Consider the following 57,701-nt stretch of genomic DNA (forward strand, 5'->3'; position numbering starts at 1 on the left):
TGATGCGCGATGCGCGTGATCGCTCTTCAGTGTTTCTAATGTCGGTGGTCAGTGATCACACGCAATCACAGTGTTCACTACTCGCGCATGCAGTGGCGTAACTGTCATTTGGAGGTCACTTGACTGTTGCGGTGCATTACACTTAAAAACAGCTTATTCATATGACATAAAAATGTCACTTGTTCGTTGGTGGACGCGTATTTGTGCTTTGACACTGGATGCGCAAGCAAGCGCCACGAGCGCGGATGATGCACGCATTTCATACTGTCCGTGTATCTGGAGTCGCGGCTCTCTGTCTTCAGCGAATATAACTTAAATAACGAGTGTGAGCAAAGGGAGATGGTGAGAAAGCGGCGCATCCTGTGTTTTCAAGGAATTTTAGATGTTAATGGCCTACACACCTTCCGCAAGCATTTATTAATTAAGGGGGCAGTCGTGGCCTAACGGTTAGAGAGTCGGACTCGTGACCAGAAGGTTGCCGGAGGTGTTTTGTCGAAGTCTGTTCCCCCTATGTTTCCTCCTATTAGAGTTGTTCCTCATAGCGCCCGCTACGCAAACAGCGTGTAGAGGGCGGGCGCGTGCACGTTCCACTGGTGATTTTCAATTATTTGTTGAAAATACCAGATATTCTCATACCATGAATTATATATATATATTCACATTTCCTGTTTTGTATGACTTCTAGCCATTCTTTGGTCTGTTCAGTTTGTTTTAAAATGTATTTTGTAGAACAACGCAAAATGTTGAAAAGCAATATAAAATACGTTTAAATAAATAAGGATGAATTTAAATACATTGTAAAATGGTTAGTTATGTGTATGGTAATTGAAAATCACCAGTGGAACGTGCACGCGCCCGCCCTCTACACGCTGTTTGCGTAGCGGGCGCTATGAGGAACAACGCTGAGGAAACATAGGGGGAACAGACTTCGACACTCCGGATCGATTCTCAGGGCCGGCGGGTATGAGGTGCCCTTGAGCAAGGCACCTTACCCCTACTTGCTCCCCGGGCGCTGCAGTGATAGCTGCCCACTGCTCCGGGTGTACGTGTGTTCACCACTTGCTGTGCGTGTGTTCACTACTCTCTGGATGGGTTAAATGCAGAGGTCACATTTCGGGTATGGGTCACCATATCTGACTAATAGGTCACTTCACTTTCACTTATCTTTTGCAGTCAAGTGAGTTCACATCCATTCAGTTATTTTACATTAAGAAATCATGATTCGGTAAACAGAGTAAGGGAATAGCATTATTGCTGGTGTGTTTGCAGCTGTCAACTGGTCAGACAGCTTTAAGGTTCTTCCTCTTTTTTATCTTCAACATAAGGCTGAATGCAAGATGTGCATTCATTTTCACTAAGCTAAATGTTTGTTTACAAGCCTGTCATGATTTAATATGCTTTGTGCGAAGATTTACAGCAAATGTACATGTCGTAGTGTATATTTATGGTAAACCGTCATATAAAGATAAACACATTTGTAGTAGAAAAACAATAAGAGCGCTTTAAGGGCTTTCACCAATGAGACCAAGCGATTTTGCTCTCTGCACGCTGATTGGTCGGTCGTTCCTCTTGATAAATCTGTCAGCTGATTCTTCAACTCTGATGTTATTTACTGTGAAAACAGGTTCGCGGATGGTAATATCTCTCAAATTCGCAAGATTGTAAGTATCTTCCATTATTTATTTTATCGATAATTTTTACTCGATAAGCTTATTCAAATATGATAAAATCGTAACTGTTACGTGTTTGCTGAAAATGATCGATCTCGCTCAAAGCCTGACAAATACAACGCTGTGTTTTGTTTTGTGTATGCTTGGACAAACAAAGTAATACAATAGAAACAGAAAAAAACGGATGTCTTTTATTCTGTGTTTGTCATAGGATTAGTGACAAAACCAGAAGAGCAGCTTGATAAGGTTGCTATGGCACCGACTAAGGTAAATGTATATACTGCCCTGAAAAGAATTTGAAGAATTAAGATCAAATAAAATTACAAATAAGAAGGAGACGAATAGTTTGGCGTTGTTTCTACTTTGAGGGTTTGTTACTATTGTACAATGTTGTGATTTTGATTTAAGGTTCAACTTCAAAGACTAGTTTCGGCAACAAAAAAGAGAGAATGAAACAATAAAAAGACAAAGACAAACAAAATGAGAGGAAACAGCATATGAAACCAGCGGATGTCTTTGCTTACAATGTCTTTTTAGAGGACAGCCGCAACACTTTTACTTTCTGTCTCTTCTTCTGTTAAACGTTAGCTGCCATAACAGCGTCGACAAGTCAGACGGCGTTTACTATTCCTCAATCAATTGTAACTAAACATGACACCTGATATTATTTTGTCCTAGTATGATGAGAAGCCAGAACCAGGAGACCTCATTGAAATCTTCAGGGGTGGATACCAGCACTGGGTTATCTATGTTGGGGATGGTTTTGTGATTCACCTGGCCCCACCCTGTGAGTAATTTGATAATAGTAATACATTACATTATAGAACATAATGGCTTAGGCTATTTTTAAAATAATTTCCCTTTACATGTATAGCTGAGCATGCCAACGCTGGGGCATACAGTATGATGTCAGTCGTGTGTGACAGAGCCATAGTGAAGAAGGAAGAAATCTGGGATGTTGTAGGCTCAGACGAGTACCGTATCAACAACCTTCTGGATGACACTTATGAGCCTCGCCCTATTAGAGCTATCATAAGGGAGGCAGAGAGCCTTGTGGGAAATCAACTTCCATATTGTGTGGTCAGAGGGAATTGTGAGCACTTTGTCACAGAGCTGAGATATGGAAAGCCAGAGTCCCGCCAGGTAAAGAAGCTGGTTGTAAATATGTATATTAGTCAGTTATAGTGGTCTTATATTTTTTATAAAATCTGAATTATTGAGCTGTTTTGGTAAAATATTGACATTACTTGATGATTAGGATTAAATCACATTAGTTTGGTATAGCTGCTTTAGGAGCACTTAATTTATCACACATTGATATTCACATATTTTCTCTTTTGACAGGTGAGAAAAGCAGTGGAGATTGGTGTTGGAGTCGGTGTTGCTGCAATGGTTGGCATTGGAGTTTGTGCTATTGCTGCAGCCCTTTTTGGTTCAAAAGACAAAGAGAAGCAGACCAAATAAACACTGGGAAATAAAGTACTCAAAGCACATTGCCTTAAATGTAATGTCTGTAAATTAATCCGTAAATGTATTTGATAGAATACCCAAACATTTCAAACGTTTATGCAATAACTTGGGCCTAGTTTTATAAGCACAAAAGAAAATATTCACAAAATGTAATAGATTTACAAGCAAATAAAATGAGATATACATTAATGTATTTCACTGATAAATCTCTAATGGGTGAAATGTTTTAATACTACACTTTTATCTGTTTTCTAACTTTTTAGATCATGTTAATACCTGTATATTCAAATATGGTTTAACATTTGACCAAATGTGCATCCCAAAACTGCTGTGTCTCAGTTTTTGTGCCATTGAGTGTTATTAAGCATGTACAATGTTTTACATGTATCATTATTTTTATTACATTAACATTACATGTATGTATTTGACAGATGCTTTTATCCAAAGCGACTTACATGCATTCAGTCATGTACACGTATTAGTGTGCGTTCCCTGGATTGAATCCACGACTTTAAGCAGCTAACGCAACGCTCAAGCTACAGGACAGCAGGGAAATTCTTGTAATAAAACCCCTTTGTGGTGTTGATATACTGACATGTCTGAGTGAGGTTTTTTTTGTTTTGTTTGTAATTCTGTACCACCAGGGTGCAATTTAACCACAAGAAATGCCAGGGGGTGTAGTTATTTTGCAACAGCACAACGATGTTGAACTGTATTACACAGTTCCATAAAACCTTTGTTACAATTTCTTGCAATAGCAAAACAGTAGGAGACAGGTCCTTCCTCAGGAGACAGTATTTGAGCAAGCATGACCATATTCAATACATCCCAGACATCACATACACACAATTAGAAAATTAGACAAGTGTGGTGTGTGATGCCATCATGTCTGAATGTACCATTTGAAGCTTACTTTCAAGAATTACGTATACATTCTTTTATGTATTTTTAGAGGTGAAATTGGAGTGTTGCTGGTCTATATTACAAAAGTTCACTGAGACCTTTGTTACCATTTGCTAGATTAAATTCTTTCAACAGTACAAGATTGTGTACAACACATTATCCTACTTAATGTTATAACAATATAATTTACATTTATGATTATTTGAGCTCAATGTCCATCACAAACCAAGAGTTGTAAACTTTGTATTTGCCTAAAAACATACCTTTATATTCATTAAACAACCTTGCTGCTGCACAATTCCCCCAACTTCATGTTGAAATATGAGTGCAATGACATGAAAGTTTCTAGTTACATTTTCATGCATACTGATAATGCAGATGACATGCTTTTGCTAATCATCCATGAGAAAAAAAGCAGCATTGCGTTTGATAAATTTGCTGCCATTAGCAGGACGCAGTGTAAATGCTTATCAACGGAGCATCCAAGATTCTGTACAGTACCTTCCAAAAGAGACTGTTTCTCTTTATTATTGTACATATTAAATAAGATTTACTGTGTATATGGTACATGAAAATTCCATGTTAAAATATTGCACCAGATCTCCTTATCTTAAAAAAAACATCTATTGATTTGTTTATTGTACGCAGTCCTGCCAATCAAGACGAAAAATGAAGGCACAAACCAAAAATAAGAACATTGACATGTGATGAAATCAAAAACCTCGCATAAGCTGTAATATAACCTTTGTCCCGTGATTCCACTGTTTTGAAAACACCTGTCTGTGTTTAAACATGACTAGATTTCTGACAGTCAAAGTGTGGAGAGACATGTTTCTTGTGTCATCCACTAAGTCCTTAAAGTCCACATTCATCGCAAGAAAAAAACTGTATGAAAATGTATAAACAGAATACATACACAGATGTCTAGGATTATAGTTTTTAAATCTTGCTTTGACACTTATTATCTTTCTTAAACGTGAGTTCATGCTCACTCAGTAAACTTATGATATTATTTTACATATTAATAAAAACATGGTACTGGAAATAAGGGAATATTATAGCTTCTGGTGTGTAAGCAGTTGCTTAGCAGACGTGGCAGATGAACACCCTTCTGCCAAAAGGTCAGACAGCTTTGAGGTTCCTCCTCTCATCCCGGAATGTTTCTTTAAAATCTCACACTGACTGGAGTCTCTTCAAATAGTTCATGACTGATCAGAGCTCGGATTATAATGCGCCTTCAGTGTTTACATTTAAAACTCAGTCCAGCTTGCGTGCGCCAAGTTTGAGAGGACCCTTAGCTGCTTTGCGTTCTGCCCGTTTGGCCTCTAACTCCTTCCTTCTTTCTTCTCGCTTTTTCTTTGCTAATTCTGCTTTACTTAAACCTGAGGACCAAATCGAACAGAAGAGTATTTAATACCTCCGTTTTCTCTAACTGAAAATGTTCAAATATCCTCATTGTAAAAAATCAGCAGTTTGTAAAAACTTGGTTTGAACAGCAAAGTGAATACTGACCCTGATCTCCATCCAATGACTCCCAGTTTTCCTCAGTTCCCCAGTCCCCTGTAGTGTCTGCTTCCCAGCCATCAGACTTCTATGACAAAAACACATACCTTATATATTAACACATTCATTCCCTTGTTATTCCATGACAGACAGGGGGTTAACTGAGCACAAATGATCTGGAACAGAGCATCTGGTTTTGATTTAGTCTTCCCAGTGTATCAATCTCTCTTACCATAGTAGCAGCCGTGTTATTTGTCCTTTGTGACACACCGGACAACAGATCAGATGTTGTTGATTTTCCTACATCCCAATTATAATCGCTGGCCAGTCGTAGCCCTTCCTGTCCACTCTTTGGAACGACGTTTGAGGATGCGGCTTTATTTCGTGGAGTTGGGGTGAAACTATCAGCCAGACCCCCATCTTCCTCCCAATCGTTACCCCAGCCCTCATCACCAGGTGAACTTTGACCCTGACCATCAGCATCTTTCTCATTGGACCAGCTGTCATCGGCATCCCAGCCAGAGCTCCAATCAGAACTCTGCTTCTTCACCGCCTGAGAGGACTTCCGACCAACCTATAGAGTTAAAGAGTACGGTAAACTATTTTAGCAGATTGACAAAGACAGCAAATCAGAAGTTACACTCATGCAAATGACCTACATTGCTTTTCTTCTGTGTTGAGGACATGGCCGACCAATCAGAATGCCAATCGTCTGGGTCCGTCTGAACTTTCTCAGGGTCCTGTGGGAAAACAGAACATTTCAGTATTTAAATTTCAGCTTCCTTCCCACAATATAAAAAGATTGAGCTCTTAAAAACACTACAGATTCCCAACAATTTGAATAACCCTTGTTCACCTCAAGACTTCCCCAATCCTCATCCTCCCATCGATCTCCTTCAGGCTCTGCAGTCTCCTCATTTGACGTCTCTGATGGGATGGCATGTGTACCACACGCACTGTCAGGCTGTGTTTTCAACTCTGGACCTTAAAGGATAGGAGGAAGCTGATGAGATAACAACTTGTCCCTTTTGATCTCATTCTTTTTCTAGTCTTATATAATACTGCTTTGCATTATGTTTGGTAGGTTAAGGTATCACTATGGAAACTGAGGTAAGGTATGATTTGCATTAATGGATATATCTTGGTTCTGTGCCAAATGGTTGTCATATTGTTCTGTCTCCCTTTGAATAGTTTCTGGTTATCTTTATTCCATTTCCTTTATAGTTAACATACTCTTGCTTCACACCTATGCTTGCAGTATTTGTTGTTACTGGTCCGACTGTAGGTTGTGGGGCTTGGCTGTTTTCAGCAGGTGGTGCCTCCGAACCAGCCGGAGCATTACGTATAAGTTTGGAGGTGAGGGACGAGACGCCTGTTACGGCCCACCCTGCCCACGTGGCAGCAGACCCTCCTGTCTGTGCTGAAGCAGTCACATCCTTCTCTGAGGGGAAACAATGGAATAAAATATTGATGCATTCACAGGTTTCCAGACCAATACATTTCCACGAATTTTCCACAACCTTCTCAGTCATCTATGATTATAAAACCTGTGCTAATAATCATCATACCTAATTCAACTAGTTTAGTAGGGTCTTCTGAAACGGTCTCCAGCTTACTAAGGAAACTTTTTATGGCTTTGAATGCCTACAGAAACAAAAGCACATCAGGAATGTAAACAACAACAGATAACACACCCAACCGCGTAACTCTAAAATACTTTGTATAATAGACAATAGTGTATCAACTCTATTTTTATATACCTGATCTCTGACGTTTTTATCTGGATCTACAGTCAGTGTGCAAAGTGTGGGAAGAATGCGAGCAGCGTTCTCAGTCACACTATAGTACTGATGGGTGGCAGCGAACCCGAGCACACCAGCTGCGCGTGAGGCAGGAAACGGGTCTTTAGTTGCACGTGAGAATGCGGAGATTAAAACACGCTGCCGCATCTAAAAAAGTAGATGTAAGAGACACAGGGCTGTTATTAAGAGAAGCCAAACGTCATGGATGTAAAAAACAAAGGATTATGGGACTAGTTACCCCAGCATTGAGGTAGGGGGCGATTTTGCCCAGGCAAACAGTGGTGTTGCAGCGGATGGGTCCCTGGTCATCCCGAGCCTGGAGTCGTGCAAAGTGACGCATCAACTCCTGGTTTAAATTGGTCTCATTCAGTTTAGGGGCCAACAGGAGCATGGACTGCAGGAACGATGAAAAGACAAATAGTATCCACATCCATGAAAAACAAAACAATTGTTGATACACTTCCATTACAAATGGAACTTACACATACCTTCACAGTCTGCTCTCGAATGGCAGGGTTTGTGTCTGTGAAACCATGTACCACATGCGGAAAGATCTGGGAGTTTACTGCTGCTTCATTCAAGTACTGGATAAACTGTTCCATCTGATAGTCATAAGAAGACAAGCAATAAAAGCAGAGATAATGCTAAGATTGTGCATAATGTAAGGAGGAATTTAAGTTAAACAAAGGCTGCTTGTTTATACCTGTTGTAGAAGTCGTATCCTCATCGCTCGATCAGTAGATGAGAACATCTTTACTATGACTGGGATGATTTTCTGCTGGTACTCTTCAGCTGACAAATACTTACCCACCTAACACACAAAACATACAACTATACTGCAGTAACAGCAGAAAAAAATAACAGCCCAACTCACATTTTACATTTACGTTTAGTCATTTGGCAGACGCTTTTATACAAAGCGATTTACAAATGAGGTAAACAATAGAAGTAGAAGTTGTTGTTTTTTAAGGATAGAAAGAGTAGAAAAGAAATAGAAGTCAGTAGTAATCGGTCAAGTGTTTTAAGTGTTGCTATGAACAAAATACAAAATCTGAAAAGTTTGGTACCTTAAAAAGTGGCGTGAGGACTACAGCACCAGCATTGCCAAACTCGAAGGCTGTGAGGAGCTGAGGCAACACTTTGTGCTTGCAAAAATCCTCAGGGAAAGAGTCGAGATTCTCGCTCAGGTCCTGGAAGAACTGCTGCTTCTCTGCAGGCTCTTTTATCTACACACACAAGCATGTTAGTGTCTCATTTGACTGACCAGGTTCAACAAGACAAACGTAAAACAAACAAATCTTAAATACCTGTATCTCTTCCAGAAACAGACAGCTCTCCACAAAGCTGTTGTTCATGAAGCCTCCTGGAGATCTGCAGTTCAGCAGGAATTTCGCAGGGTTGGGACGAATCTTAGGGTTTGCTCCCACCAACTCACAGTAATGCGGGACTAACTGCTTTGGAATCTGTAAGATGTTTCTCAAAATGAACCTTATAGTATGTACAGTGAGGGAAATAAGTATTTGATCCCCTGCTGATTTTGTAAGTTTGCCTGCTTACAAAGAAATGAAGGGTCTATCATTTTTATGGTAGGTTTATTTTAACTGATAGAGACAGAATATTAAAAAATCATGGGTAAAAATGTTATATAAAGGTTATAAATTGATTTGCATTTCAGTCAGTGAAATAAGTATTTGATCCCCTACCAACTAGCAAGAATTCTGGCTCCACAGATTGGTTATGTGCCTATATGGACCACAGATTAGTCCTGTCACTTTAAGAAAGTACTCCTAAGTCAGCTTGTTATGTATATAAAAGATGCCTGCCAACAGAATCTTCCATTTCAACCTCTCCACCACCATGGTCCAAATAGGTTTTAAACGATGTCAGGGACAAGATTGTAGACCTGCACAAACCTTGACTAGGCTACAGACAGAAGCTTGTGAGGAGACAACTGTTGGTGTGATTATTTGGAAATAGAAGAAATACAAAATAACTATCAAATGCCCTTGATCTGGAGCTCCCTGCAAAATTTCCCCAATGGGGTAAAGATGATCATGAGAAAAGTAAAAGATCAGCCCAGAACTACACAGAAGAAGCTTGTTAATGATTTCAAGACAGTTGGGAACACAGTTAGCAAGCAAAACATTGGTAACACGCTATGCTGCAATAGATTGAAATCCTGAAGCACCCGCAAGGTCCTCCTGCCCAAGAAGGCCCGCCTGGCTCGTCTGAAGTTTGACAATGAACATCAAGATGATTCAGAAAAGGCTTTGGCGAAAGTGCTGGCACTGCTGTGAGACCAAAATTGACTGTTTTTGGAGTGAGAGAAATGCTGACTATGAGCCCAAGAACATCATGTCTACAGAGAAGCACAGTGTTGGAAACATTCTGCTTTAGGGCTTTTTCTCTGCTACAGGTATACAGGATGACTTCACCGCATTGAGGGGCTGAGGGACGGGCCATGTACCATAAAATCTTGGACGAGAACCTCCTCCCCTTAACTAGATCACTGAAGATCTAGTTAAGATCTAGTCAAGACAACCAAAGAGTGGCTTAAGTAGAAGCACATTAAATGTCCTAGTCTCTAGACCCTAGCCCTATAGAACATCTGTGAAGGAGGCTAAAACTCCAATTTGCTGAGCGACAGCCAAGAAACCTTAAAGATTGACAGAGGAGTGGACTAAATGTATCCGGACACATGTGCAAACCTGGTGACCAACTATCAGAAATGTCTGACCTCTGTGCTTGCCAACAAGGGTTTCTCCACAAAGTACAAAGTTATTTTTTCTCGGGGATCAAATACTTATTTCACTGACTGAAATTCAATCAATTTATAACCTTCATATAACATTTTTTTAATATTCTGTCTCTATCAGTTAAAATAAACCCACCATAAAAATTATAGACCCTTTATTTCTTTGTAAGCAGGCAAACTTACCAAATCAGCAGGGGATCAAATACTTATTTCCCTCACTGTATCTGTTGTAAAAAAACATACAGAATTCAAATACTTTACAAAGTTTTAAAATGATTTGGTACCTTGCCGAGTGATCGTAATGAGGATGCACGTGGTAAAGGTCCATTAAATACTTCCCAAATGAGACAACCAAGACGCCACAGATCCCCTGTCCTGCAAAAAAATCAACATATTTATAGATTCATCAAATAAACAGATATTTTAGGTCTTCAGCAGAAACTAAAATAATTTACATACACTACATAGGACAGATTTCACTTATCAAACTAATACTAGATTAAATAAGTAGAGTGAAAATAAATACCAAAGACTAGATTTCAACAACATGTTTTTCTGCCAAAATATCTGTTACCACTTTTCTCCTCCACTGCCGGGGGTCTCAGGAGGGTCGTATTTCTCCAAATCTGGGTTGATCACTTTAGGCGGTGGTAAGGTGGAGTCTCCCTGGTCAGAGGTGACATGATCCAACCCTCCAAGTTTCCATTCACCGGCACGGTCCACAAAAATGGCCCACATGCCCAAGTTATTGTGAAGGAGGTGACAGTCATTCACCAAGAAGCTCAGGGCTTTCTGATGGAGGAGAAGTGAAAACAAAATATATTATTTTAGACTAAAACAATGTATGATTAAATGAACACATTGTGTAAAAGTGATTATGTATTTCTGTCCATATCTTACCACAATTTGGTGAAGGCCCCATGAAACCTCTAAGTCTCTAGTGCCACCTTTCTCTGCCTGTACCTTTAGGTGTGCAGTCAGAGGGGTCACCGGTTCTGTGACGATGTATAAGCTCTTCTCTGTCTGATGTCAGAAAAGAAAAGCCATTTTTGCCATTATTAGTTATTATTAGTAAGATAAGAACGAAATGTGACACTGTAACTTATGTTCTTGTATGTGTCTTCGAACAGGAGCCTACTAAAACTGTGGGTTATGCTTTAAGCTCACCTCAACCTGAATGATCAAGAGGAAATGAGAGCAAATGAAAGAAGGCCTTGTTTCACCATCACACTATACTTAACACTTTCACTTCATCAATATGACAATACAGGGGTCCTCACCTCCAACCCATCTACGTAGGATAGGATATTGGGATGTCTGAGTGTTTTTGTGCGTTTGAAAGCTGCCTTAGCCAATTGTGTCTGCTCCCCTGTTCCCTGGGACACATCATACATGAAGACTGATACTGGTTCACCGGTAGTCTGAACAAAAAAACCATAGAAGTTAGGTTAAGTTATAATTCCCCCATATGAAACATGTAGTGCAAATATATTTGGAATTTTCTTATTGACTAACTAGTCTTAAAAATAAACGAATAATTTGGTTTTGTTATCTTTTGCTTGACCTGTCAATATGAAACCTGTCTGTAATCTTTATAAATGATAATCAGATACAATTATTGATACCTGTCAGTAATCTTTGTAAATGATAATAATAGACTCCTGTCAACATGGCCTATATGGATACAGTAAACAATAACATCCGCAGCTTTTCTCAGCCATTAAGTTACATATAAATACATGAGTGATGACAACTGATAGAACATACAATGACAGACACAAAGAAGCAAATAAAGGCCAACGACTGATTTAATTCAACACATTCTTACATGACTGCAGTTATATGTTGACGTGGCCACATCAACAACATTACGTGGCTATCCTTGAGGAAAGATGACAAAAATACATAGTCCTCGGCAATACAGGCGTTTATAGTCTAAACAGTAACGTTACGTCCCCAGAGGTACTACCCCGAAAGTAAAAAAACGTATAACATTTAAAAGAAACACGAGTTTTAAGCCCGCGTCAGCTTCGCTGTACTGGCCGCTATTGCGCAATGCTAAGCGAAACGCAGCTAAACTTTAGCCCGTGGCTTTAGAGGCCTGCTTCGATGATATGTCTATTTTATGTTAATATGTTTGATTTTTACCTTGCGCCTGCCCCGACTAAGGGTCCAGATGCCTGACTTTTCTTGGTTTTCTGGTAAAATTTCATAGTTAAAGTCTTTGATAGGATCCCGAGAGAAAAAGGACCACATCCTTCCCCGTCAATCTTGCCCACAGTGTTGCTGTTGGTCGGACAGCGATCCGCTAGAGGGCGCAACTGCTTTTCGATGGACCATCCACCTGCCAGTGAGGACTCGTGGCAGATTACTCTTCACAGAATACTAATGTGGGAAAACCGTTGCGATTACTACCCTAAAGCCCGGTTTCACAGACATGGTTTAGTTTAAACCAGGACTATGCTTTAGTTGAATTAAGATATTTATGTCGCTTTTATAAAAACGCATTAGAATACATTGCTGGTGTGCATTTCGAGACAAAACAACGGCACTGATATATTTCAATATATTTCTGGGCAACATATATTCAGGTCACGCATTCATTTTAGACTGGGACTAGCCTTAATCCTTGTCTGTGAAATCGGGCATAAAAATGTCTTAAGACAAAGAGGTATGTAGTTTTGTGGTGTTACTGGATAAGAGTGCATAAGCAGTTAAACATTATCAAGGCTTTTATAATTTACTTATATATAATCATACATTTATTCAACAGTGTTATTCTGAATTATATTTTCTTTTAACTTAAGCTCTCATTCCTTTTAAAGCAATGAATAAAATCATATCCTGAGACCCTAACAATCATGTTCAATTAATATGTTATTCTTGAAAGATTTGAGGGTTATTTAATGAATTTACATTTTAGTTTGAACTACCCCTTTAAGCGTCGTGTTTTGTAAGATATTTGCCAATTTTCTTCATGTGTATCTTCAATCCTCCCTTTGTTTGTAATTTGAATTGTGAAAACAGTTTTGTTTTTCGGAGTTAAATGTTTCAAAGCAGAATACAGGTCTATTACAACTTTAGGTAATAACACCATGTCCGACCCTACAAAGCTCACAGTTAGAAACTTGTGATAATCATTAAAACCATAAGAAAATCCAATGCATTTCAGACATGACATTGTGGACTACTTTATATTTGGTAAGAATATAATTGCCATGACTGGTATAACAAGAATTTATCAAGTGATCCATAGAGAAAGAAATAATGTATCAATCATACTAGCTACTTAATTTTTAAAAAACAACCTAGAAAAGTCCATATTTGACACAAACGTCGATTTCTTCTATTAGAAATGGTCACCAAATACACAAAACAAAATAACTGGAAAGTGTATTAAAGATTTTTAATTCACGTTACACACACTAGTGAACCCAAATTTTAAGTCTCTATTTTTTTGCCTTCTATATATAAACAAAACCATGTATTCAATTATAGTTGTCACTTGTGATGCCAACTACAAATTTATAATCTATAAAAACGAAAATGTTTAAAACAGTTTTCATGTAGTGCATAGTTCAACACGTCAAACAATGGTTGATTAAATACTAGTTTCCCCAGGGTACTGCACACCTACACAATATTAAAATGAACTGCTGCTTGGTATTTAGATCAAACTGGAATACCCTGCAATCACAGGATTTTCTTTATTTCAAGCATAAAACACAACAGTATACAGTACACATCATCCATCCATTTTTAACAGTCTGAAAAGTTAACCAGTACATATTTGTTTTCAGTCATTTATGATTGAGTATTATTTGAGCAGAGGTTCTCCAAATGCAAAGACACCGCAGGGAATCGAACCCCGTCCCAAGAAATCAGGAGTGCCATCACCAGAGTCTTTTGCTTTTTTTGTTATGAGGTTAAAAGCAAAACCTGAAGAAACAGTCTAAGATTGTTCCCTCAGGAAAAGAAAAACCCCAAACCTGCTGCTCTACAATACTCTTGAATGGCTCATCTTCACCAGCCTGAAACTAGACAGAAGACTGCAGGTTTCCCCCCAAACCCAGACAATCTCTTTAAACAGCCATAAATAGCATTGATAAAGTAATTAAGATCTCAAAACAAGTTTCAAATGTTTACACATTTCTGACCAGCAAGGTCTTGATAAAGGCTGTGCTTGTGTTCAGATGAGACACGCCCCATTTAAAAGCTGAAACACAAAGAGAAGAGTTAGACCCCCCCCAATAAAATGATGACCAAAATGTGAAAATCTCTTTTACCACAACACAATCATCCACGTCTCGAAATCCCACGAACACAGCAGTACGAAAATGGTCATCGTTGCAAATCACTTGTCCTGTAACTACACAGAAGCTCGCAAGGTTTTCTGGCCCCACCCCAAATACTATTCCCATGAGCTTTTTAAAGAATGTCGACTTATCTCAAGCAAGTTAGGCTTTGCACCAAATCTTCTAAATTCAGAATACAAAGGTTTAGTAAGTCTACAGCTGCAATGAGAAAGAGAGAAGTTTACAAGCCCCCAATCCCCCTCCCCATCCCAATGCAATTAAAGACCTCTCGCAAATGCAAAAAGGAGTTACTTCGAATTGCTTTGACGCAAGCACATCCGTCCACTCCCACGTTATGGCTCAATTTTAGAAGAAATCACAACGGCATACCTGAAAAAAAGAGAAAGTGTTGCCCCACCCCTTCCCAAAGCTTCCAAATTCCAAACACTGATATTGTAATGCTAACAATGGATTTTCAAATTTTAGTGCAAGGGTTATGTACATGCATATTTAGAGCAGTACGGCTTCTATCCATACAGAAGATCGAGATCAACTATATGTACTTAACTCATAGCAGATAGCAGCAGAGGGATGCTCAATTAGCAGCAAAATAAGCCTGAGGGTTGATCAGAGCGACTGGATTTTCCCAGTGTTCCATTAGGTGGTTAGGCATCTCCCAGATGACAAGACAAATTTGCTCTAAGTGAAAACGACCTAAAAATTGAAGAATTGGGGGAAACAAAACAGAAAAGACGCGCAGACAAACAGGAAGTTGCTTCCGGGGTTTGGACAAAGCTCTCAAGCGCGCGGAAGGGGGATTCGGACAGCCATTCATTCAAGTGAAGACATTCACCAGGTAACTGCTCTCACAGACAGCTTTGCATTCAGATGCAGTTGAGGCGGCAGGGGACAGACGAGTGATCTGAAACAAAGAGCTTCTACACACAAACACTTCCACCACACCGACAGCAATACCAACTGTATGACTCAACTAAAGGGTTAGGAAATGCAGAGAAACTTTAAGTGCATGAAGGCATAAAATAAGAGTAGCTTCTGAAGCGTTGGTGATTGATGTTATTGACGTTTCATGGATGAAACTATAATTAGGCTTAAAGGTTAAGACACCTGGTTACTACAGACTCCACAGGACGAACATCACATACTTTCACCACAGCTGACGGATGTGATTTCTGCAGAAGAGAGAAAATGAAAGCCCCTCCCACCCAGACATCTTTTTCCAGATATTTATAGTTGTACATTCCAAATAAAGCAGTGCAGTTGCACAGCTTTTCCCAGCCACTCTAAATTTAGACTCTGGAGCACAGTTGTGCAACAGCTGAAGAGACGCTTGCTATACATTTGTAAAGCAACTTTACGCACCCTGCACAGTTGTGCAGGGTATAGTGACTGGGCTCTCAAACTTTAAATACATGTAGTTTTACTACAACCAACTCTCCTGCCTGACGAAGCGTTCGGTCGACCCAGGGATTTCAGTGCTTAACTTCTTCTGATAGGTGGTACTCTTCACACGGCTTTGTAAGATTCTGCAAGATCAAAAGTGGCAAAAAGCAAGACCCCTACACCCAACCCCAGTACAACAAACTATGGTCAAAGCAAAAATCTAAGATGTGTTCTTTAAATTGGTTTTATGCATTAACGCATCATCACTTTAAAATTTGTATAGTTTGCCTTTCCTCCTTTGAACCGTGCACAGCAGTAGGACTGGACTTAAATGCCTCACGACCTTGAAAAGAGTTGACCTCAAGCCCTGGGATCCAAGCTTTACAAAAAGCACCAAGCTTAACATTCACACCTGAAAAAGCATAAAGAAATACCCACGAAAGCCCCACACATACCAAAAGAAACAAATGCATACCAAAATATTTCAATCACAATAGGCTATGCATTTATTAACTTAAAATGTCAACACATACAGAACGTACACTCAATACAAATTACATCTAATTTGTAATGGCAGTGCTCATCCAGCAGCTTACAACAGACTTTTAATGAAAAACGTTAGCAACAAATGGGCTTGTTTAGTGACCTTACGTGACCAAAAGAGGCTGAAGTTGATTGATGCGAAAACAAATCTTTACATACAAATGTTAGGATGACATCTTCAGTTGAAAGCATTCAGGGACACGGCACACTGAAAAATGCAAAAGGGAGGAAAAAAGCCTACACACATCCCTTTCCCAATACAATTAACCAAACAATGAGCAGCTAATACAATTACTGCTAATAAACTTAGCTATAAAATTGTATTTAAGTACAACACAATGACAGACAAAAGCAAATGAGAGCCATTTACATGAATACCCATTACTTGCCATTAGAAAATGTTAAAAGCGCCTGGGCCTTAATTGAAGTAGCTTTGCTCCGTAAGTGGGGGAGAGGGGGAGCAGATATTGGTTGGACCACCAGCCCTGTTCTTTGAGGGTTTGGTTAATCTGTAAGAGTCACAATTAAAAATCCCCCCAGATCCACAAACCCCAAGGACAATATCCATACAACCAATATCAACATACTATTCAATATGGAGACAACATTATGCCACGATGATGCGTTACAGTAACTTGAAGCTTTTGATTCCATGCCATGTTACCAAAGATGTAATTGCTGGTCTAGCTGCCATGGAAAGCTTGCAACAGGGCCACTCTTCCACTGGCTGACATATTGGTGGTTTCTTCCCCCATACAGCAATATTCAAGCCATTGTCAACTTTAAAGCTGCTTTCACAAGCTGCAAAGTCTAGGAAAAGATTTGGGTTAACTGCCCCCAGCCCACCCCTACTGCCCATGACAACCCCGACATTCAATATTGAAGAAAAATAAAACGGAGTATGTGTTAAACAATTCCAAAAAGAACGTTAATACAAATCCAACGAGGTACCTTCCTAAATCCCATCAAAGCAAAGGCTTTCCTTGTAGCTTTACATGACTCTGTTCAGAGCGGTCAACAATTTCACTCTAAAGGGTCCACACAACAGCTTGGAATCCCTTTGGTTCTATCACCTTTAACGTGACCTGGGCCTGTGGGAAAGAGAACTCGAGAAACGTGTTTGCCCCTCCCCAACCCAAATAACCAGACACTATGCAATTATATTACAGATTTTGCAAATCGCTATAGTATGCGTTGCATCAACAATATTACATTAGATAATATTGAAATTACTGTTAACATTTTGCTACATAGAACAATGCATTTACTTAAAATAGGAACAGTTGCTCTTTTTTAAAAGGTCATGCATAATCTCGCCAAAATTTTACCGGCAGACAGCAAGTAGCTGCCCTGGCACCAAACGTTGGACTGACGCAGCGGATGTGGAAGTAGATGTGGCGGTTTCATGTAGGGACGCAGGGGAACATCAACGCAGAAATACCCGTCATACGTGGATCGCTCCTCAGGACAGACCTAATGGATTTAAAGCGGATACGAAGACGACTTTTCCAAGAGCCAACAGCCGAAATGCGGTGGGGGCGTGGTTGCATAAGGACGATCATCTCCACGGCACACTAACAGCATTCATCACAGTGGCAATCAGACTTGGCCAACAACAGGACAGATGACACATCGGAATTTCAAACATAGTCACTCACCACGCCTGAAAAGGAAAGAACAGAGCTTCGCGAGCAAATGTGTTCTTAAGTTACACTGCTGAAATCGTTTACTTTCAAAATTGCACAGAATACCTCTACCCATACAAACCAAATGCTTCCTCCTGACTTAAGATGCTATGATGAAGACCCCTGATACCCTGCTTGTGAGCCCTCTTTCTCTGCTCCTGGACACCCATCTTCGGCTTGCTCTGATCTAGACCAGCTGAGCTCCCCCTGGTGGCGAAAGATGCTCTGACGCTACTCTGCCTTGTGGATCTCGCTCCCCTTTGGAAAATGCTTTTCTTCTCAGCTTGCCTCTGCACCCTGTTCTGTGCCCTCTGATCCTCCCTGGTCCTGCACAGCTCTGAATCACCCCGGTTCCCCTCTGGTCCTGCACAGCTCTGAATCGCCCTGGTTTCCCTCTGGTCCTGCACGGCTCTGAATCACCCTGGTTTCCCTCTGGTCCTGCACGGCTCTGAATCACCCCGGTTTCCCTCTGGTCCTGCACGGCTCTGAATCACCCTGGTTTCCCTCTGGTCCTGCACGGCTCTGAATCACCCCGGTTTCCCTCTGGTCCTGCACGGCTCTGAATCACCCTGGTTTCCCTCTGGTCCTGCACGGCTATGAATCACCCTGGTTCCCCTCTGGTCCTGCACGGCTACGAATCACCCTGGTTCCCCTCTGGTCCTCGCCCTCTTCTGTAGATTTCTTCCATCCGTAGATACATCTAAGCAATAGATCTTCACTGGATAAATTAAACTCAGTCCATTTTCCCTTTCCTCCAGACTTGATCTTCGGAAATACTTTTAGAACATAAAAACACAAATAGGCTATGCTGCCATGTCGAATGGTTACGTAATATGACTCAGTCCATAAGTGATTGCTTAGTTGCGTCATCGTAGAACTGTTAACATTCTTTGGATTTATGAAATGCTTCAGATTTATGAAATGACTTCAATGACTCGTTGAAATACTTCATTAAAACGTGATCTAACAGCAGGTCGCGTGCATCAGTAGTGCAGTATCAAATGAAGTTAAGTTTCTTCCCAACAATGATAAAAAAAGTCCAATACTTTTAAAGAATAAGCAGACTTCTCAATGTTTCCGGCAGTTGTGTTGACTTAAGAACTTTAAATGCCTGATGAATAATATCGGCAGTCGCTTGTGTCGATTTTCTTGCTTACGGCTTTCAAAAAATGAATAAATCCCTTTGCTTTTTAATCCTATGTCTGTATACAGCGTTTAGCCTTTTAAATGCAATGTTATCTAATGCTTCGGCTCTGCTGAAAGCTTTCGAACAAAAACAACAGCCGTTGAAGCCATTTTATCTTTGGCTTGTGTTGGCCCTCGCTATAAAACTGCTCGCCGCCATTTTGTCAAGGCGTCGTTCAAGACTAAGATTCGAACTAAAGCGCTCAAAAATAAGCTTTTTGTCAAGTTTCATGAAAAACAACAACTTTAAATAACAGTATTTTCAGCAGTAGCTTAGTTAAACCTGTTAGAGTCGTCATTATATTAGCGTAAGTTAACTGTTAGTGTTTACAAGGCTCTTTGTCCGCTTTTTAGACGTAACTTAGCAAGTTAACGTGTAATTAGTACAATATACATTAACAATTCTATTTTGTACAAAATTGAAGTTTAGCGGCACGAATAAACAAAATTCTAGTTAGATTTGGCCGTCTGTCGTAAGCTATTAAAGCATATTCCCTTGTAAACAAAAGAATAACGCCAAAGAAAAAGTACTGTATAATACTCAAAAATATGAAGCCCAAAAGTAAGATTTTAAAAGACTGTTACTAAATCGTCGTCGACAAACAACAGGAACTGCTAACAAAAATAAACGAAAGTACATCACCATACCACCGCAAAACCAATCCCTTCCTAAGCGCCTCACCCCGCTGTGACGAATGTTGATGGGCCCCACAGTTTTATAGACTGAAGTGATGCGGTCACTGTCAGCTTCTTCCGCCCTAAAAAAGTAGTTCCGCTCAAAACAACACGGTTTCGGTTGGTATTAAAATAAGATATCACTTCTAATTTACGTGTGTAAAGGAAAACAAATAGAATGGTTGCGTGATGTGATTATTTAAACAATGACAGCCATATATTTGGCCAAATGTTGTTTAAACACCCGATAGGGACACGTAACGTAATTCAAAGCATTCAAAACATGTAACAAGTGTGTGACATATAGGAAAATCATGTAAAACGAAGTTACCACTTCATATTTTTTCTATTTCAGACACATTAATATGATTTGTCACGTAGCCCAAAAGGCAGGATGACTAATAGCACACAGTGTGTGTTCTTTTCAAACAAACACACCGATGACGTCAGAAGCGCAGTGCGGAGGAATACAAAGCAGGCGCAAAACCCCCTCTTTCGATCCGGCCCAAACCGGTTTTAGGGTTCGGATCTACTTTGCTTTTTACTGCATTGTCCAAATGCGCATGCGTCTTAGAGTTCATATATTAAAAAAATCTATTGGACTGACTAGAAGTACCAGAATGTTCTAGTTTATTCCAGACAGAACAAGCTTCTTGTTAAAAGGCACGGAGGTCAAGAAACATACATATATCTTTATTAAATAGACTCATGAGTCATGACTAATCAAATAACGTTATACAGCTTTGGTTTGACACATCCCTTGTGCTATACTTTCCCAGATATGAATGTTGCTTTTACAACTTCATGGGAGAATTATATTTAAACAGAAAACCAATTTATACTAAATTTGGTTTAAATAGTGGTGAACTGGAACTGAACATGTTTGGCCACGTTGAAAGGGGTGGGTGAGGGGTGAGTGAAACGAGACCTCCAGCACGTCTCCTCTTTGGTATTTGTGCTGACGTCCCGTTCGGAACAAGACTGTTATTTGTGTGAGGGGGATGGGCAAAACAGAAATAAACTGTATTTTAATACAGTTACGTTGTTTGATTATTGTGCGTTGTGTGTTCATAATATTACTCGCGTGTTAAAACATGTATGGTAACGAATGCATTAAAATGGTATTAACATTGTTAAACTGTCCCACAGTAAATTCATTTAGGATTGTGAACACACTGGTTTTTATAATAGCTTCCACTAATTGTCTAATGACAATTAAAACCCATTTTAAACTTTAAGACTTAGACAATGCAGTTATTCATGATTACTTAGCAGCTGTCCTAAACAAACTCTCACGTGTTTGCTTATTCAACTTACGAAACGAGTTTGCAGATTCGTCATCACCCATATTATTTCGTTAAAATAATGTTATTGGACATCAACGTGCCACACTGTCCCAACATATGCTCAATTAATGTTGAGGACTGGTTTTTGGTAACAAATAGAAAAAGTTGGGAAAGATCGGGAATGTTCTGAAAGTTAGATGTTTGTAGAACCTGCATTTCATTAAGGACCCCGCAAGATGGCACCAATCTTACATTTCCGTTCCATTGACTGTTCCAAAAAGCTCCATGCAGAGGCCTACCTATGAATAAATAAACAGATCTAGATGAATCAAGATGACATGAATCAAAAGATCTACAGATATATTAACTGTCAGACTTGTTAATACGTTTGTTTACACAGAAGTTTCCACTTAATCAGCAAGCATTCAGCAGTGTCACTGCAGTTTTGTTAATGTGATTGAAATTGTGAAGTGGATGTGTGATAGACAGAGATGGGATTTACGAAAATATATTGTATAAAACATTATAAATGTAATATTCACAAACTAATGATAAGATTTATACACAAAAAGCTGTTTTTTGTCTTAAAGTTTGCTGTTCTTTATGCCATGTAGAGTTTAATAAAAGTTGAATATAAAAGAATTTGAAAAGTTGAATGATCGACAAATTTTATACCGTACATTATCGACAGAACATTATAGAAACTGTGATATACATAAATTTACCCCAGTGGTGATGTAACTTAGCAGTGTCATTAATCCATTCACTTCCATTTTGTGTGTGTGTTACATGTAGACCACGTCATGCAATGTCCCTTCACCAAAGCCTGATCAATTCTTTTCGAACTGTTTTCTCTCCATGAGGGCGTGCTTTCATTCAGTTCAATGCAGAGTCATTACATCAGAATCAGATAGATGTTGGGTGATGGAATGCCCTAGCAACATTTCACTTCTGCTCATCTAGTCTGGCAAAGAAACATCTGGATGCATTTTTAAACACATCCACATTTTTTTCACAAGAAGACTCAAGAACTCCTAAAATTCTAGAAGGTTACATGCTCAAGAGTTGATGATAGTATTATAGGAAATTAGCAGAGCAAAGTATTAACCGTATAGCCAGCAACACATTACTGAAAGGCTTTGGATTTCTCAGCTATAAGACATGGAAAGATTCTTTACACCAGTGCACGGATCCTCTGAGGATGAGGCCAAAATTCACAAACATTACCAACCCATACCTAATCGACACCCTCACAATAACCATTACCACCACAACCAATATCATCACCATGGATCACACAGGTATGTGCCTGAACTCTTTCTGAAGAAAGTTTATATTCATTGTTTACCCAATATGTTTACCATATTCTGTATTGATCTTGGTTAAATTTCTTTTTTCATTATTTTCTTACTGCAATTAAAATAGTGTTAAAAATTGTGTATTGTCTGTAACAGAACATTGTTCATTACACTTCTGTCCTCTTTTACATGTTTCCTATTGTAATATCTACATATTGTTAGGGAATCGACAACTAATAATAGCTTTCGTAACGTAAAAAGATTACTAGTCTACATCTGTGTAAATAAGTGATTATATACAACAAATTTCATTTCAGTAATCCTTATAGTACTCTTCTTACACCAGCCACAACTCTTCAAGCAGTCATGGGAAACACAGCAATATCCACGACCACCATCACAATGACAACCGACATCAACCTTATCATCACAAATACCCCCAAATTGCTGGAGCCCACCATGGCTTTACCAAAACATCATCTTCCAGCCTGTCTTCCTCCTCTTGCCCAACTTCATCTGCCTCCTGGACGTCAGAGCCCAGCCTTGATGATGAGACGTATCTCACGTACAACAAACCCCAACATTCCCTGTCCTGCTCCAACATCTCAGAAGTTCAACGGAAAATCAGAGAGGACTTTGATCACAGAGATCCGTTGCATGGACAAAATCGGAGGCAGCGCAGCTTTGAACACTCTGGCCAACTGCTCCCAAGTTCTCAACATGGACACAGGGCACCAAAACTCTGCCGGGGTCACAGCAAAAGCGAGGAGGGCCTTCAGCAAAATTGGCACAGAGATTCTGAGGAATCCCACCCGATGGAGCATGGTGCACTGTATAAGACCGCAAGCCTAGTACACAGCCTTGCTCTTGGTGAAAACCTATCTAAGACATCTAAGAAGGCTGCATCATCTATTCAGTTACCCAGCAAAGGTATTTTAAAAAACAAAGTTGAAGGACAAAATAGAGGTAACTTCAGAAAGTCCAAATCTATGGAAGTGCTTTCCACCAGGGTGCAGGTTACAAAAACATCCAAGCAGAGCTCCACTGAAGTGGCAAGACATAACGTTGTTAAAGGGAGGCTTCAGTTCTCTGCGCTTTTGGATGAGATCACCAGACAGGTTATCAGTCCCTCCACCCTTAGCTCTCTCGGTTTAACCCCCCCAAAATCTCCCAATGAAGAACTCAAGCAGTATGCTGACAAGCTTATGCACGAGAGCACTGCGCCACCACCAAAACAGCTGACAGAGAGACCTGATTCAGGAAAAACTGCTACAGATTCCAGCACATGCTCTCGATCGCAAGAGAAGGGAAGGCAGCACCAGGACTATTACCACGACGGAAACCTTACCGGTCTTCCGACCCCACTGCCCCGCCACCCTTCCAAAGCTGAAAGACGAGGGGCCACCTCACATAAACACCCTCACATGCAATATTCTCAACTGCTTACTGATGGGACCAGCATCAGCCCAGAGCCGACCCCAAAACAAAAAGATAGTGCTCCCAACCCAGCTCGTCAGCTCCATACCAAGCAGGAGCAGAACAGCTCTTGTCTTCCCCCTCTCCGAACCCCAGGGTCATCCACTAGTGCCAGCTCAGAGAAAAGTGACAAGGCCAAACACATGGGACACAGGAGACACTCCAGAACACACAGGGTGAGTTCATCAAAAGACGAATTAGAGAATTTTCTTTTTATTATTTCATGTAGGTTATTTTTCATGTAGGTTCATTTGATTTAGATAGAGGTAGTTAGTTTAACCCCTGTAATCCCCTGTAACATCTAAAGTTTGCATTTAAAGGGATAGTTCACCCAAAAATAAAAATTCTGTCATAATTTACTCGCTTTCGAGTTGTTACAAATATTTATTTGTTCTGATAAACATAGAAAAAGATATTTGGAAGAATGCTTATAACCAAACAGTTCTTGGACCCAACTGACTACCATAGTAGGAAAAATAACTTTATATTTTTTTGTCCTGTTGAACACAATAGAATGTATTTTTAAGAATGTAGCACAGAAAACACTTCTGGGGCACTTTTGACTCATTTTTCCCACTATGGTCAATGGTGGCCAAGAACTGTTTACAAGCATTCATCCAAATACTTTTCTCTGTGTTCATCCAAACAAAGAAATTTATACAGGTTTGGAACAACTAGATAGTTAGTACAGAATTTTCTTTTTTAAAGTGTCTTATAACAAAAATATACCATCATGCTTCTATAAAATTCAGCAAAAGTAAAGTTTTACAATCTTTTAAATATTTTTAATAATAAGATAATAATAATGGATAACCTCAGGCAGTGACCTTTATGAGGAAGACCCGGCATCGTGTCATACTGTATCTGTTGATCTACCCTATCGAACCGGATGAGTGATCAATAAATAGCCCTTCCTGCAGCGTATAACTTTAAAAATCAATTTTCTATTCTGTTTTTGTCACCCCCTCCCCTGTTTACCGTTTCAACTATCTGTCTTTCCTGACCCTATAGGATTCTGCCAGTGCTGTGGACACAGTTCAGTAAGTACTTCCCCCCTTTTCTCTGGATGGTAATTTCACAGTATTGATTTTGCTCTCGTTCCAAAGCTTTCCCTTATTCACTGTGCTCTATTTCCCCCAAATCTGCCATCCAGCCTCAGCCCTATTAATTGTACACAACCAGAACAGCATTGACAGTGCCTTATTTATATCAGTGCTTTATAATATTGAGTTTGATTAATAATATGTTTTTCTTCTACTGGAGAGATAAACACACATATTTATAATGCAATGCAGGTTGCTGGAGCGGTACAATAAAGAGTTGCACGAGAACCTGCTGCAGATGGTGTCATGCATCGAGAATATGGAGGCAGAACTGCAGTGTACCAAAACAGAACTAGTCAGCTTTAAAGAGAAATGCAAAAGGTTGGCATCAATGCAGAGACTTGAAATAAACCAAAGTTATAATCAAATAAATGACTTTGTATTATAGTTTGATGGTCTCAATTTAATTGGATCAACATTTGCATACAAAAATACAAAAAATTTGAAATATATATATTGTGGTAAATTAAAGAATGTATTATATGTAAAAACAATATTTTATAGACATGTTCCCATGCTGTCATGAAAAACACTTTACCAACTTATCTCTTTCATTGTCTAACATGTCATTCACAGGCTTCAGGAGAGCTATTCTGCTTCACAGCAGGCAAACAGTGTCATGGAGCAAAAACTGAAATCTATGGTAATGTTAACACTAATAAGATGTAGAAAAAAATATATATTTATGAAACAGTGCTTACACATGTAAGATTCTACATGATTCTACTATTTTTATTTTAATTCACAAAATAAAATGTATGTAACATCTACAGACAAACCATCACTTGTGTTACACCAAGAATGTATTTTTAGGTTTTGTTCTGTTTTAGGTGGACAGCTTGGACTCAGAAAGGAAGTTTCTCCGGCAGAGGGTTGTGGATCTGACCAATCAGCTGGAGACAGCTCAGAAGACCATCAGCTCTCTGGAAAACATCAATGTAAGTGCAACAAGTAAGATACAACATACACAGTTAAAAAGTAAACTTCAAGATAGTTTTCTTTAAAATGCAACAATGTTAGAGTAGCATCTAAAAATATTTTTAAACAAATTTTAAAACCAATCGTGCTTTTCTGAACTGGTCTCAATGGACTAAACCTGTGGCTCACATGCACAAATTAGTTAACTACTGGCTGAATGTTATGTGACATAAAAGTGATTCATGTTTTTCTTTTTAGGTACCCTCATTGATTAGAGAGTTGTTGAAAAACCCTTTTGACTCCAAGGATGTACTGGAACACCTCTCAAATCCTCAAACCTTACCGACCCAATCTGTCACTAACCAATCAAACAGAGCTCAAGAGTTCAAGGACAGCCACTCATTTGATGAAACGGGGGAAGAGAGTGTGTTTGAATGGCTTGGAACTGGACAGAGTTCCAGTGGACAGAGTTTCAGTAAACAGCCTGCCACAGCCTTTTTGCCATGGAAAAATGATCCGTGGGCGGGGCCTGATCCTCTTGAGGTTAAAGGAAGTGACACACTTCCTTTTTCAGTTACTGATGATGTGTCTATTTACAAAGCAATGGCAGATGCAAAGTCTTCAACTCATCAAGCACATCCATTTGGCAAGAACACAGAGTTTCACAGTGTTGCCATGGCAACCCACAGCTGTGTTGATGTTCCCCCAAATCCATTTAACTTAAAAGAGATGAGACTCCGCAGAGAGACAGGTGGAGATATAAGAGACGAGGGTCCTGTCACAGTAAGAAAAGACCCCTATGATTTCAACTATCTTACAGCACAGAGGATGCTAGAAGATTTTTTTAGCCAAATTCCTCCCCCAGCACTTGATGGAAAGGAGAAAGATAGGCTGGGGGCAAGAGAAAAAAAAGAAGGAAATTATTGACATGTAATATGAGATTCTTTTTCATTAAACATAAACAGGGAGTAAATGTCAGAATTGTTTGAAAGTAATTTTATTTTGAAGGGGTCATATGGCGCGAATACGTGTTTTTCTGTGTCTTTGGTGTGTTACAGTATAAGTTGCCCATGCATGTATTAGACACTGTAAAATTGCAAAAATGAAAGTGTCGGAAAAAAAGATGCAATTCTATCTAAAAGCGAATGCTCACCCAGACCCGCCTGAAATGCCTCGTGTAACCACACCCCCACAAATCTACGTCAGTTCGTGGTATGATTTGACTAAGACCACCCAAATGTATACGCAAGTGAGGTGGGCGTTCCTGTCAGTACAATTGCTTGGGAACCTGATGTTCCAATATGGTAAGAGGCGTTACATTTCTGTAACACGCTTGCAGAATATTCAACCAATCACTACGCACTGGTTAACTGGCCAATCATAGCACACCTCGCTTTTCAGAGAAATGAGCTTTGTAAAAAATCAGTGCGTTTCAGAGAGGCGGGGCAAAGAGGAGATACAAACATGCATATGGTATGTGGAAAATACAATTTCCCTTAAATCGTGTATACACATTGCATTACATCTAAAACAAACAAAAATATTCATTTTAGCTGTGTCATATGACCCCTTTAATAATTCCCACAGATTTAACTTCTTGAGGACCCAAATAATAATTGTGATATCTCCTATGGCATCTGTTAAGACAGTTGTGTTTTTTTTGGTTGCTTATATGTGTACACCATGTGACTTTGTAACATATACATTCATTTACTTTCATTTGTAGTTCAACATATTTGTGCATTTGTGGAAAAAGTATCCCTATATAATGTAACCCACATAATATTGTGAAACTCTCAAGGATTCGTGTAATCTTAAATTAAAGAGTTATGACTGTCAAAACGAAACTGAAGAGTGATTAAAACATTTCTAAAATATGTAAATTAGTGCTCCAACTCAGGCAATTATCTTAAAGTGATAGTTCAACCAAAAATGAAAATTCTGTCTTCATTTATGTAATTTCATATCTGTATAAATTACTTTGTTCTAATGAACACAGAGAAAGATGTTTGGAAGAATGTTAGTAATTTTCAGTCCCGGGATATCATTGACTACCAATAGGAAAAATTAAATGGTAGTCAAAGAACTGTTTGTTTTCCCAAATTCTTCAAAATATCTAATGTTGTGTTCAACAGAACAAAAAAAAAACTTTTTTCCTGCTATGGTAGTGGATGATGTCCCAGAATTTTAAATTGCTAACATTCTTCCAAATACATTTCTCTGTGTACAAAGAAATGTATACAGGTTTGAAACCAACAGAGGGTGAGTAAATGATGAGAATGATCATTTTTGGGTGAACTGTTCCTTTAATGTGTCACTTAATGGTATAAATGAACATTTACTTTTTATCTATATGTGTTACTTTACATTACAGATATGTGTTACTAAATGTCAGTTCTTCAATGTCGGTTACAATGCAAGTAGGAAGATAGTCTCTTTATAATGGAGAAAAGTGCTGTACCATTAATTGTGATTAAAGAACATCTTTTATTAATTTCATGACTAATATACAGTATATGGCAATATATTAATAAAGTATTGTATGCAAATGTTCCACATTTGATTGTATATATGCATCTTATTTTCTTATTTTTTGTCAGAAAAATGTCAAAAAAATCAGTAAAAAGACATCACTATTAGCCTTTTTACCCGCTTTAAGGGATAGTTCACCCAAAAATGAAAATTCTGTCACCATTTACTCATGCTCACTTTGTTCTAAAATTGTATAAAATTATTTGTTTTGTTAAACACAACAAGAATATGGGGAACTAAACAGGTCTGCATGGGGCACCATTGACTATAGTACTTTTTTCCCTAGTATGGAAGTCAATAGTGCCCCATCATTTTTTGGATACAAACATTCTTCTGAATCTTCTCTCTTTTTGTGTTCAGCGGTTGTTTTGGAACAACTAGGGGGTGCAAATAATAACATAAAAATTTTTTGGAACTGTCCTTTTAATATTGGAAGAATTTTTATAACTTTTGATGACAAAGCCCTGGGTCATTTCTGAGTCTGCTGGACACCTAGGCTTAATGGTTGAAATGGGTGTCACATTCTAATTGTGTTTTTACCTGTTACAGTCCATTGCATAGTGAAACCCCTCCCCCTGGCACTTCCTCTGGACTTGTTAACCAAGGGCAGGTTTGTTTAGAGGACACTGGCCTAGATTCTCATTGGAGTTGGTCTAATAGGATCAGACATGAGGACAGAAGATTATGACACTCAAGACATAATACTCTATCTATATCATATTTTTAAGCCCTAGCCAACATGGCTGCCAAACTGTAGGAAGCATATTGAAGGCTCAGGGTTTGAAAGTGCACTCAAAATTCTCGAAGGTAATTCAATTTTAAACTCAAACTAATCTTGTAGTGCAATAAGTTTTCATGTGACGTTATTATTTGCATTCGTATTATTTGTTTGATTCATTTATAAAAATCTAGTCTTACAAGATTGATCCTGATGTTTAGAACAGATAATGATGAACAATTGATGGAAAGAAATCCTAGAAATGTTTCTTTATTTACTTGATGTATGTAGAAGTATACGACCTTTATTACATCTCTCATGTTGATCTATAATTCCTCTCCTTATCTACCTTTCTATCTTCTGATAAAAATACATTTTTTAAGCAGCATGGGGTTGTTGAAACTAAAGTTCCCCTTCCAAAAGAGGGTCTGTCTGGCCCAGGGTCTCTGGTTGCTTTCATGGGTAGCTGTGTTCTCTGGAGCCATAACCTTTGCCATGGGAGTCTTCCTGAAAACTGAGCTTCATCGCAGATCAGAGGTATTTTATTGAAAAACATGAATTCATAATGAATTGTGTGTCAGGCTTTATTATTTTTTTGAAATATTAAAATGTTTTGATTTTGTTTGTCATAAGGCTAATGTTCCAAATTCTTAACACCACGCTGTTGTGATACCCATGGTGTCTCTGTCTAATGTTCCATTAATGATCATTACTGTAACTGTAGGGGAAAATAAGAAAGACATTTTTTATTCTGTGTGTGAGTGAGTCAATATGATGGGGTTCATTTAGCTTTTTATCATTATAGTTTGCTGTATTTAAAGATATTTCTCACTTTTTTGAATAAGGACTGCTCTGAAGAGTGTGTAAGACTACTTATGATACATTAAGTCACATTTTCCTAAATGTACTAAACATTGTTTAAATGTTGAATAATAATGACTGCAGATACTATTATTTACCCATTACACTGTCAACACATGTAACATGGCCTAAGATTTGTCTTGTCAAGAGGAATAATCTGACATAATCCTATGGATTGACACTCAGATAAAGTCTCCAGTGAGTACAAATAACTGAGCTAGTATAGTATCCATAATGAAGCCAATAAACATTTCAACGAGACCAGTGAAATGAGCACTTTGGGAAAAAAGGATATGATAAAAAATATATAGTGCAAATGAGGCTGCTTGGTGTCATGGTACTCACTAACCTGTGACATCTATATGTGCAGATGAGAAAGAATTATTCATAAAGTTTTGGTTTAAACATCTAATGTGTATTTTTTTGGAGGATCTATTGATAGAAAGCCGTTGGTTGCAATTTGCAACCTCATCACTAGATGTCACTAAAATCTCCACAATTCTCCTTTAAGGTTCTTGACAACTGACTTGGCAAAAATCACATGTGTTAAAATAAAGTAAATGTTTGTCTACGGCCTAAAATACATCTATAATGGACTGTAATAACACTTAACCTCTATACAGGTGATGCACAATATGGACATCCACATTGTGCCAAATTTGCTGATGGCAGTGGGGTTAGCATCAGTGGGCATCAACATCTGTGCTGGTAAAGTCTGCCAGGACTCAATGGACCCCTCGCGGTTCCCGCGCTGGAAGACGTTTCTTCCTCCATTCTTCTGCATGTCTGTCTTTTTAGCCTCTTTGCTGTTGGTGGCCATGATTCTGAGCTACGTCCTGCAACCCAGCCTTGAGGAGTCTCTGAAAATTGGCCTGAAGAACGGCATCCGTTTCTACAAGGTTTGTGTGAGGAAAACACAAAAAATCATGGGAACAAACAGCTATTTAATGATATGAATCTTTTTTTCAGGATACAGACACACCAGGGCGTTGCTTCCAGAAGGAGACTATTGATCGCTTGCAGACTGAGTTTCAGTGCTGTGGCAATACTAACTTCAGGGACTGGTTTGAGGTGCAGTGGATCAGCAACCGCTATCTGGACTTTACATCCAAAGAAGTGAAAGAGTGAGTAAAAAACAAAGATGAACACGTTGAACACGAAGTCAATACAAGACAAAAAAATCAAGTGTTGCACTCAAGCTCTGAAACTAAACTAAAATAAGCGTATACGTTTTAATAAGTTTGAAGCACAATACCGATTGCCCTCTGTCCAATGCAGCCGTGTGAGGAGCAATGTGGATGGCCGGTATCTGCTGGACGGGGTTCCATTCAGCTGCTGTAACCCCGCCTCCCCTCGGCCCTGCATCCAGTACAGCCTCCTGGACAACTCTGCCCATTACAATTACGAGTACCAGAGTGAGGAGCTGAACTTGCACAACCGAGGCTGCCGCCAGGCTCTGGTCAACTACTACATGGGTTTAATGAACACAATCGGCCCTGGTGTTCTTTCTGTTTTCCTTCTTCCGGTATGAGATGAAAGACATGACATACAACACCGTGACTGAAATATTTCTCCTTCAATATTTAAAAAAGCATCTCAAAGTGAGACCTCAGTTCTATTATTTTGATAAATTAACTATAGTATTCTAAAAGATGGAAAAATATGAATTAAAAAAATGAGCAAGTCATCCTGAACTTTTGAACATTAGTGTATGCCTTGTGATACTAAATATCTGTCACATCAGATTCTCTGCATAAAGAGATACGAAATGCAAACAAAGAGCCATAGGACTATTTTTTTTTGTGGACCTCTGTTAACTACATCATCACGCTTCAGCCTCAAAAAACACATTGTGTAATCTAATGCACTCAACACATCGAACCATTCACACACTCGTCACTCAGTAAATATTGACATGCTTCCGGATTGGCTGACAGTGCAGCAGTGAACTCAGAGGTGTCAATATTCATTATTTAAGCATTAAAATGACTTGCACCCAACCCACATCATACTCTCGGCTTTTATAACAGTTTGGCCTTCAGCTTCTGTAACACTGACTAGTGACACATCTTATCTCATACTTTGTCAACAAACAAGATCAGATAGCTCTTGGTTTGCATTTGATAGATGAAATTAACATAGTATTCATCATGTCACTAAATATTAGCTGTTAATAAACAAAGGTTTTCTCTATTCCATACAAAGTACAGAGAGTTGGAAATGACCTTGTAACACTTTTTGTCAACTACAATGAAAATAAAAACCATTTACAACACTAAAATAGGATTTAGATAAAACCAGGTTACATTTTAAAAACACTACATTTTATCTGACCTATAATCTCAATTTGATCTTTAGATGACTGTGCTGGTGAGTCTGCGCTATCTGCAGACCTCAATGGAGGGTGTGATGGGACAGGAGAATTTGGAGATCGAGACAGAGGGATACATCCTGGAGAAGGGAGTAAAGGAGACATTGTTGGAGACCAAGGAGAAGGTGATGAAAATCTTTGAGTTCGCTCAGGTGGGCGATGCAGCCGCTACGACCCCGGGGGCAGATCCTGCATGAGGCAGCTGCAGCTCCTGCAACTAAATAATGTGTAAAACTGGCCATCAGCCTTTATAACTGTCCGTCATCCTTCATCATCCAGCAACGGCATAAAACACATTCTCACTGTATTACATTTAACCAAATATTTGATGTTAAAGTCATGTCCTCTGCTTTAATCTCTGGTAAACCCCTCATTTCCCCTCTGACAATTAAAAAGTAAAAAATCCCACAGAGCGTAAAATTTATTTATTGTACAATTGAATTGTACATTGCACCACATGCTGTTCTGTTTGTAGATGCTTTATGCTTGCTTACATAAACAATTGTAGAAGGCTGAACTTGCAGATGTATGCCAAAAATAAAGATGTTAATAAAGAAGATTTTAACTGATCTGTGGAGTATCATGATCATTTTGTCTCTTGGGTCATTATCTACATTTCTCATTAACTGTCTGAGGGGAAATTTACATTTTTCCAGTCATCTGGAAATTCTTTTCATTATGGACACCTCGCAGCTGTCTGACCGTGTTTAACCGTGTGTGAGATGAACAGGATTACGTGACAGGCCATATTGTTGGCCTGAAATCTCTTTATCCCTTTGATGATAGTTAATACTACTGCTGGCAAAGCATATAAACACAAAACAAAACATTACAGAAACACGATAAATACCTTCACCTCACAACGTATAGTTATTTACAAAAGAAGGTGATCATGTGATCTTCGAGTGGACGATCAATAGACACATATTTGCCGGTGTAATACACTGTTGAACCACCAGATGGCATTAAACACCCATTATTGTGTTATTTTTCATTTACTAGATGAATAAATCTACAGTAATGTACATGCATTATAGTTCTCAGATATCTTCAATAATACTTAAACATAATCCAAAAAATAAAATAAAATATATAAAAAACGTAAACCAAACTAATTTTTCTAATTCTGTCAGATATTTTTCTTTTCTAGCAGTAGTGTTACCGGTTAATTATCATTGACAATTTATGTATTTTCCTATCTCGCCCACCCTTGCCTGTGTCTCAAATCCTAACAAGCTGTCCACCTAGACAGGGTGTTAAAGGCCCGTTCAGCATTTGTGGGCATCATCATATGGGGTTTGTTTAGCACAATTGCGATGCACACAAATTCAGCGCACGCCAAAACTGTCCAAAAACCAGTTGTTTGTGTAGGCAGCTCAATTTGTTTTGAGACACAGCCCCACTGTTGCGGTCTTGCTGTGTGGAAACACGCACGTCACGCTGACACGAGGACGCGCAGAGGGGAACAGACTTCATGCAACGCAACTTTAAATTCCGGTGTGGTTTCGAAGTGTGACTAATATGACAGAAGGAAGGGAAATGCACAGAACAAACTGTGTTAACAGTTAAACAGTTTAGCCGTATTGTCTAGAGAATATGATAATCATGGATGATCTCTTTAAAAAAGTGTATTATTTAAGGTGTAATTAGTGTAGTAACAAATAAAAGTGACCAGGTACACGGAAGATGGACGCAAACTTTACGGAAATATTAGAAGAGTTTATGGGAAGCGCACTTGTTACTTGGGTAGGTGTTTTTGGTCAATTTAAATAAATATTTTGAATAACAAAAACCTTACGTTTTGTAAAGTTGAAAAATCCGTTCAGCATATTGTGCAGTTATAAATCATGTTCAGAAGCGTTGTAACCAATTTATGTTCCGTATTGTTACTCTGATCATAATAATTGAACATGGTATAGGCCTATTTAGTTAAGATCAACAATTCACATCTGTCATATTGATATTCTACTCACCTATACATTTAATGTCTACATTTAATCTTCTGTAAGGTGCATCTCTTTGAGGGTATTGTCGGTGAGGAGGAGAATGGACCCTTCTCTCAACAGTACATGGAAGTAAACTCCAACTCCCAGAATACATTGAGGCAGTACCTGAAGCTTACAAATGGAGTCTACCTCAATGAAGTCCTGAGAATCATGTATGATAAGCTTTCTCAAAGTTTAAAGAATTCAAGTATTTGCATTGTTGCTTAATTAAACATGTTTTTTTTTTACAATTCAATGTAGCTGTTTCAACAATGACTCAGCTAATGGCAGCTTTTGATGTTTGTTTGTTGCTTTTATTCAGTGATCCCAATCCAAAGGTAGAGCAAATTTATCACAATGTGGGTGACGACAATATTCGGAGAGTCCAAAACTTTTCCATCCTCAATCGACACCTGAGATCATACTATCAGGTATTGAATTACATCATGTCATTGTTCCTATAGCTCAGCTGATAGAGCACGATGCTAAAAACACTAAGTTCATGGGTAAGTTCATAGGGAACACAAACTGTTAAGTTAATGCACTTTTATTTGCGTAAAATACAAACGTCTGCCAAATGCGAAAGTGTGAATTGTGTCATATCTGTACACTATGATTTTTAAGTAAATTCCACAAATGTGTTATATTGTTGGATTTCCTATGAATCCAGATGTCCACTCATTATGAATGGACATCGGAGTAATTTACTAAAGTACCTAACTTTTTTCTGTTACTGTGGTTTCACTTCTTGTTTCAAATGTCCTGACAATGGACATGTTTTTCTCACTGTTGTTTTGATGCAAGTTAAAATATCTGCTTTGTTCTAAATTTGGCATATGCAGCTAACAAGCTTATTAAAATTAGAGCTAAGAAAACGAATGTATTCTAATTTGATATGACATGTATACAATAGATTCTGCACACTGGCATGTATTGTTTGGGAGTGTGTCAACTTAAAGACATTATTTAAAGGCATTAGATTCAAAATTGTATCCATCATGCCAACGGCTGTCTTACACAAAAAACGTAGTCATTTGCAAATTGTGGCAAAACGCTGAATTGTGACTTTAGTAATTATGGTATTGACCTGTATTATTTGGTTTTTGAGAATAGCTGCTTTAATAGCTCCCTCATTTTGACCCATATAAAGTTCAAGTTGTAAGCACTAAAGTGAAAAGGAAAATCTATTTTTAATGGTATAATTAATGTTTTTCTCTTCCAAACTGTTGATGTGTTATAATAGTTTAAATGTTGGCTTTTTACTTTAATGCAGTAGACTGAAAATGATGGAGCGGGTCACAAAAAAAGTGTTTCAATTTCACAGCGATTGGTTTATTTTTCTAAAGAAAGTAATACAGTGTATGTGTATTTTAACTGTGAATTGCAGACATTTATGAGGAAGTAACATAAGTGAGTGTGACCATGTTTTATTTGTTTTAAATATACCATGTTAATATCATGATGTTTTTCGACATACCATTACACATAAAAGTGCCATTTTTACATGATATTATGATTGCAACAATAGGATGTATTAGCACATTTGGTCATAATAGCTATATATGACAGCATTACGTAATTCTCTGATGTTTGGCAGGGATGACAGCAGAGCTTCAGGTTATATTGCTTGTCACTGCTTTCATGTCATTTTCCCTTTCAGGAGAATCTACAACAGCTGTTGCTGATGCCTCTGCCAAATGTTGCTGTTTTGGGGCGAGATCCTCTGACAGGTGTGTTTCTGTCATCATTTTAAAACAGGGATGTTTTTCTTATCCAATAATTATCTAGAAAAAAACTGAAACAGAGAAAATTGTTAAACATTGTATAGTGTCATGGTGATTTCTTTGTCAATAGAGGGCGCTGTTGCAGAGCTCAGAAGACTGTTACTGTTATTGCTGGGGTGTGCTGTACAGGTATACATCTTTAACAAAGTTTCAGCTATTTGCTCCTTAGAAAATACAGTGATGTACATTTTCTTTTCATTTCTTTCCAACTCATTCATTGCTACCAGTGTGAAAGGAAGGAGACTTTCATTCAGCAGATTCAATGCTTGGACATTGACACACAGGCAGAGATTGCCCTTTGCATACAAGAGGTCAGTGCAAGAATTATGTACAGGTCTTATGTTAAGGCTGAAGGGTTTATCTGTATTATATATTATATAACATGTTTCACACTTTACTCTTTTATAATTCAATTTCTTCATTTGCTTGTTTAATGGCAGTCACAAACATCACCCTAAACCACTAACCTGGTAATCCGCAATGTTTTAGGTAACTCAGGACCCGAGTGCAGTGCTGCCTCTGGAGTTTGGAGACATCTGTGGTCTCAGCGGAGCAGAGCTGCAGAGTCTCTTTTGCTCCATGGCCAAACAAATTCAGAGCCTGCATGCACAACGAGACATACACTTGGAGGTGATAAAAAGACTGTGCGAGATATCTATATTTCTATGAATTCATGATTCGGTGCAAGTAGGTCAGGCTGAATAAAATTAAAATAAAGGTATTCATTAGCTTTGGGATTTTTCTGTTTGATGTGTAGAGGATAGCAGAGCTTTATCAAGAAGAGCAATCATCTACAACCCATATAACCACATCCAGCGGGTTTGGTGATGGAGCTCCGGAAGGACTGGCTGTGCAGCTGGCAGACAGCAAGGCCAAACTACGAAGACTCAAACAGGAACTGTAAGAATACATATTTTTCCCCATTATTATTCAAATTGATGTGTGAATTAGTTCAGATGTTTTTAATACTTTTGAATAAAAATCTTTCACAGAGAGGATAGATGTGATCAACTGTTGGACTGCAAGCAAGAAATGCAAACCATGGAGGAAGAGATTAAGAAACTACAGAAGGAGGTAAATAGGCTGTATTGATAGTAAACATTGTATATCATTATTAAATGACTGATATGCTTTGTATAGTTAAACACTGAACAGACCCTCATACTGTATATGTATATCAATGACATGTTGTGTGTGTTGGGGTTTGTCAGAACCGAGCGCTACAGGTGGATGCGCGTGTGAATCGTGGCCTGAAGGATGAATTGGACTGTCTGCGGGAGCGCGCAGCCAGAGTAGAGCAGCTGCAGGTGGACCTGAAAAACTCCACACATCGACTGCGCAGCATGGAGCTGTACCGCACACAACTGAAGGTAGTATAGCAATATACATCAGGCTGAAATATAGTGTCAGGGTTTGCGTGGCGGAGAACCCAATTGCAGGCGACAAGGACGTAAGGGGTTAACCAAGAATATATTTATTGAACAAAAACAAAAGTATAAAACAAAACACCCACGATGGGGAAAAAAAACAAGGAAACAAGATAACACGAAGCAGATAGGACATAGATTAACTAAGACTGGGTAAACGGAACAACACTAGACAAACGCTAAATAACAGACTTACAAAAACTCGACTTGACTTCGGAATCTTCACACTGAACACTAGAACGGACAGGAACAAGCACAAGGTACAGGGTACACAGGTACAACGCAAGAGCACAGAACAATGAAACATGAGGACTATTTAACGGGGAATACAAACAAAGGAAAATTGACGAGGGCAGGTGGAGAACATTAGACACGGCAGGGAAGCAATACAGGAAACGAGAGGGGCGGGGTCAATGACAAGACACGAGAAAGCACATGAGATGTAAAAACGTAAACAGCTCATGGCTTTCTCACATAAAACCTAAGGACTCCTGCCACACGACTAGAAATTCAGAAACAAGAAGGCAGGACCGTGACATATAGTATATCACAGGATTGAATGAAATGAGGGTGAGTCAATGTCGAATTTATTGGGTGATGGATATTTTTAAGTGAACTATTCCCTAAACGTATTTTATTCTTTCTCTGGATCACTCCAGGAGCAGCAGCAGTACTGTGTCTCCCTCCAAGAAAACAAAGCTCTGCTGGAGGAGCAGCTCGGCAATGCTCGCGCACGCTGCACGGCTCTGCGGGAACTCGAGAAGGAAAATCTTCTACTTAGGCAGAAACTTGTGCATATGGAGAGTGTATGTATGACTTAATAAACTATATTTATCTTGTGTTGGGTTAAAAATGAGCTCCTAAAACCTTTCACCGTATTAAAAGTATAATTACATATATTAAGGACAGCATTTGTAATGCTGTATAATTGTATGTGTGTAGGAGCGAGATGTGGAGAGACAGAGGGTGGACGAGCTGTTGGAGATGAATATGAGTCTGCAGGTGGATCTGAAGTGTCAGGCTCATTCTGGTGTCACCCAGAGTATGACTCATCAGCATTTCCTCCAATCAGAGCTGGAGTCTGATGATGAAGTTCAGGAGATGAACATTCCTGAGATCGGTATGAATAATTCACACATGATTTGATGTTATGAATAGCTATTGCTAGATCATTGGATTCATTAGTTAAGCCATGTATCTGTAATTCCAGCTGTCATTTTACCTCAGTAGATATTTAAGAATACATATAGCTTGACCCATCTTTGAAGGCTCGTTCACACCAAGGACAATAACTATTAAGTTTGAAAATCTACTTTTAAGAGAATAGCAAAGTCCACACCACAACCATAGTTATCTTTTTAGTTATCGCTTTCAGAGTGATCAGGCCTTAAAGGGATAGTTCACCCAAAAAATGAAAATTCTGCTGTTCCAAACCTGTAAAAATGTCTTTGTATGGTTGAACACAAAGAAAGATATTTGGAAGAATGTTAGCAACTATGATTTCTGAGACACCATTGTCTACCATAGTAGAAAAAATGATTGTATGATTTTATTGTTCTATTGAATACAAAATTTGATATTTTGAAGAATTTAGGAAAACAAACAATTCTGGGGGACCTTTGACTATTTAAAATTTTCCTACTATGGTAGTCAATGATGTCCCAGAAATGTCAGTTGCTAACATTTTTCCAAATATCTTTCTTTGTGTTTAACAGAATATTTATATAAGTTTGGAACAACTTGAGGTTGAGTAACTCATGACAGAGGGAACAGTTCACCCTAAAATAAAATTCTGTCATTATTTACACACCCTCGAGTTGTTCCAAATCTGTATGAATTTTTTTGTTCCGTTGAACACAGAGAAAGATATTGGGAAGAATGCTTGTAACCAAACAGTTCTTGTCCACCATTGACCATGGAAAAATTAAAATGGTAGTCAAAAGTGCCCCAGAACTATTTTCTTTCCTAAATTCTTTCAAATATCTTCTTTTGTGTTTAACAGAACAAAGACACTTATAAAGCAAATTTTCCTACTGTGGTTTGGTTCCTACTATGGTTTGCTTACAAGCATTCTTCCAAATAGCTTTCTCTTGAGGGTGGGTAAATAAAGACATAATTTTCATTTTTTAGTTTCATTCAGTTTCTTTAACATTCACTCTTAAAAGAACAATTCAACTAAAAATGAATTTTGACAATTTAAATGAATGGGAGTGCATGCTAAGCATAAAAACAAAATACAGAAAACTTAAGTACTGAATAAATATCTTCTCAATGATTTTAGAACACAAAACCTTATGTTGTGTACTACTTTAAACCTAGAAGACTACTGTCATTATGCTTTGTCATTTATGTGTCCTCATTCAGTTTTTTATTTTTGCCTAATGTCTTTTGTTTTGTTTTACTGAAGGAAGAAAATCGTATGGGTTTACCACATGAAAGAATATTGTGGTGCACTTTAGTATTTACTATAGTAAACTGTGGTAAAATAATTGGATACTATAGTGTTTTTGAAACATACCACAGTAAAGTATAATACAGTATACTGTTTAGCAATTCACTACAGCTAATACAACAAATACTTTAGTGTAGATAAAATACTACTACAGTATACTATACTATAGTAAATAAATATATAGTATATTTATTTATATATATACTGTAAGTATATCGAGTTATTTTTCAATGTGGGTAAAACCCCATAGTGAGTACTGATGGCATAATTGAATGATACATCCTTTGGTTTGTACTTTATGTGGTCACATGTGTCTACCTTGTGTGATTTAGATCTTAAACCTCTGAGTGAAGAGGTTACCGAGGCTTCCTCGCTGAGGCTTCTGGGAGCTGAAAATGAGAACGCTGAACTGAGAAGACGTCTAGAGCGCCTGCAGGCCGAACAAGAGGTCAGCAGTCAAGGGTGTTTCACCAGTTTCATCATCTCATACATACAGACCGATGAGTAAACTCTCATGTTCCTCCTGTAGGCTCAACACAGGAACTCCCCCGAGGTGATGGAGGATCTCCAGAAACGGACGGATCAACTCTCCCAAGAGCTTCAAACCACAATCAAAGAGGTGAGCCACTTGAGACAGAGAAGAGGATTTTAAACATGGTTATCGTAAGTGTTCAGTCGGCTTTTTTCTTCGTCCTCATCTCAACTTTTGAATCAGGCTTTTTCAATTCTCTTTCAACCGTTAGCTGAAGCATCTGAAGAATGAAAATACCGGCTTGAAGTTAAGTCTGGAAGAGCTGAGGACAAAACAGAAACAGGAGGACATAGAGGAAGACGGAAAACTCTCGGAGGGAAACGAAGAGAGAAAGCTAATAATCCCAAGAGGAGAATGTGAAGGAAAAGACACAAGAAAAGAGAGACAGGACAGAAAAGAAGAAAGAGAACGAGAAATAATAAAAACCCTCAGAGAGGATGGAGAGGGGGGAGAGGGGGGTGACGTAATCCTCAGTGAGAGAAAAAAGAAGGTTAGAGATGAAATGAAAAGCAGAGAGAGAGGAGAGGCTGAGGGTGAGAAGGAAATTCAGAAGAAAGACATTACAGAGGAGATATCCCAGCACAGCGCTGACACCCAGACAATCACACAGATGGAGACAGGGGAAGAGAAATTCTCCCAGGACACCCTTGACCTGCATAACCAGCTTCAGCAGGCTCTGGAAGAGGTTGACAGACAGGCCTCGCTAGCCCAAGATCTCCGCTCTAGACTGGCAGAGCAAAGTAAGAAGGTCTTGGAGGCCGAGCACAAGATGGTTTTCCTCGAGGCTGAAAACCAGAGGTTGAAGAAGGCGGCGGAAACCCTAACGGGGGCCAGGAAACAAATAGAGGTAATGTGCCACAAGTTATGTCACGAAACAACTGTAATTATTTCATGATTACTTCATTACAACACAGTGAAAACTCTTTCACTATCCACTCAAAAACAGATAATGGTCCAGTCGATAATGGCAACTCACCAAATAAAACAGAGGCTCCCTGCCATTAGCAATTAACAAGAACATCCAGTATTCTTACTTCAACCCCCTACTGCCTAGATAGGTTAAAAAAGCATCCAAACCATCACACATGAACAATCTGGAATACTGTACCAAGGCTGGAACTTAAAAGTTGCTTCACATCAATAAAAGCAAAAATGCATAGCACTCTTGTTTCAAAATGTAATATGCCCAGTTGGTCACAGTAAAAAAAAATATATATATACAGTTATAGTGAATAACAACACGTTTCCACCAATGCCACTAACAACAATTATTGTAAATAGAATGACATTATACTGGGTTATGATGCCATACCAAGCGATGACATCATAATGGGTATTGCCGAAATAAGTGTACTGTGATGATATCGTAATGAGTGATGATGTCATAATAAACGATGCCATTATGAATGTCACTGGTAATGTCATAATAAGTAATGCCATAACAGGTTTGTTCGACTTCATGCAGCGCCACTCAGACCGATCTATGTGTGACATCACAGTACCGCAAAAAAGAGCCGACTGCTCTGTGTGCTTTTTACACTCTCACGATGCTGTGATGTCACAAGCAGAATGATTTAAGTCAAACACGAAGTCTAAAGTCAAACACGCCTAATGATTGGTCATAACGAGTGATGATGTCATACTGGGTGATGATGATAAATATATATGCCACAACACCTGTGTCTATACATCTACAGCTGAAGTCAGTTGAACCGTTGTAAACACACACAGAGGAGTACTTAAAACAAATCACCTTGTTAACCCTTGTGTGGTGTTCATATTTTTGTTACTCAGCCAGAGTTGGTGGGTCTAGTGGACCAGCTGCAATTTGAGGTTTTTAATTCAACACAATCAAACACTTTATGTTAAAATAATTAAAAGATGTTTACTTCATCTCTCAGCAATCTAAACAAGCATATATGGTTAATATTCGCCTTGTACCTTTGTTAGATCACATTTGTTAATTGAAGTGCTCCACGTTTTTTTGCGGGAACGGCAGTGGCAAACAGAAAACTCACACTTACACACACTCTCTCTCACACACGCACACAGAAACACACACAAACATACTAAAAGGAGGCCCAGACATGAAGAGGACACAATAAAGATACACAGAACCTACAGTTTCCACAATTTTATAATCCCTGGGTCCAGTGGACCCGAACATCCTGTATGTAATATAAACGTGTAGGGGGGTATACAGTGTGCGGTCGTTGAAAATTGGTCCTGATGTATGTTCTTTACAGAAAATAAGGCAAGGCCAATGAGTTTGAATTTGAAAAAATTATGAACTGTATAATTTTGCTTTTGATAGAAAATGAAAACGGGTCCCACAGACCCGAACACCATACAAGGGTTAAAGTAATAGATTGAGTACCCTTTTTGGAACCCCGCCCCTTGTCCCAGCAGAGATCTGTGCACGCTACTGACTGTAAGATTGCTGGGTCGATTCCCACAAGAAACAAACTGTCAGATGTACCCTTGAGCGTGGCTCTTAATCTGAGATTGTTGCAGTGTGAACTGCTTTGGATAAGGCATCTGCTACATGACTGCTTGCTGTGTTTATTTGTCAGGTGCTGCAGGGCGAGTCTATGCAGCAGGAGGAGGAACTAATGCGTCTGCGCAGTCAGGTGGAGTTTCAGAAGATGGAGGCTGCAGTGATTGCTCAATTAGAGGGAGACAGAGCCGCGCTGGAAAGAGAGCGAGAGACACTCAAAGCCACTATAGACTCGCTCAGAGCTGCAGTACGCAAAGTGAGCCAGGTCCCTTGTTGGGCTTTCTGTAAAACACAAGATCTGAATTGAATGTCTGGCGAGAGGTTGTGATTAATGGTGGCTGCCTTAAAAATATGCTGTAACAATGAGTGAATATTAAAAACCAATGGGAAAAAGTGCTATAAATAGCTAAAATAAAAATACATTCATTTGAAATGTTTTAGAACAGTTAGACTCAATATGTGTTGTTTTTCATTGATGACCAAACTGTTTTCTCATAGGGTGATCAGTTAGAGCTCACTAACCAAAACCTTAAGGCAGACATTGAAAGGCTGGGGAGAACTTTGGAGTCGGCCAGGCGTCGTGAGGAAGAGTTAGAAGCCGAACTCAGAGATTCTGGCCTGGAGGCGGAGTCTCTGACTAGAGGGCGGGAAGAAGCTCTGTTGGAAGTCACACGATTGGAGCAGGAGAAAGAGGCGTGTCAGGTGGAGCTGGACGGCCAACGGCGTGAACAAAGACAAAAAGAAAGAGAGTTGGCCAGACTCCGACAGCAGCTGGAAAGCACAACGTCTGCACTAGAGCACAGTAACCAAAGAGCCTGCAATTTGGAAGCACAAAACAGGTAAAGACAAACAGATGGACTGCAGAATTACCCTTAATTGTGTCTTGTACTCATGTACTCACCCAGATTTCCAAACTTTTATTACAGAACATTACACACATTGTTTTTTTATCTTGTGAAACAACTAGCTTGAGAATAACATTTAAATCACTCACATCTATCATCTGCCCACAGACGGATGTGTCAGGAGATTTCTCAGTTTAAAGATACATGTGCACAGTTAGAGGAGATACAGAAGGATAATCAGGAGCTCAGTATAGTCAACGCTGAATGCAAGGCCCAGATTGAGTCTCTTACAAAGGTCGGTGTTCACTGTGTGGTCTGAATGATAAATGTGCAAGGTTATTATAGTTTACTAAAACTATTAAAACAACTCTGTTAATTGAAATCAAATCAAATCAAATATTAGCCTAAATATTATTTAAAAAAGTAGGCTAGATAAAAATGAGAAATGTTGCCTCAGCAATAAACTGAAATAAATGTAATCCGAGGCACTAAAATTATTAACAGAAAAGAAATGAAAACAATACATTAAAACGAAAATGAATTAAACTTACATAGCAATAATCAAATGACAAATTATATGAAAACTAAAAATATAAAAATGAAAGCAAATTCAAAATGTTAATAAAACTACAGTTAAACTAAAAACAAAACTATAATAACTCTGTGAAGGTGTTGTGTCTTAAAATTAATCCTTTGGAGCACCACAATTCACCACAGGCTTTATTTTGCAATTACATTGTATAAATTAAAGCCCCACTTAAGGTCCCATTGAGTGGAGATCTGGTGAAGTGGGCCACTTTGACTCGTTTTTTCCACCAGTAATTGCTTTCGAGTTGCTTTCTTATCCAAAAATCCTCAACACAATTGCTTAAGCTATTTGTACAATCGTGAATTTTTAAGGGGTCATATAATAAAAAATAGATTTTCTGTGATCTTGTTTCCTGTGGCTCAGTGGTTAGAGCATGGCACTAGCAATGCCAAGGTCATGGGTTTGATCCCAGGGGATTGCACATAGTCAGAAACAAAAATGTATAATACAATGCAATGTAAGTCACTAAAAGCGCCTGCTAAATGCATAAATGTAAATGTTGTTTCAAGTAATGGAGTTCATTGTACTATAAAACACACTATCACTGTTTAAAATCTCAAAAAGACCATTTATTAAAGTGATAGTTCACCCAAAAATGAAAATTCTGTCATCATTTACTCACCATTTTGTCATGTCAAACCATGTATAACTTTTTTTCTTCCACAAAACACAAAAGAAGATATTCTGAAGAATGTTGTACTGGACACCATTCACTTACAATGATTTTGTGTCCATACAATAGAAGAGAATGGGTGCTGGCGCAGTTCGGTTACCAACTTTCCACAAAATATCTTCTTTTGTGTTTTGCGGAAGAAAGTAAGTCATACAGGTTTGAAATGACAAGAGGGTGATTAAATGATGACCGAATGTTTGGGTGAACTATCCCTTTAAAACTAATTTGCAAAAACAACTTGTTCCAAAATCCTTGGATTAATGATTATAGGAACTGGCTAATTTATGATTTGATATGACAGTTATGATCGCTAAATCCAAAAGAGACATCTTGTTGGTTCAAAAAGTGATTTGAATATTTTGATAACGTCTAACTTTAATAACCTTTCTTACAACCAGGAACTGTCTAATGAGAAGACCCAGTCTCAAGAGTTTTCCAGTCAGGTAACACGACTCAACCACACACTTGAGGAGATGCAGAGCAAACTTGAAATGGCAGCTACACAACATCAAGAATCTACTTCGGAGGCCGCTTTATCACCCTCCGACTCACACGCACAGCGGATAGAAACTTCTGTATCAAACACGGAGGCTCTGCAGCTGACAGCAGACCCCCAGGAGACCACTGTCAGAACTGTAGATAAGGTTAACCACAACCAGGGCTCTGGGCCCGCAGACTCCCCCTGTGCAACAGAAGACTCGGAAAACGCAGAGAACAAGCAAGCTCGTACAACGCTGGGAAGCCAGGAGGCTTTGAGTCAGAGACTGATAAATACAGAGAGGGAGGTGAGATAAAACGCAAAACAATAATGCTCTGTTAAATGTCATTACATTTTCGGACCCACGGGGCCACCTGACACCCTTCTTTAATTAAACGCTGTTAATGCTGTTCAGGCATCGTGATAACATTGCCTCTACATATGCTGAATTCTATTCATCTGCTTGTATCCCAGAATGCCGTGCTGCAGCATGAACGAGACATATTGTTGGCTCAGCTGACTCAGTCTCAGTCAGGCTGCACTCAGCTCAGGGAGCAGTTGGATACCCTGCAGCGCCATTCCATCTCGCTGCAAGAAAACTGCAGTAAATTACAGGCCCTCAACACCAAACTACAGGTAAGCGCATGATTGAGTGTGGGTTGCTTGTCTGGAAATGGACCCTTGATGCTGAACTAAAGGCCAATGTACAGGTGCTGGTCATATAATTAGAATATCATCAAAAAGTGGATTTATTTCACTAATTCCATTCAAAAAGTGAAACTTGTATATTATATTCATTCATTACACACAGACTGATATATTTCAAATGTTTATTTCTTTTAATTTGATGATTATAACTGACAACTAATGAAAATCCCAAATTCAGTATCTCAGAAAATTAGAATATTACTTAAGACCAATACAAAGAAAGGATTTTTAGAAATCTTGGCCAGCTGAAAAGTATGAACATGAAAAGTATGAGCATGTACAGCACTCAATACTTAGTTGGGTCTCCTTTTGCCTGAATTACTGCAGCAATGCGGCGTGGCATGGAGTCGATCAGTCTGTGGCACTGCTCAGCTTTTCAAACTCGTTATTAACATTTCACTGGCCACGCTCTTTCATTATATCATTTCTTTTTCCTCAGGTGGAACAGGCCACTCGGAGCTCCGACCATGCATCGGTGCTGGCACGTTGCAACGAGAGCGAACTTCGCTGTGCGGCTCTGGATGCTGAATCGAGGGTGTGGCTAAAGGAGAAGGAGGAGTCAGTGATGCGTCTGGAGGCTTTAAGGCGGGACCATGAGAGACTGACATCTCTACAGCAGAGGCAGGAGGCGGAGCTAGAAGAATTGTTGGCTAAACATCGCCAGCTGAAAAGCAGCAATCGCAGTCTGGAAGCTCAATATAAAGAAATCGAGGTCAGGTACGGGTACATAAATTATGCACGTAAGAGGATGAAGAGCAAAAGGGATGAGAAACCAGCTATTTTTTGTAGATAGATATATAGATGTAATATATACAGTACATTTTATATAACTCATTACTACATGACTTATTTTGAAAACCAAAGCACACGCTATGAGAGCTCCAAGCGTTCTTATATTTTTCGCCATGCTCGCTTCCACTTACTTTTGGCCGTATGTATATGACATGATTAAAAAAAAAAAAAAAAAAAAAAGAAAAAACAAAAAAAAAAAAAAAGAAAAAAAAAAATTGCGATAGTTACATGTATCGATATTTCTCTGCACAGCCCTAATAGAAACAATATTTTTATTTGAAATTTGGGAGACATATTATTAGTAGTTTACAGAATAAAACAAAAATGATTATTTTAAATAAAGACAAACTTGAACACAGTAGGCCTAAATACTACAAATACAAAACAAAACACTAACAATTTATATTTGTAATATTTAAGCATATAATTTCAAAACTGTCTTTAGGACTGATTAAAAATGTATATATTCAATGCAAGTCATTTTGGATAAAAGAGTCTACCTAATACATAAATGTAAATGTATAAGGACAGAGCATACATAAAATTATACACTATTAATAACATTGTCTGTTACACACTTTGTACATACAGTAAATGATCTCTTACTTTATTATATAGCAAATGACCTTTTATTCCAGTCTGGTAAAATACTCTAAATACTGTGCCCGTCTAGATATAAGGAGCTATTAGATCGAAAAGCTCAACTGGAGGAGGCAGAAGAATCGATGCGTATGAAGCGAGAGAAAATGGAGAGAGTGACACAGGGCCAGTTGGAGAGTGAGAAAGAGCTGGAGAGACTGAGAATGGACAATGAAAGGTGAGAAGTCATTACTGAAGTGACCGCAACACCAAGCTGAAGTTACAGTCAAGCAGATTCATAGAAAAGAGGAAGTGATGTCAAGTGCCCACCAGAGTTTCGCCACAGCATGAGTCACAGCCCAGTTTCTAACAGTCGTTGCCATGGTGTGATAGTTTATGTTTGTAAAGCTTGTTATTTTGTGAGCAGGATGAAAGGAAGGATTTTACATAACAGCCTCGGTAGGAGGCATAATACATTTATTTGGCATGTGAAGTTTGGTGGATAGCTGTGTGTGTTAGTTTAGATTGGTGCTTTGATCAGATGTTGTTTAGACGATAAGCTGTATGGATGAATTGTTGCATAGAGAGATTGTAAGGGTGAAGCTCACAAAAACATGTCTGTATTTTACTCCCCCCAAAATGTTTGCATAATGAAAATAAGATCGGGCCCATTTGAATCACTTAGACTTACAAATGAGCCCAAGCAATGCAGTATTATGGTTTCTTATTATTTTTAATAGCGAGTGCCTCTTTGGATCATTAAGACTTTTCATATTATTATGACTATTCATATTATAATCCCCCATATTTTCTTTTTGGTTTGGTGTGAAATATGACCCGGATATGTTTTTGACTGTCTTTATGAGATTCACCCATTGATTGACTCTATTGATTACCTGTAGATACCAGAGCCTGCAGAAGGAGTGGATTCAGGTTCAGTCCGAGCTGTTGGCTCAGAGTTCAGTTCTGCGGGCAGAGATGAGCGCGGCACAGCTTGAACGGACCAAACTGGAAGGAGATCTCAATACCCTTAAAGAACAGAACCAACAGATGGATCTTAACTACGTTCGTCTCAGCAGCCAGTACCAGGTCTGAGAACATTTAAACACATTTTCGCAGCATCGCAAATTAAAAAGAGTAGGGTCTGAAATTCAGAGAGTTTTTCTTGAAAACACTGAAAAGTTACATGTGATTTTGATGTTAAATGCGCATTTAATTCATAATGATATTATTATTTAATAAAATATAATTATTAACTATTAAGTTTGAGTTAATAATAACTTAATGTTATATTAAGTTATTATATTTAATAATATTTCATTATTAAGATTCTTCACTATTTCAAAGTCACTAATTAAATGTGTGACATTGACTACATAACCGTCTTTTACAAAAGGTCAGATTTCTTTGCTTCCTCTGAAACACACGAGATGTTATTTTGAGCATTCTCAAATTCTGCTGGGTTTCACTCAAACCATATTGAGTGCATACTGTTATAAAAGCAAAAGTTAAAACAAAATTCTCAACCTCAAGCAGTCAAAATTTCCCTCCATATATATTTTGACAACAAATTGCTGCTGTCCTTCCGAAACCTTCTCCATATCTCCATATTTCGTGATTTTTATAGTTTGCCATAAATCGTTATTAGTCACCCTTTATGTTTGTCACTGGTTTTTGCAAATATATAACCAATTAAAAGTATGTTTTTCATTTCCTGAAAAACTGAAAATTCAGACATTTTTATTTTAATAATCAGTAAAAAGTCAAATATTTTGAACACTGAAAAATATGTAATATGAATCACATTAACTTTATTGTGAATAGTTTGATAATCCCGGCCCTATTATGTATGTATGTGTGTTACAGCTCCTTACCCAATTGAAAGCGAACATGGAAGAGGAAAACCGACATTTAGTTGAACAGAACCAGAATCTAGCCAAAGAAAACAAAGCTCTGCTGGAGAGCAGTATGGAGAGCAAAGACCAGCACCACAACCAGCAGAGAGAATACCAGTAAACACACACACACACACTTCCACATGTACCAAGACATACATAAAAAAATAAACGTTTACACATAGCACACCAAAGCCTAATGTATATTAATAACCTTATGCCGTACTATTTTACAATAATGATTATTTATAGTGGAACATTGGCTTTCAACAGTGGACCACCTGCATCTGTGAATAGCCTTCATCTTTTCTCTCTCATCTGTCCATCTCTCTCTCTCTCCACCCCAGTGACAAGCTCAACGAGCTGCGCAGGGAGAAGCAGAAGCTGGTGGAGAAGATAATGGATCAATATCGAGTTCTGGAGCCGGGTCTGCCCGGCATGTGTCCACCCAAACAGCCAAAGTTAGTCATCCTTTAACATCTGTCTCTAGCAGACCTTCTCGCTATGCACTCATGCCTTTACTCAGTGTTTAAATTACAGGGAGGGCAAGACCCCCTAGGTCCTGTTATAGCCCACCTAGTCACTTTGAATATTTTATACACATACATAACTGCAGAACAGGAACTGTAAATATGACTTTACAGTAAATAAACATACTTCTTTTTTATGCAACTTTGACTTTTTTCTATAATCTACATTCAAACATAGCAACTGCCCTCCCTGTTGTCTCACCTATGTAAAATGTACAACCCTCAAATCACCTAAACTGTCTTGTGGCCGCAGGAAGTCAAACTGGATAGCGGACCGCATGAAGAAGCTGATCAAGCCGAAAGGTGGAAGCAAAGAAGGACGTGCTCTTTTTATTGCCTCCGGAAGTATAGAGAACCTCGCAGATGCCGTGGACGGCACGCCTGGTTCTTCGGCCACGGTGCCCGGTGAGAACGGCAGAGCTGTTGCTTGTGTAATAACATTAGACGTATTACACCACAGAGTGGAAGAGAGTGCCAATAAGTTAAGACTGCAGGGTTCCCTGGAGTCTGTAAAACACAAAAAGGTCCCCCAAAGCCTATAACAATGAATGATGCTGTTACCCCACCACATTACGCCTTTCCTTTCTTGGATCACAACCAGACATAGTAATTCTGTGTTTATGTGAGGGAGCAATAGAATGGAATTTGGAGATCAGATGAATATTGTGCTGATTGTGTACAACAGAGTGTAGATGCTATTGATTTTTACAGGGGTATAAATACTAAAGAGAGTGTTTATGATATATGTTCTGTGAAAATATATCATGGACATTACATTTTTTTCCAACAATGAGATTTTAGGCAAGTTAAAGAAATTGTATATTTTGTGTAATTCATCATCGTATTTCACCCCAAGATATTTCCATAATAACACCATCAAGATTTTTTGCACTATAGCATTTATTACAGAATTGAATGTGCTCAACAGTAAATCTTTTAATCTGTTATTTATTTTATATTAAAATGTATATTTTAATATGTACTTTGTAACGAATAATGATCTTACACAGAGTCATTTTTGCATTATAGTCATGAGAGTTTTGGGGACTTCATTGTCCTATACAGCAGTGTCACAATGATGAAATTTTATATGAATGAAATGAATGAATGAAAAATAGAATTTACATTTTTACAATTTGGGAGTGAAATACGAGCTAGACAAGTTTGGAGAGATTCACCCAAACATATCTATCCTTAAAATCTTTTAAACAAAATCTTGTTCTAAAGATTTATTGTTAACAAAAATACATCTGTCACTATTTCACCCTTTAGTTCATGAGCAGGATCCCATCAGTGCTCCAGTCTCTCCAAGTGTACTTAGGAGAGCCTCATCCCAGGCTGAATCTGAAGACCAGCCGAAAGTGAATCTGCGGACTGGTCGGCGTAAATTGGGCTCCAGGCACGGCTGGGCTCTCGGCAGGGGCAGAGGAGGAGTCTCCCAGTCCTTCAGTCCCGGTGACCAGCATGCACAACCTCGCATCCGCCTGCGCTCGTCCCACACAGCTTCCACAGCCATCTGGGAACACGACGGCAGCCCCACACCCAGCCAGGATAGTGAGGAGGGGAGAGGTGAGGGGGATTATTAAGATATAAAATAGATGAACAGAGAAGATGGGGTGATGATGGTACAGGTGCATGCGAAAAAAATTTACCGTATATGTTTAGTAGAGTTCCCTGTTAACTTTTTCTTTTGAAATTCCTAAAGAGAAAAATTAATTAGACACAGTTGGGAAAATTTGTGAGAGTGTAAAGATATGTCTGATTTTTCTAAAGATATTTCTGACTGTTTGTTCTGAGAATAATATCTGTATGTGTTTTAGTTGAGAGAGAAGAAAATATCTCACCTGAACATTCAGATGTTAGTCGTGTGTCATCAGGAACAGAAGGTTGGTCACCAGAACTGTCAGTTTTTTATATATAAAATATATTTAATAAACATGGTTTGACATCTTTTAAAATGTAAAAAAAACTAAATATTTCTGTCTCTCCCCTTTAGACTTTCACTCAAGTTTTGACAAGCCACAAGATGCAGAGCACAAGGAGTAAAACAATCCAAATGTTAACATTATTCTAAAAAAAAATATTTTTACAATTTTTTTTACTTTCATAAATCAGATTATGTACTATTGCAATATGTAAAAACAATAAACACAAAGATATATATTGTGAAAACAATAAAAAATGATTATTTTATCAAATATGCATGGTGTCTCAAGTATGAAAATATATATATGCATAAATATACAGCCACAATACATCTAGAAATGCTGATTAAATGAAAATTTGGAATGGTTTTTCGTGGCTGTAAATTTATAAAAATGTAACGGCCATCCTTGCTAAATAACATCCTTAACCAGCCAAAAGTTGTTTTAACGCTTATGCGGTCTCTATTAATGTTTTAACTTGTTAAAGTTGTTGGAGGATTTATGATTTTTTTATAAATAAATATATATTTTAATAGATTTACAGATGAGGGAAACAATGGAAGCAATTGGAACAACATAAGGACAACAAAAAGCATAAGTGCAATAAAAGAAAACTGGTCTCATATAGCCTACCACAGTATACAGAGCTAAGGTTTTTTTTTTTTGAAAGAGAAAAGAGATATAAGTCGGAACTGATCAGTCAGGTGTTGACGGAAGAGATGTGTTTTCAGATGGTTCTTAAAGAAGACCCACATTTCTAAATTTCATTCATGGGGATTAGACCAACTGAAAGATATCTTTTCACAAGTTTTTTCAGTTGGATTCATATTATGGATTGGATTCATATTATTCATACATATTATGAAATCACAATTATAACAATAAAAATTACTTTTTGTCAAAGTTTAGCATTTTTTGTACTGAACCTCCCCAGTTTTTCCAATAATGTTATGATTAGAATCAAACCTGAACAAGATGTTACAAAGAGAAAAGTTGCAGTCTTTAGAGTTTAACTAACTAGAGAGACTAACGGAAGCAGTGTTTGTTACAAGTAAGGTTTGACAGAAATTTGGGCTTACCTTGTCGTTGTTCAGGTCGTTAAACATGAGTATGAGTTTGTCATAGTGAATTCCTATGGAGAAATCACTTGCTGCCGTCCACGTGATTGAAAACAACCTTTCAGTGAGCTATTTTTAGTGTGCATGCGACACCCGCATCGACACAGGCAGACTGCTCGGTCCTATTTCTCCGTGGCGATGATGGCGTGAGGTTAAAAATCATAACAAACAAATTTGAAAGTGGGGGGGACAAGAGCGGGATTTTGAAAAGTGGAGGGGACATGTCCCCAGTGGAAATTACGCACCTGTCAGTTACTAATGTAAGAGAACTGCGTGTCTGTGCTAAATTGTTTAGTCTCATCCTTTCATCTCTCTCTCTCTCCCTCTTTCTCTCTGTGTGATATATGCATCATATGCATTGTTGTAAGTGTGCCACTTTAATTCTGTCTATGTGCGATTTGCGTTGTTTCTGGTTTTGAGGATGAATTTTGTTCATTTTCTAAGTGGGGTCTCTCGAGACCCCGAAGACCATGAGTGTGACTTTTTTTCACACCAACATAAAATCAAGATATCATTCCAATTTTTTTTTATTTGTAGATCTACAAAGTGTTGACCACTTTACAAAGTATCATGCCATTTGGACAAAGAGAACATTTCCTTCTATTTTAGCAAACGTCATTTGCGGGTCAAAAAGACCCTAAAGACCGCATAAGGGTTAAACTGGTTTTCCAGGCTGACCAGCTAAAAACACCCAAAACTACAAAAACCTGCTTGACCAAACTCGAAGACCATGATAAAACCAGCAAACATGCTTTAGCAACGATAGTATTCTATCTATGTATCTCCTATTATTTACCACTATGTGGCAAATCCCAGTGGTGTTTTCATCAGTATGGTTAGGAGAGTGTCCTAGACAAAGCGATGCTAACAGGATATTTATGAGAGCAGATGAATTCATGCTGTCTCATTGGAAAGAACCTGACACTTTACATACTCTGACATTTAGAGAGGAGGGAGATGATGATGATGGGGGTCTTAAAACAACGAGGGTGCAGGCAAATAAGGTTTTTTACATTCCTTGGCTGGGGTGAATCATAACTCAAAAACGACAAATGGAACGCTAATACAATTCATGAATTATGCAGTTGTCATGGCAACATTAATCAAAATGCGTCAGTCTGCAGACCATTTTGTCGATGAATTGATGATATACTGAGCAAGATGATTCACAGAGATCAGAGATTGTCACTCAGTACACCACATTTTAAACAATGACAAAGACGCTGCATTCAAAAGGTTTGGACTAAACTCTGTAAATTGATTTTTCGTCCGGAGATGCACAAAAACACATTTTTCAGGCTGAAGTGTTGAACTAACAAAAAGAGTGGTGAAGTTGGCATGATTTAGGCTAAAATTAGAGGACCCCTGAGGGTAGCATTCATTAGGTTGAGAGGAGAATGATTATTTTTTGAGATCTCAGGCCTGATTGCCTCTCAGATAGGGCTCTCGGAACAAAGAGACCACAATTTTTATCTGTACCAACGCAGCAGTTGTGAAGTGAGATCTTACTGACCCTATGGCATTGATGTCTATGAAATATGAATTATGATTGCTAGTAATTTACAAATAAGTACTAAAAAGTACCATGCACTACCACAGCATTTTTGGAGGTACAATAGAGTACCATGTAAATACCATGGTACATGGTAAAAAGTCTATGTATTACTATCAGGTACCATAGTACTACCACAGTATGTTTTCATAGGGGTATCTATTAGAATCATTCTCATCTAACCCCATTCGTTCTCTTTTTCCTTTCATTAACAGTTTGGTGCGCCACCGTAAAACCCCATCATCCTCCCTCCCATACTTGTTTCTCCTCCAGTGTATTAAAGGCTTTGACGCTCTCAGTAAAAAGCTGATTTATTTTGTGGCGGTATCGATCGCTCTCTGCATTAAAGATTATAATTCATTACCCCAGCCACTTTTAATACATTAAACATTCAAAATAAAAATAAAATAAAATCGAGGCGGGTGAGAGGAGAGCACTCAGACACTATCCACACACACACACACACACACACACACTGTTTCAATCACATTTGGATAAACACACGTGCATGGAAAACTTTAACACCTAAAAACAGCCGTTTTTTTAAGGTATAATTATACACTTTCACCTTATTTAAATATGTAAATGAATTAAATCACACTAGCTCTGTTAAAATTGAGCACATATTTGCACACTCTGAATTGTGGAAATTTACATGAATTAGCTTCCGTCAGTATCATTACTAATTACTCCAGCATTTTTAATATTTATTCTAGAGAGTAGACACAAGACGCAAGATGCAGATGATAAGAGTTGAAAATGATATACCTGTGTGTCCCCTTACCAATCAAAGTTTAAAAACATTTTTTAAATGTAAGGTGGACTCTTGACAGCCAAGCATCACTTAAATTTTCAAATTGTTTTTGAAATTTCACTCAAATTGTCAAAGTGACATACACATCACAAGCTAAAGAAAACAAAGTGATGCAAGAAACCCACAATTCTTGTAAATACAATACATTCTAAGATCATCGAAAAGATCCATCAAAGTCATTGCACTCTGTCATGTGGGCTGAGCATTTCGCAAATACCTGAAGATGGATGACAAACATAGAATGAAAAAAGACAGAGATACAACAGACCATTTAATAATAGAGAGAACATGCAGTCATGCATTTGTGCTCAAAATGTATTGCTCACAAATGACCCAGTGTTCCATTATCACGGCAAGCGCTCATACCGGGTTGTTCTTATTGCAAATACTGCATTTAGGGCTTGTGCACAAATTTTATTGATGCAAATCTAAACACTATCTACTCTTATGTTTGCACTTTAACTTGTTTTTAATTGGTTCTCTGGCTTAATTTTTCAATTTTTAATTCTTAATGCTCATTCTCTGGATGAATATTACGAACAAACACTTTGAATGTCATACTGCTACAGAGTAATGTGGTAAACAAACTATAATCTTATTTTAACTGCCTCCATGTGCTTTGGGATTCCTGCAATTGTTAAATATTAGATTAGTAATATTACATTAGATATACGCTACAGTTTTGTCAGACAGACAGAAATGATACCACTCTCATACAATACAGTAAGCAAACATCTTAAATATTTCAGTAGACACCAACAAAGAGAAAACACATGTATACGCACACACACATAGGTAGATGCCACAGAGCTCAGGAGATGCAGCTTAACTTCACTAAAAATAATTCGTGTTCTGCTGCCACAGTGTTTACTGGAGAACAAAAGTAAACTGCGTATTTAATTAAAGGGATTGTACAGACACACAGATAAGCTTTCGACTGGAACCTTCAACTCTTCAACAAAGTCTGAGAAAAATGTCACACAACAGTTTTTTGATAAACCTTTTCCTCATACGTAACTCTGCTTAAAAGGATATTTCACCTAAAATGAACATTTTTCCATCATCTACTTACTCTAATGTCTACACCTGTATGACTTACTTTCTTCTACAGAACACAAAAGAAGATATTTTGAAGAATGTCGGTAACCAAACAACATTGGCCCCCATTGATTTTGTATGGACACATTTTTCAAAATATCTTTTGTGTTCCACAGAAGAAAGAGTAAAATCTAACTGAATACAATTTTTATTTCTGTGTGAACTATCCCTTTAAGTTGAACATCTCATTCCAAACCACCCCCCTCGCACCTCCGGTTTACCCTTTACTCCCTCTAATGTTGGTGTTTCCGGCTCTGACAGGCTTTCAACTAGTAAATCAGTGAATTGATCTTGAGGGGCAGCCGAGTGTCCTGGGTTCTGCTAAAGATCCATTTTCATTTCACAAGCAGACCCTCCACCCCCCGCCAACGTCTTCTCCAGCATCCATAAACATCAGCATCCCACAACACTAGGTGACCCATAACTCCTTCAACCTTTTCTTCCTCTTACACTCTCGCTCGCACAGATCTTTCTGTTCTACCCATGGGTGTAATGTTTTTATACAGTAAGCAAGGGTGCTCTATTGTAATGAATAACAGAGCACGAGGCCATATAGCGCTATATTGCCTCACAGTTGTATAAATAAGAAAGTAATATCCAGAATAATTAGTTTGTGTCGTTTTTTTTAGCAAGAAAAGTTTCAGAATAAGCAAAGTAAAGCAAACTAAATTGCAACTGACAACCAGTGATCACCAGACATTTTCATTGTGAGGAAAAGTGTGTCTTTGACATTTTCATAATAGCCCCTTTTGTGTTCCACTAAGATGTGTGAATGTGTAATTCCTTCACAGTTTTAGACAAAGCCGTTGCATTTGTCAGATGCTTTTTTCAAATAAACTTACTATGCATTTTTAGCTCATGTGTGTGTTGTATGTGTGTTCCCTTGGAATCCAATTGCGCTCGCGCCACCAACCAATTGAGATACCAGAACACGACGCTTCCGGTTCTACAAGATCGAACCAGATTTAAACACCGACA

At 38.4% G+C, this 57,701-nt stretch overlaps 5 protein-coding genes and 1 long non-coding RNA gene across 8 annotated transcripts; 4 read left to right on the plus strand and 2 right to left on the minus strand.

Moving 5' to 3' along the window:
* Nucleotides 1–896: 896 nt before the first annotated feature.
* LOC130563348 (phospholipase A and acyltransferase 3-like) lies at nucleotides 897–3,705 on the plus strand. Its single transcript, XM_057348793.1, has 5 exons — nucleotides 897–1,661; nucleotides 1,882–1,937; nucleotides 2,349–2,457; nucleotides 2,545–2,813; nucleotides 3,015–3,705. Exons 2-5 carry the CDS (start codon nucleotides 1,923–1,925, stop codon nucleotides 3,132–3,134), a joined length of 513 nt encoding a protein of 170 aa, XP_057204776.1. The 5' UTR covers nucleotides 897–1,661; nucleotides 1,882–1,922; the 3' UTR covers nucleotides 3,135–3,705.
* Nucleotides 3,706–4,105: 400 nt separating this feature from the next.
* scyl1 (SCY1-like, kinase-like 1) lies at nucleotides 4,106–12,432 on the minus strand. Of its 2 annotated transcripts, none has more exons than XM_057348791.1 (18): nucleotides 12,252–12,432; nucleotides 11,384–11,524; nucleotides 11,004–11,126; nucleotides 10,678–10,895; nucleotides 10,388–10,478; nucleotides 8,656–8,811; nucleotides 8,416–8,574; nucleotides 8,052–8,159; nucleotides 7,837–7,950; nucleotides 7,587–7,742; nucleotides 7,307–7,495; nucleotides 7,115–7,190; nucleotides 6,793–6,987; nucleotides 6,403–6,530; nucleotides 6,206–6,286; nucleotides 5,779–6,120; nucleotides 5,556–5,634; nucleotides 4,106–5,425 (listed from the first exon to the last, which is right to left on the minus strand). In XM_057348791.1, exons 1-18 carry the CDS (start codon nucleotides 12,357–12,359, stop codon nucleotides 5,301–5,303), a joined length of 2,589 nt encoding a protein of 862 aa, XP_057204774.1. In that variant the 5' UTR covers nucleotides 12,360–12,432; the 3' UTR covers nucleotides 4,106–5,300. The 2 variants fall into 2 exon arrangements, with proteins under 2 accessions (XP_057204774.1, XP_057204775.1); XM_057348792.1 differs by lacking the exon at nucleotides 12,252–12,432 and adding an exon at nucleotides 11,932–12,199.
* A 13,230-nt stretch (nucleotides 12,433–25,662) lies between these two features.
* On the plus strand, nucleotides 25,663–27,886 carry LOC130564180 (uncharacterized). Its single transcript, XM_057350106.1, has 3 exons — nucleotides 25,663–25,693; nucleotides 25,881–25,988; nucleotides 26,227–27,886. The coding sequence occupies exons 1-3, from the start codon at nucleotides 25,670–25,672 to the stop codon at nucleotides 26,893–26,895; spliced, it is 801 nt and encodes a 266-aa protein (XP_057206089.1). The 5' UTR covers nucleotides 25,663–25,669; the 3' UTR covers nucleotides 26,896–27,886.
* A 1,333-nt stretch (nucleotides 27,887–29,219) lies between these two features.
* Nucleotides 29,220–33,019, plus strand: rom1b (retinal outer segment membrane protein 1b). 2 transcript variants are annotated; one of them, XM_057349706.1, is made up of 6 exons: nucleotides 29,220–29,307; nucleotides 29,605–29,755; nucleotides 30,703–30,978; nucleotides 31,049–31,203; nucleotides 31,358–31,604; nucleotides 32,438–33,019. In XM_057349706.1, exons 2-6 carry the CDS (start codon nucleotides 29,606–29,608, stop codon nucleotides 32,645–32,647), a joined length of 1,038 nt encoding a protein of 345 aa, XP_057205689.1. In that variant the 5' UTR covers nucleotides 29,220–29,307; nucleotide 29,605; the 3' UTR covers nucleotides 32,648–33,019. The 2 variants fall into 2 exon arrangements, with proteins under 2 accessions (XP_057205689.1, XP_057205690.1); XM_057349707.1 differs by having other exon boundaries at nucleotides 29,290–29,307; nucleotides 29,602–29,755.
* Nucleotides 33,020–33,926: 907 nt separating this feature from the next.
* On the plus strand, nucleotides 33,927–53,208 carry ccdc88b (coiled-coil domain containing 88B). The gene is made up of 29 exons (XM_057348975.1): nucleotides 33,927–34,196; nucleotides 34,460–34,608; nucleotides 34,758–34,866; nucleotides 36,096–36,165; nucleotides 36,290–36,348; nucleotides 36,447–36,530; nucleotides 36,709–36,849; nucleotides 36,977–37,119; nucleotides 37,212–37,293; nucleotides 37,431–37,589; nucleotides 38,306–38,452; nucleotides 38,589–38,766; nucleotides 40,431–40,546; nucleotides 40,628–40,717; nucleotides 40,842–41,477; nucleotides 43,204–43,383; nucleotides 43,626–43,966; nucleotides 44,141–44,267; nucleotides 45,633–46,019; nucleotides 46,187–46,348; nucleotides 46,860–47,137; nucleotides 47,886–48,029; nucleotides 48,694–48,880; nucleotides 49,658–49,803; nucleotides 50,034–50,147; nucleotides 50,470–50,621; nucleotides 51,489–51,785; nucleotides 52,037–52,102; nucleotides 52,213–53,208. Exons 1-29 carry the CDS (start codon nucleotides 34,137–34,139, stop codon nucleotides 52,260–52,262), a joined length of 4,854 nt encoding a protein of 1,617 aa, XP_057204958.1. The 5' UTR covers nucleotides 33,927–34,136; the 3' UTR covers nucleotides 52,263–53,208.
* On the minus strand, nucleotides 51,619–52,162 carry LOC130563462 (uncharacterized). Its single transcript, XR_008964128.1, has 3 exons — nucleotides 52,061–52,162; nucleotides 51,869–51,915; nucleotides 51,619–51,732 (listed from the first exon to the last, which is right to left on the minus strand). It is a non-coding gene; the product is annotated as an uncharacterized LOC130563462 (long non-coding RNA).
* Nucleotides 53,209–57,701: the final 4,493 nt, after the last annotated feature.

This window comes from Triplophysa rosa, linkage group LG13, assembly GCF_024868665.1.
Source record: "Triplophysa rosa linkage group LG13, Trosa_1v2, whole genome shotgun sequence".
Lineage (NCBI taxonomy): Eukaryota > Metazoa > Chordata > Actinopteri > Cypriniformes > Nemacheilidae > Triplophysa > Triplophysa rosa.

What these genes read in the sequence shown, in the direction of transcription:
- rom1b (XM_057349706.1), top strand. Translation starts at nt 29,606, where the DNA reads ATGGGGTTGTTGAAACTAAAGTTCCCCTTCCAAAAGAGGGTCTGTCTG. An exon ending in ACATCCAAAGAAGTGAAAGA is followed by an intron (nt 31,204 to 31,357) that starts GTGAGTAAAAAA and finishes TGTCCAATGCAG; the next exon opens with CCGTGTGAGGAGCAATGTGG. An exon ending in TTTCTGTTTTCCTTCTTCCG is followed by an intron (nt 31,605 to 32,437) that starts GTATGAGATGAA and finishes TTTGATCTTTAG; the next exon opens with ATGACTGTGCTGGTGAGTCT.
- LOC130564180 (XM_057350106.1), top strand. Translation starts at nt 25,670, where the DNA reads ATGGAGCAAAAACTGAAATCTATG. An exon ending in AGCAAAAACTGAAATCTATG is followed by an intron (nt 25,694 to 25,880) that starts GTAATGTTAACA and finishes GTTCTGTTTTAG; the next exon opens with GTGGACAGCTTGGACTCAGA. An exon ending in GCTCTCTGGAAAACATCAAT is followed by an intron (nt 25,989 to 26,226) that starts GTAAGTGCAACA and finishes TTTTCTTTTTAG; the next exon opens with GTACCCTCATTGATTAGAGA.
- scyl1 (XM_057348791.1), bottom strand. Translation starts at nt 12,359, where the DNA reads ATGTGGTCCTTTTTCTCTCGGGATCCTATCAAAGACTTTAACTATGAA. An exon ending in GGGGCCTTCACCAAATTGTG is followed by an intron (nt 10,896 to 11,003) that starts GTAAGATATGGA and finishes CTCCTCCATCAG; the next exon opens with AAAGCCCTGAGCTTCTTGGT. An exon ending in GTCATTGGATGGAGATCAGG is followed by an intron (nt 5,426 to 5,555) that starts GTCAGTATTCAC and finishes TTTGGTCCTCAG; the next exon opens with GTTTAAGTAAAGCAGAATTA.
- ccdc88b (XM_057348975.1), top strand. Translation starts at nt 34,137, where the DNA reads ATGGACGCAAACTTTACGGAAATATTAGAAGAGTTTATGGGAAGCGCA. An exon ending in AACTTGTGCATATGGAGAGT is followed by an intron (nt 38,453 to 38,588) that starts GTATGTATGACT and finishes GTATGTGTGTAG; the next exon opens with GAGCGAGATGTGGAGAGACA. An exon ending in TTCTTCGGCCACGGTGCCCG is followed by an intron (nt 50,622 to 51,488) that starts GTGAGAACGGCA and finishes TTCACCCTTTAG; the next exon opens with TTCATGAGCAGGATCCCATC.
- LOC130563348 (XM_057348793.1), top strand. An exon ending in GATTCACCTGGCCCCACCCT is followed by an intron (nt 2,458 to 2,544) that starts GTGAGTAATTTG and finishes TTACATGTATAG; the next exon opens with CTGAGCATGCCAACGCTGGG. An exon ending in GAAAGCCAGAGTCCCGCCAG is followed by an intron (nt 2,814 to 3,014) that starts GTAAAGAAGCTG and finishes CTCTTTTGACAG; the next exon opens with GTGAGAAAAGCAGTGGAGAT.